This window comes from Copadichromis virginalis, linkage group LG7 (genome assembly GCF_057382275.1).
Source record: "Copadichromis virginalis isolate Kocher_CV1m ecotype Utaka linkage group LG7, C_Virginalis_male_GT1.1, whole genome shotgun sequence".
Taxonomy (NCBI): Eukaryota; Metazoa; Chordata; class Actinopteri; order Cichliformes; family Cichlidae; genus Copadichromis; species Copadichromis virginalis.
Genome location: NC_140624.1, coordinates 41,353,898 through 41,425,739, shown reverse-complemented (window position 1 = coordinate 41,425,739; position 71,842 = coordinate 41,353,898). Strand labels below are relative to the sequence as shown.

General features: G+C 39.8%; 4 protein-coding genes across 9 annotated transcripts in view; 1 reads left to right on the top strand and 3 right to left on the bottom strand.

Annotated features, from left to right (window-relative positions):
- rc3h2 (ring finger and CCCH-type domains 2) overlaps positions 1-11,150 on the bottom strand; it is a 25,733-nt gene extending 14,583 nt beyond the window's left edge. For 4 of the 6 annotated variants that reach the window (XM_085463399.1, XM_085463401.1, XM_085463402.1 and 1 more), the window contains exons 1-6: positions 6,675-6,931; positions 4,306-4,633; positions 4,068-4,185; positions 3,310-3,582; positions 2,398-2,573; positions 824-1,024 (exon numbers count right to left, since the gene is read on the bottom strand). In XM_085463399.1, coding sequence (XP_085319525.1) covers positions 824-1,024; positions 2,398-2,573; positions 3,310-3,582; positions 4,068-4,185; positions 4,306-4,536 — 999 coding nt within the window. In that variant the 5' untranslated portion in view covers positions 4,537-4,633; positions 6,675-6,931. Of the gene's footprint in view, positions 1-823; positions 1,025-2,397; positions 2,574-3,309; positions 3,583-4,067; positions 4,186-4,305; positions 4,634-6,674; positions 6,932-10,716 lie in introns of those variants that run through there. The other 2 variants (XM_085463400.1, XM_085463403.1) reach the window with 2 other exon arrangements.
- Positions 11,151-13,679: 2,529 nt separating this feature from the next.
- On the bottom strand, positions 13,680-18,472 carry LOC146705652 (zinc finger and BTB domain-containing protein 26-like). The gene is made up of 2 exons (XM_085463398.1): positions 18,162-18,472; positions 13,680-17,803 (listed from the first exon to the last, which is right to left on the bottom strand). Exons 1-2 carry the CDS (start codon positions 18,468-18,470, stop codon positions 16,817-16,819), a joined length of 1,296 nt encoding a protein of 431 aa, XP_085319524.1. The 5' UTR covers positions 18,471-18,472; the 3' UTR covers positions 13,680-16,816.
- Positions 18,473-23,463: 4,991 nt separating this feature from the next.
- Positions 23,464-64,937, top strand: jak2a (Janus kinase 2a). Its single transcript, XM_085463397.1, has 24 exons — positions 23,464-23,857; positions 36,136-36,404; positions 41,773-41,896; positions 42,020-42,140; positions 43,658-43,803; positions 48,808-49,102; positions 49,280-49,399; positions 50,816-50,973; positions 51,072-51,183; positions 51,706-51,892; positions 53,456-53,580; positions 56,088-56,222; positions 56,325-56,412; positions 57,070-57,197; positions 57,383-57,521; positions 57,734-57,885; positions 58,181-58,331; positions 58,444-58,577; positions 59,978-60,167; positions 61,151-61,275; positions 61,381-61,553; positions 62,247-62,364; positions 62,626-62,739; positions 63,188-64,937. The coding sequence occupies exons 2-24, from the start codon at positions 36,140-36,142 to the stop codon at positions 63,293-63,295; spliced, it is 3,408 nt and encodes a 1,135-aa protein (XP_085319523.1). The 5' UTR covers positions 23,464-23,857; positions 36,136-36,139; the 3' UTR covers positions 63,296-64,937.
- Positions 64,938-65,471: 534 nt separating this feature from the next.
- Positions 65,472-66,841, bottom strand: rln1 (relaxin 1). The gene is made up of 2 exons (XM_085465218.1): positions 66,480-66,841; positions 65,472-66,075 (listed from the first exon to the last, which is right to left on the bottom strand). The coding sequence occupies exons 1-2, from the start codon at positions 66,673-66,675 to the stop codon at positions 65,714-65,716; spliced, it is 558 nt and encodes a 185-aa protein (XP_085321344.1). The 5' UTR covers positions 66,676-66,841; the 3' UTR covers positions 65,472-65,713.
- Positions 66,842-71,842: the final 5,001 nt, after the last annotated feature.

Below are 71,842 nucleotides of genomic sequence, written 5' to 3'. Positions count from 1 at the left end.
ATAGGGCATGAACAGGGAAAAGGGGGCACAAAGAAATACTTTTCTTTCTTATTCTCATTTAAAATGTCTAGCTTTTAATCAATAATTATCCGAATCTTACACCCAAAGTTTTAATTTGATGTAAAATGTATAGAAGCCCATTACTGTATATAGCAACTATTAAGTCTAATATACCCTAGTAAGCTATAGTACTTTTTCCTTTGGGAAGGTACCATCTGTGCAGTCTGCAATTCTGTTGAAGATGTTGAATCTATTTAATTATTTTTGAAAAATAATTTATTTCTGAGCATTTTTTCAAACTGCATCAAATTAAAGTTGATTACGTCGATTAAGCATCATGAGGTGGGGGGTGGTTCCCTATTTTTTTTTATTTTTTATTTTTTTGCTGGGAGTTTTAGAACACTATTAGTTAGGTTGCTTAATATTTAAAATACCAGAATAGGAAGGATGGAGCAGGTTTAAGTTTATCAGATTGATCAGTGTTGCTGAACTATGAAATATTTTGGGTGCAGTGTATTTTTTGCATACAGGTATAACAGATTAGCTTTAGTGTTTGTTTGTTTTTTTTAACTTGAGTATGAACTTATACAAAAAGCAGCAAGATATTTAAAAAACAGTTTTATTGATTAAAAAACACTATATCGGATTCATATCGGTATCGGCAGATATCCAAATTTATGATATCAGTATGGTATCGGACATAAAAAAGTGGTATCGTGCCATCTCTAGTTATAAACACTGCTTGAAATTTTAAAAAGCAAATTCAAGCTGTCACAACCTTGCACACGGTCACCAGAGGTGAGGACACGAAGCCTAATGGTACCTTGTCAATGATGGACTGCATATGTGACTTGTGGACCAGGTCTCCATACAACAGAGAGGACCACTGCTCAGGTGAGATTCGCAGGCCCGCTTCCATTGCGATGTGGACGATCTGCGCGTCATGTTCCCTCCTCAGGGCCTCATATGTGCGAAACTCCTCCTTGAGCTGCATCAGGGAGGAGTCCTCATCACGCTTTGTCACCTGATGATGAAGATGGATGAGCGAGAGAGGGGATGAGAGACAGGGGAGTGAGAAGAAGAGACAAGGACACAAATGACCTTTGTCTCCAATACGATTAGACAGACAAAAAAAAAAGAAAAATCAAACTTTAACACGATTTCAAAATAAAGCTTCATGTACTCTTGTGTATATTATAAATAGTGCACTTAAAACTGAGGCACAATTTTAGGTTATCAACACCATTGACGTTTTGTGGGGTCAGAAAATTGAATGATTAAGGCTACTATGGTAATTTTGTACCAGCAATGAAATCATGTTGTTATAATGCACACCTGCATGGCTTCTTTGGAAAAATGTGTGCCTGTTTTAAATTCCTGTTAACTCTCCTTGTCCTTAAATTACAATACATTTCTACCTGTGAAACCTCAAATGCTGAGTGTCGTGTTTGCAATTAGTCTCGTAAATCAAACAGAGCCGTCACTTTGTCAACATGTGGTGTCTTCAGACTCAAACACTCAAATTCAGATCACACAAAGGGACTCTCCCCTTCTCAGAATCTGCCCTATGAGTAATCATCATAAGACACCAACTGTCAGCTGTTTACAAATATAAAAACACAATCAAATTTCACGATCAGGTTTTGTCTTTACTCCTTTATCTATCTTTGCATCGTTTATCTTTCTGTGTATCTCTGTGATGTCTCTGTCTGTCCTGCGAGGCGGGGCAACAGGTGCAAATATAAACTGCCGTTGCATCACAAGCAGATAGCTGGCATTTCTGCCCTGCCAGCGATGTCTGTCATCAGATAACAGGCATAAAAATACACACGCGCGCACACAGATGCGCACACACACGAAAATATATTTAAAGAAGCCCATCTTCTTAATAAAGAAGTGGCCTTTTATGAATTATTAGTACCAGTATTTAAGTGGAGAGGATTCACACTGTAATCCACTGGATTGTGCTCATTTTCATATCCATCCACAGCTGAAAGGGAGTTTTGCAAAGCTTTCTCAGACACTATGACTAATTTTAAACGAATTGTTATTTTACTTTTTTTTTTTTTGGAAAACATTGTACTGACGAGAATGTAAGTTCTGGAAAGTACCTACAAAACCAATGCCAAAAAGGGGATATTAATCTGAAGCACCGCCTCATCAGAAAAGAAACCTGTAGTCGTACCCGACAATCTATTTAGGTCCCCTCCATTAATGAGGCCATTTATCGTGGCTTGGGTTCTTAGGACAGCACCAAATGGTGATGGTTTTGTAACGTTTGACATAGAACAAATTCAATGATCTGTGGTTTGCTTGTTCAGTTCACTGAAATGTAGAACCTGTCATTGCAGCATGTTTACACATTCCTGTAAGTGTGCATACATCTACTGCCTGTACCTTGAAGCAGGAAGCCCTGTAGAGCAGCTGCACGACGTGGCCTATGCTGGTTTTGGAGGCCTGGGGGAATCGAGCTTCAAGCTTTTGGACTACAAACAAAACCAGCACCTTCCTGGACAGAGCTGAACCGTCCTCCAGAGCCAGTAAGACAAGCTTCAGTGCATCTTCTTGCATAGCTGATGGACGACGAGTTGGAGGGTTGTACAAGGATTGAGAGATTGACAGGATAGGAAAAAGGTGGTAATGAAGGGGGAAGTCAGAATGAAAGTAGCAGTATATGAAGAGGAAGTGGGGAGAAAAGAGAGAACTTTTTAGCACAAACACACTCAGTGACATGGGCAGCATGCACATGCTATACATATTCGAATATTCAACACTGGTTACATAAAGACTAAACAAAGGCAAGTCTATATCTAGTAAACAAAGGGTTTTGGAGGTGTCCTCAGATTTAAATGAACTCATTGTGTTATCATGACAAGAAAATCTTTCCCAGTCAGAATCTGCCCTATGAGTAATCATCACAGGACACCAGGTTCCAGCACCAGCAGGCGGTTTGATGAAGCAATTTAAACAGTTCTGGACACAATGAGTCCACTGACTTGATAAAAGATGACAGGGTGACACAAATCTAGTCTAACAGCATGAATCGTTAATGTTAAGGAAAACTCTTTAACTGCACTGCTTCCACATTTAAAACTTCAGAGTGTCAAATGTTTAATAAGTGATAGTTTTTAAGACAACATGTTTTACATGTTTACATCTTTAGCATACCTTACAGCACTCCAGTGATGATGCATATACATTATGCAAATAGTTGGAATTTAGCTGTGATTAGAAAGTGCTTTGCCTCACAGGCATGAGTATAGAGGCACTATGTGATATAGCTAATATGTTTCTGTCATGCACACTTACCGGGTCCCAGAAACTGGCAGCCCCGTGCCCTCACTGCAGCCCAGAGGTTTGCAGAGAGCTGCTGGGGGTTCTGGTGCTGAAGGATGAGCTCGGTGACTGTCCTTTCCCCCAGAGACCGGCCTGCCCGAACCGCCCGCACGCGACCCTCCTCCTCCACCAGCTGGCAGTTCACCAAGGTCACCAGCTTCCTCTGCATGGGCCTACTGAGCACACTCGGGCTCAGGTTTGCCACACCTGTATTAAGCGACAGCTCCGGAGTTAAACCCACTGTTTCTAAAACCAAATAACAATGAAAGCATTCACTTTAGTCATCAGATATTTAGTCTCAATTAAATAATAGCTGAAGAAAAACAAATTAAGAAGAACTTTATCCTCCTACACAAAAACAACAGCTGAGCAGTCAGTGTTCTTATGCATGTAATAACCTCCAACCAAACCCTTGCTTTTCCTTCTTAACCAGATATGATCACCATTGAGCAAAATGATGAACACTGCCCCAATCCCATAAACCGGAAGTCTATGAACAAAGAACCAGTCTTTTTCAGTAATAAAATCTTCTTTTTATATAGTCCGGAGAGAGATGAATGTTCCTTCAGCCTTATAAAAGCACACAAGCTTCCAGCATCGTGAGAAGTGTGAGAATCATCAATGCCAAGTTACACAGGCAGCCCAACTGCAGTCCCCACGCACTGAATATAAGGAGCTTAATTCTTTTTCACAACTGCCCAAATGTACCACACAAAGCACACATACAGTACCTTTTGAGCCACTGATGGGCTTTAGGTAGAGAGCCAGCTCTTCTACACACATCCTGCAGACCTCATAGTGTTTAACCTCTGCTGCACTGCTCAGACTCACGGGTTGAACATCTGGGACCTGATATCATACCAGGGATGAACACAGAAGATATATAAACACATAAAGCTTCAGGCTTTTCTCACTGTGACAGTGTCACAATCGCTCACATAAACAGGAGTTCTCTCTTTTTTGCCTCACCTGAGCGCCAACCAGCTGCAGCAGGGCGCAGTTGACAGGCAGCAGGTCGATGTCGGTGCTGATCGGCGTCTGATCAAAGGGACAGGCCTTGCGGTGCAGTTTGTGTAGGCAGGTCTTACACACCGTGTGGGAGCATCCCAGACTGATGGGCTGGTGGCCGCTGCTGTCAAACTCATTGTAGCAGATGGGACAGGACAGGAACTCTGTCCACTGGGCCGCCTGCACTGGCATCCTGCCACCACACCACCGAGACAGGCGATGCCGAGCTCAGGTGGAACGCATGTCAACGACCCCGACAACAGCACCTGCTTGCCAGTGCCAACGATGACTGTAAGGAACAGGATGTAAAGATGTGAATTAGCTATTTAGGGATCAATTAATATATCTCATTTGAACTCAAATATCATTTGGACCGATGTGCATGAAGCCCAGCAAGTGTGAACACTGGATAGGTATTTCAGTTCCACGCATTTTGCAAAGTACAAAGGCAGCCCCTCACATGTCATAAAAGTTATACGTTTATTATTTGCAATGAGGGCAATAAAACCGTTTAACTTCCTAAAAGAAGTAGCTGCCACTGGGTAGGTGTGTGTTCCCCAAACACACACCGCAATAAATGACACCTCCTCAGCGAGAACACAGTTTCAAGTCCAGGTCTATATTTCACCGATCTCATTACAAAAGCAACAACAAGTGGGAACAGACGATGACAACAACAGCAAGTAGGAAAGAGAATTTAACAGCATTATTTGTGAACCTGTTATGAGAGTGCAAAAGTTCAGAATGTATATTAGTAGAGAAGCCAAAAGAAAAGTTTTACATGATTGTGAGACTGAAATTAGTCATGCTGAGTCTTCCTGGTTTGCTTTTTATAACATACCGTACCTTCTCTTGAGTGTGCATGAGTGTGGACATAACTGATAAGCACTGACAGTTGTGCACAGACAGCTATGCACATAGAGCTGAATAGTACCAGAATCATTTTTTTTTTATTGTGAGGACAATTTCAAAGCCCAACACTGCACCAACACACACAGAGTATCATGAAAAGTTAACCCAAAGCAATTCTAGATCATTAATACTGGTTTTAATATCCATTGTTTTGTATTTTTACAAAACGTAATTATACATTTTCCAATATATTTTAAATCATGTGCACAGATAATCGGAAATAAGCCAAAAGCCGCTTTCAAGATTTGAGTCGCTTTGGCACAATGTGCAGGATATAATGCCGGGATACTCTATTTTACTACATTAACATCCAGATTACATTAGTGCTTTAATAAAATACTGCTGTGATTTACTAGAAGAGTCAGGCTTAGCCACTCACTGTGTACAGCATGAGAGAGGAGGAAAAGTATCAGGTATATTTTTGAATTTATAATGGATGTTTGTTTATGGGATAAAGTAATGCTGTGGTTTTATTTTTGTTTTGTTTTTTCTGTATTATATTGCATGTTATTTATATATGAAATACTTAGTATATTATAGAGATGTTATGACTAATCTGAAAGTATGATTAAAAACATCTTGTCAGTAGATGATTCAGTTGACCAAACCCATTCATTCATATATTTTCTCAGCTGCATTTTGAACTCAGGGTCAGCAGAGCCAAGCTGTCTTGGAAGTAGAGTTGGGCTACACCCTGGACAGGTGGCCAGTCAATCACAGGGCTGACACAGAGAGAATCAACTGACAAGCACACATGCAAATGTGCTAATATTCTGTGTAAAAGCCTCATGACTAAGCTTCTATACATAGCTGGTTATTGACCAAACGCAAAACCTTTCATAAAATATAACCACAAAAAGGAAAAAATCTAACACAACATGATCCTTCCGTCTCCACTATACAAAATGTTTAACACTGCCTTCAAATGGTGAGCGCCTGTTGCATTCATAGTCTGTTGCATCTGCTCAAAGTACAATATTCACTAAAATAACAACAGCTGGTGCCCTCACTCAAACGGATTTAGAGATACAATAAAATAACTTTATCACGCACACGCCAACTGAAAAAAAGACGACGATTAGAGGGAGCTGTTAATCGGCTGGACCGGTTTTTGTTTACATGTGTAGGTACTGCATGTATCAAACTAATGGAGAACTATTATCCAAAACCAGAAAAAGACACCATTTCTAATTTTATTTTAAATACTATTTTTGGAAGCTTTATGAAAACCAAGTCTGTTAACAATGGCAACTTTGCAGCAGAAGGAGGTCAAAAAAAAGAGGAACTGTGCGCATTACGCACGTGCTGTACTCCGCGTTAAACAGCAAATATGCCCAAAAAGTCCTGCAAATCCATATGCAGCCATAATCACATAAATGGCAGCCTGCCAGATTTACTGCAAAACAAGACATACGCACCTTCGGAACGACCCACGACTCGCCTCGGCAGCGCTCTCTGCTTGGCCGCGTGGATAGCCCCGCTCTGTCCTCGCGCGTCATATTTCCTTCCGCGAGAAGCCCAAATATAACACCGGTTACAGCTTTTGTAGCCCACAACCTGCTAAAGAGTGAGGTAACACTCATGTGATGAACCGGCTTCTGGGGGCTTTTTGGAAAACCAAGAAGGTGGGGAGTTTTACCACGGCGCGTGAGCCGGATAATGTCTTTCTGTGAGTCCTTGCAGATTAAGGGGGGTGTAGCCTCTGGGGGCAACTGTTTAACCGTGATTCACTGTCTGTAGTCACGTTGACAGCCACCTGTTCCTGTTCTGACAAACTGCTATCCCGTCATTTTTTTTTCACAAATAAGCCCCAGCTACAACTGTGCCTGAGTGCTCGAGGTACAGCAGTACTTCCCGGGTTGCTCGATGCAAGCCTACGCTATCACACCACTATTAAAATAAAAAGCATGAGTACCTCACATCACATGAGTGGCAAAAAAAAAAAATGTCATAATAGACACAAGATTTTTATTTCTTGCATGAGTGCATCACTGCTGCATTTAGGCAGAGCATGCACATACAAACAGACACAAAGCCCACACAGTCATGAATACTTCCAGTCTTGTGACAGAAAGAAGTGGGTGTGCATTACTGCAGACCACAACTTCCTCATCGAGGTCCTCTCCTTTTCTGATTACACTAAAAAAGGGAAATTAACCTATGAGCAATGATTTTTTTAATTTTTATTCTTTCGGGGATGCCTGTGGCAGAAGCGCCTCGAGTTCTCACTTGAGAATGAGACATTCTGAAGAGCATGAACAAAGAAGAGGGTCAATATAAGCGAGCTTGGTGAAATTTAAAACACACAAGGCCAAAGCAGTTTTTTGCTTTCCTCGCATGGTGCTGCTGAGCTACCCACTCTACTCAGTTGACGATGAGAAGTACATTGTGTCTTTACAGCCAACAGTTGGCGAGCTATCATCTGGCTGTGAGGCCTTGCTTGGCCCCCTCTGGGTGTGTGTGTGTGTGTGGGGGGGGGGGCATCTGGAGTTTCCTTTGGCATGTCTCACAGAGAGACACACACACAGACAAAGATTGTTAGGGAGTGTTCTACAGGACTTGAAGTAATACTCTACATCGGGGTGACATTTAGCTCATCACATGGGTATCACTTATGCTTGGACTAAGACTGAGTTAACACAGTTGAAGCTCTTAGAAAATATCATGCCACAGCTCAAGTCCTTGTTACAGTTACAGGTTTTCGCTACACACTGAAACCTAATTTCTGCTACTGAAAATGGCAGCACATTTGAAAGGAATAGCAGAAGTAAGGATCATCCAGCAGACAGCCAATGAGGCTTCAGTCCAAGCAGAACACACCCACTAGCCACCAGGATTAGGTCATAGCTGGAGTGAGAGCTAACAGACATGTAGTAACAATGGATGGGTGAATTTTGATATGCGGCCCTTACACCTTACGTGTGCGTCTGTTGCCGCCACCAATTCCTGAATGTGTTGGGTCATGATGTTTTAACTCTGACTCCCGCTTAAGTATTTCTGTAGGCCCAGCGGAGCGATGTGGCACAGTTACCTCTATTCCACCCCCCCAGTATCTGCAGAGAGACCCTTCAGGGGCAGCACTACTTTTTCATACACTTCTGTGTATGAAGAAAGCAAAGAACGTGGGGCGTACAAAGGGAAATATTTGTATTTCTAAACAATTTTAAAGCCAACATCGCATAGTAAAAGTGAAATAGGAAAACATGTTTTAAGCAGTTATGCAGTGCTTAGACAATACAATCTTAAATTGGCTGTGACAGCTATAAGTTTAGGGCCTCCTTGTGGCTTTGCAGTCCAAGACGTTCAGACTGTAACTGTCTCTAAGCCAAATTCTGACGTAATGTATTTGGATGCCTGACATTCCCTTTTATTGTCAATCCACATTTCCTGTATCGAGGATTCACAATACAATACCAGCATGACAAGACCCCCCCTGTGATTCATCACAATATCTGTGTAAACAGAGAAGAAGAAAAAAACACAGAAGAGGCACAAAGCACTAATTATGTATTGATACACTATGCTGCGGGTGTGTGTTATGACTGCTACTGAATAAGGCACCACAGTCGCTCAAGGTCAAAGGTTCAAAACCCAACGCCTTTTTTTTGTGTGGAGTTTGCATGTTTTCTCCGTACACAGTTTCCTCTGGGACCTCCGGTTCCTCCTGCCATTGAAAAACATGCTTAGTTAATGCTGCTCATGAAGGCCAAGGACATTTTCGCAAAACATATCAATGCTTTCAAGAGTTTTACAATAAAGTGCAGTTGGGTGGGTGGGGGGTTTGTTGGGTTCTCCTACTTTTTCCACCGAAACGTAATTTACTTGTAATGAACACATCACAGCTCCAGTTTATTCATATTTAATGCCTCTGAAATATGTCTACACATTATATTAAAAAAGGCTGAAATATTTCTAAATACTCGTGACTTTTAACACTTTTCGCCAACGTGCCAATGACCTGTTAAATTCAACCTCACAAATATCACAGCCATAATTTTACCATAATTTTACCATCCAAGCCTCGTGGGAACATCGAAGCACAACAAGGCTGAAACTTTACGCGCACAACACTGCTGCCAATAACATTTTAATAACATCTTTCAGTGTTTACATTTTAAAGTTTAATGGATACTTCAAAATCGCAAATCGGAAAACCTCATTTCACAGTGACAGTTTTTATATGAATGAAAACTTTCTATTTGAGTAGGTAGCAGCACCTCTGTGAAGTGGAAACAATAAATGCAAATGACAGTCAGCAGCAGATAAAGGATGAAGGGAAAGTTAGACTTTAACACTGAGAAATGATGGCGCCAGGTAATTGTTTGCAAGACTCTCAAAGGGCACAGAAAATCCAATCTGCTGCACAGGGAGCACAGAACGCTGATGCACTTCGAGCCTGCGATATAAAACCATAACATAAAGTCGCACCAATACACTGGAATTACCACACAGCTCGTTTTAAATGTTGTCAAAGCTTAGCAACTCTAAGTCATAACAGTGCCAAGATAACCCTGATAAGACAATGGTACTCGTGAGTTCATTACATTTCATATCACTTGTTTCACCATGTCATGTCACTTGTTTTTTTCAGTGTACTGTGGGGGTATGTGGGCTTGTGTGATTATTTATTCATTATGTCTGTCATCACAGTGTGTGGGGGTAGTGTCTAAATGGGAGGCAGGGCACTCATACATCTCACAAAGCTGCTGCTGGTTGTTTTATACAGCATATATTATATACACACTGCACCATAGTCTGTTTCACTTTGCCTGTGATTTGTGTCTGCAGCAAAGTGGAGGGAGGGCTGCTGCACCTTTGGTTAATAATGCTAGAACACAAGGTTGCTTCCAGTTGCAAATCAGCAGGTTATACAGTAACCTTCCCTGCAGGGCGGCCATGCTGCATGCTTAAACTTTAAGATGACAGCGGCGGTAAATAATATGCAACACCTGAACTTGGAAACTGCTCTGCTACGGCTCAAGAAGTCACTCTCTCAGCAACAGCGATGTTACTCCATAAATTTCACATTGTCTTGGAAGCGATCTCCGCGCACTGGAGCCAACATTAAGCAGTCTCCACCATTACAGCAGCACATCTACTTTCATATCGCTTCACATATTGCCACTGAGTGCCTCAACTCTTTCCAGAAAAACCCCTCGTTTGTATTCCCAGCTCACTTAAGTGCTGTCACTTCATTTCAACTACAGCCCACCTTCTTTTAATATAACACCAGTGCCAATTCAATTCTAGAAATTAATGCGCTAGGAGCATGATGGTTATTATAGACATTGCTCTTTTTTTTTTGATCATGAGCCACGATACAAGCTCTTATTTGCAAACGATGGGGGAATAAAAAAAACCCTAAACAAAAACATGTAAACAACCCCAAGATGTCAAAGCTCTGCAGAAAAATCTGAGCAGCGGGAGAAAGTAGCGCGCACCTCTGGATAAGTCACTTACCTCAAGCGTTACACCAGAACACCGGAATAAACATATTCATAGCCATCCACGTGAACATGCCTTCAAAATTATTCTTCATCAGTTGCAAAACAAGCGCAGGGGAAACATTATTTCTAATGCGACACTGACACGGCACGGCATCCCAGAGCAGTAGAGACAGGTGCCTTGGTCCGCTTTTAATCCTCTGCCCCCCTTTCGCAGAATACGTGACAAGAGACGCTCGCTCCTCTCAGGTACGGCGAGCCACACGCCCTCTGCTTGACAAACCGAAGCTGAAACGAGGAGATGGTGGTATTGCTCCGCCAGTGATGGTTCCCGAACTGGCCCTCATCATCGGACTCAGCACCGAGCTGCACGGACAGAGAGGGGCACGCTCCTCCCCAGATATGATTTACTAACTGCACCGCGGTTCGGCTTCAAAGGCTGGTGCGTAAGGGTCAGGGGAGCGGTGTAATGAGGATGGCACTAGTTTAATGTTGTGAGCAAGGATAAAAAGATGTAAAGGGGCAAGCCGGAACAAGCCGCTTTTCGAGGCGTGGGCTGTGAGCATTTAAAGGAACAGACCGAGAAGCAGGGTGGTAGAGGATGCGCATCGACAAGTGCGTCTGCGAAGAGGAAGTTCACACACGAAAACACAAGCAGTTCCCGCATGCTGTTGCAACCATGTTCGAAGCTGTGGAGTAGCGGAAAAATGTTTAAACTTAATTGCCTTTACCACTTTATGAAATGTTTTCAAGCCCACAGCCGTGTTTAACAACGCTGAAAAGCTTCTCTTAGACATTTGGATAATACCTGTAGGTCTGGGTGAATATATTTCTATATTATTATATATATTATGTATATATTTAATGATCCATTCATTCTACATTTTTGCTGTTTACGAAATAGCAGTCATGTGTGAGCGCATTTACAGACTTTAGTGATCAGTAAAACAAGTTACTAGTGACAAAAGTCATGATGACTGTAATCCTGGTCTTTAATGAGTTTAGCCTTGATTTTTAGTCGAAATTTGCACGCTTGTCACATTATTGTCATTGTTTATATCTGAATCACACTTTTGTAATAACTCAGGCTTTTCCCTCAGTGAGCTGCTGTTCACTGCAGGAGACGTGAGCCTACTCATTATGATTCATACTGGAAGGCTAAATCTGTTCCAAAACACTTTTTGAGCTGTAAACATGTTATCTTACATACAGAATCAAATTTTCTTCTTGTGCCCCAAAAGCCCTTGATGTATGAATTTCTGTAAGCTAAAACCTTTTACAGTAAATATTACAATCATGCTGTTATGAGAAGCAAAAATCTTTCCAGCACGTGTTACATGTTTGATGTCTAACAATATAAGTGGTGCACTGAGGCTATGGATGTTTCCTCAAGGACGTCTTTGGACCTGTTCAAATCTACCTTGAACAGTAATATTTTTTTATATAAACCACAATAAAGGAACAACATAATGTTTAACACCTTACATTCAATTTGAACCATAATAAAACAAACAGTAACTGCCACAGTTTTCAGGATAATAGTAACATGATAGTTTTGAATGTATTCTACAGTTTAAGTCTCAGTTAGGGTTCTTTCAACTATAAGAAGATAAAATTCGGCTGTTTTTTTATTTTGAGATTTGCAGGACTTTGCATGACCACAAAGACTTCAGAAAGTGAAAGGTAAAATAAAAAATGGCTTTATATCCACTCGGGCCAGTTGAGAGATGTAATCTCTCCAGCATGTCATGGGTCTGCCATGGGGCTTCCTCACAGTGGGACATGTCTGCAACACCCCACCCAGGAGGTGCCCAGGGGGCATCGTGGTCAGATGCCTAAACCATCTCAAGTGGCCCTTCGATGTAAAGGAGAGGGGGTCTACTTTTTGCCCTTCGCAAATGACTCAACTCCTCATGCTATTTCTAATAGAAGAACCAGCCACCCTTTGGTCATGTTATTGACTTGTTGCCAATTTACCTTATTTTTATAGCACGAGTTCACAGAAACAGCCTTCTCAGAGTTCATCATACTGTAAGGTAAGGATCCTACAGAATTAGAGAAAAACCTCTGTGAGCAACCACTTGGGGGCAGTGTGGAGGAAGAACTCCCTTTCAACAGGATGCCGCTGCAGGCATCAGACTTTTGTAGGGGTAACCACAGAGCAACAATAAAGAAGACAACCATTCATAATATGTAATAATGGCATCTGTGTTACCTGTTGCAATCATAACTACACAATTTATCAATAAGGAAAGTTTTAAACCTAATCTAGAGAGTAGATTAGTAGAGAGGATGTCTGCGCCCTGAACCCAAACTGGGAGCTGGTTTCATAGTAAAGGGTCCTGATAGCTGAAGGCTCTGCTTCTCATTCTGCATTTAGAAACTTTAGGAACCACAAGTAAGTCTGTAGTCTGAGAGTGAAGAGCTCTGTTGGGATAATATATTACTAGGACGTGTTTAGGATTTCACTCAAGACTTTTGTTTATGAGAAGGTTTTCTAATTCAATTCTGAATTTAACAGGGAGCCAATAAAGATAATCTAACAAAGAAGAAATATTATCTCACACAAGTCTGTGTTAGTACTCTCACTGTGGCATTTTGGGTCAACTGAAGGCTTTTTAGAAAACTTTCAAAACAGCCTGATAATAACTTACAATAGTCCAGCAGAGGTAACAAATGTTTTCCAGCATCACAAACAGGATGGTTATAATCTTAGTGTTATTGCGCAGATGAAGGAAGCTACCTGAATATTTGTGTAATGGATGAGTTAAAGGACATATCTTGGTCAAAAATTCCCCACAGTGTTGCTGGAGGCAAGAATAAGTATCTTATAATACAAAATATTTTTGAGATTTCGGTCCAAAACTGAAATTAGAAGTACAAAATTTCACATCAAAGCTTTTATAGCTACAATTTTATTTGAATTGTGTCATTTGAAGCCACAGAAGGCACAATTGTATAAATAAAGTTTGGTGTCACTGACATAGAAATGAAAATGTATGCAGTGTTCTTTAATAATAATACTTAAGGGAAGAAAATACAACTGAAAAGCTGTCAGTCAAAGCATGGCAGACTTTTATGTGTGAGAAAGACACATAGTTTACATGAACAAACTAGAGTCTATCAGACAAAGCACACATTTCCTTGGTCTCTGCAGTAAAATAACGAATGCGATATCACATGCCTCACCGAGCAGCACAGAGGCGAGTCCAAGTCTGATGAAAGCAATATCTACTTATTTCTCCCAGTTTTCTGTTGACACACACAAAACAGCTCCTCCGTATTGAAACTGTGTTCACAGTGAGGTCAGTTTTGATACAGCTGTAATCAAATGCACTTAAGCCATAATCCTACCTCAGAATACGGTGAACATTCTATCTCTTCCTCTCGGCTCTTTCTCCCCAGTTCTGTCACAGCACAATGCCACCTTATTCAGTACTACATGAAAACAAAGCTTCATATAAGCATGTTCAAACTCATATGAAGCTTTATAAAAAGGGTAAAGTTTTGTTAAAGGTGTATTTTAGTGCAAAGTACACCATTCACAGGGTGCTGCTACACAGTAGCTTACTTGACTGGGCAGGTGACCCACATGCTGAAAGGCCACTGGGTTCAACTATTTTCTGCATGTCATTCCCCCTTGCTCTTTCTCTGCTTTCTTGGCTACGGTCCTGCCAATTACTCCAACAACATAATCTCATTCAGATATTATATTAAATATTTATTTAATATAATATTTTCCTATGCAAAAATCAACCCTATTAACTCTAGGAATGGTCCATAATCAAATACACAAGCAAACATTTATTGTCTCCAGGATATGGAATCCAAATCCAGTTTTCATGATCCTCTGGCATGATCATGATCCTTTGAGTTTGTTGTGAATTTTTTTGACATCTATTGAATCTGCATCTAATTCATCGTGGTACAAATATCCAAATCATCCCCAGATGATGAATTATATCCAGAAATCATATTTTTCTGTAATCTGCAACAGATTTTCCAAGTATGTAAGTAACTGCAAAAACAGTTAACATGGTAAACATTGCCATTGCCATTCTAAAGTGCTAGACGCTTCCTCGATGCTTTTTATTGCTCTTTCCTTGTAGCTTAACTTGACATCTGGTCATAATGTGGGCACAGGAATATAAAAACCATTTTTTCCCAAGTCAGTCTTGGATATGTAAATGGCCTATATTTGTATAGTGCTTTACTAGTCCTAAGGACCCCAAAGCGCTTTACATATCCAGTCATCCACCCATTCCCACACTGGTGATGGCAAGCTACATTGTAGCCACAGCCACCCTGGGGCGCACTGACAGAGGCGAGGCTGCTGGACACTGGTGCCACCGGGCCCTCTGACCACCACCAGTAGGCAACGAGTGAAGTGTCTTGCCCAAGGACGGGGCTCGAACGGGCAACCTTCCGATTACAAGGCAAACTCCCAACTCTTGAGCCACATATGGATCCTGTATAATTTTAATTATAAGACCAAAGAAGCTACTTTTCCTTAATATAATTACTCTCCATCAATATCTCTGCCACTACTCATCCATCTTCCTCGTTGTCTTCATCCTCCCTGCTGTTTCTCTCTTAGCATCTCATCCATAATGGATGTGCTCCAAAACCTTACATACATGGATTTTATTTATGTGTGCAGTGGTGTGTGCAAACACACATGCCTGTATAAATTCTGACCTAGTTCATGGAAGCAGCACTGATTGCTGTTGAAGAGAATTTCAATCCCTTCTCAGTGAAACAATCACATGACTATTCATGTTATTACACTTTAAGATGTTTTCCTTATGTTCGCTTTCTGTTTTTGACCTATAACTCACAAGATTACTTCTTTATGTTGATGTTTTTTCGGACTAAGTTGCTTTATGCAAGTGCAAATAGGTAGATCAATGCTTGCTTAATTTTATCTTCAGCTATATTTATGTACATTCTCTGTCTTCCTTGGTCACACACAAACGCACATTTGCATGAATTTCTAAACTGAATACCTACACCAAAGCCATGCATTCACTGTTTGTCTGCACACAGTGCCAGTGGCATCTGAGGCGCCCACTGGCTAGTGTTCCATTCAGTAAGATGAGTGACAATGACATTTCTGGGCCAAAAGGATAGCTGAGGGATAAAAGCAGACATGTGTAGGGAAGGGATGGAGTGAGAGAGCATGGAAACCCACTTGCCGAGTCATGCTCAGTGAGCTGTACACAATTTCTAGAGGGTCAAATGGTGAAGCAGTTGCTTTTCTGTGAGCTCACTCTACTCATGTTTTTCAGAACAGTAAAGACTTTTATTTGCTCCAAGTTTGCTCTTCAGTTTGTTGCAATTGAATAATTTTGTTGCAATAAAAGGCAGAATGCAATGATTTGCATTTTCCAGAAACCCACATTGTATTCACCATAGAATGCAGAAAACATATCATATCATAATGTTTAAACTGAGAAAATGCCCGAGGACATTTTGAATTGGATGGCAGTGAATTCATCTCAAAACAGTTAGGGAGAGGGTCATATTTACTGCTGTGTAGAGCCCCCTCTTCTTTTTAAAAACAGCCCATAAACATTTGGGAACTGAGGAAACTAGTTGATTAACTTTTAAGAGAGAGATGCTGCCCCATTGTTGTCTAATTGGCTTCTAGCTACTTGACAGTCCTGGGCCTTCTTTGTGTTTCTACAAACAAAAAACCTGTTTTGTTTTTTAAATAATTGCATTCTGCTTTTGCTTGCATTTTCCACAGCATTCTAACTTTTTTGGAATTGGGGTTGTAAATGAGCAGGGAAGATAATAATAATGGACAGAGATAAAAAATAAATAAATAAAAACATAATAACAATAACAATGAAAAATATAAGTAACTATAATTTGTGCAACCGTGCAATTAGTTTCAATTGTATTTTTGTGCATTTAACAACATTTTCTATTGTGATGTATGTATTTCTTCATTTAATTTTTGGACCTCCAGGTCGTAAGCAATAATTAAATAACTATGCTAAATCTTCTATTTTAATGGCAAACTCACATTTTGCAGCTAACTGTTGCCATAACTCTCCCTTAGGTGGCACCAGAGGCCTGGCATTTGGTGCTGTAAGCACAACAATGTATACTCAAGGGGCTTCCTCCCATGTATGGAGATTGAAGTGGTGTTGCAGCATGGCCTTCTGGGTAAATGTCATGTGGCACAGAGGGCATCTGAAAGGCTTAAAACCAGTGTGGATACCAATGTGAGTCAGATTATTCTTCTGAGAAAAGACTTTTCCACAGACCAAACAGAAATACTGTCTGTGTTCCTTCAGGTGGCCCACATAGCTCTCAAAGTGCTGAAAGACTTTGTCACACTTTCTGCATAGGTATGGCTTTTGGAACACTACTGTATCCGAGTTATCTGCAGCAAAATGAATCTTGGACAGAGGTGTTTTAGGGTGGCAAAAAAGACTAGAGTTCCCTAGCTTTCCACTTTGTTGCAGTTGATTTGCCTTTGGCATGTACTTCTTTTCCTCTTTTGGTGAATCTTTAACATCTTGTTCGTGTTGGTTTTTGGAACTATTTACCAGTTCTGTGTCAGCTGCAGAACTGATCATGGTGGCTGTGGAAGACATTAGGTCATGTAAAACTGCAGAAGGGTGTGGATTACCTGCAGTGTGAGGAGCATGAGATAATGGGTTGCTTGTGTAACATGGCAGAGCATCTCCTTCTTTGCCCAACTTCAGCATGTCAAGGCAACATTCTGCATCTTGAGATAAGTCGATTTTGGCTTCTCTGGGTTCTCTCAGTCCTATAGTATCCACCTTGGCTTCTTGGCCGGCTGTCAACCTGGGGTTTACCACGACTGTTCCAACTTCCTTGCTATTTGTTTTGTGGATGATAGCGTCGGGCAGGGCTGCATCCCTTTCCTTCGGATTATCAAAGCTGGAACCAAGCCACCTGCTGCTGAGCTGCTGGGTTTCCTTCTCCTCTGAGAGTCTAGTCAGATTCAAGAAAGGCGTGGTGGGACTGAGGTACTGTGAAATAGCCTGGACACACTTCTCCACCACCTGGCTCATCTGGAGTACACTGGCTGCAGTCAAGTAGCTCACAAGTTCTCTCTGAGGGACCTGCATACCAGCAATGGATGAAGCAACAATGAATATTAAAGAAACAGCACCAACCGTAAGAAAAAGAGGACTTATTATACTTCTTTGTGAGCTTCTGAGACCGTGAGTCATGCAGAGCTACTATAATAGAATGTAAGAATAAAAATATGGATTGAAAAATTTGTACAATAGGTTCCCCTTTAAAATAATATTCCTCTTGTTCACTTTAAATATGGATCTATTATAAAACTATATCTAGAACCTTTCATTATAGTACAGAAATGAATGATTATACAGTAAAACAAACACCTCAGCTCAAAAGACTTTTGATATATGGCCATATTCAGCTCTGTGATTACAGAAACACTAGATCTTGCACCTCTAGGAACCCTGTGTAGCAGGACAGGAGTAGTGTCTTGGCAACCTTCACGTTGGAAACAACAGCCACACTCAGCTCTGATCGGCCTTTGTGAAGCAGGAACTGATCACGCAGGAAGTCTGAGGATGCTGCAAGCACCACTCTGTGACCTTGGAACTGGAGAGGATGGACAGTAGAGTCCTGTGGCCTGCCCAAGATGAGCGTGATGTCACAAAAGCGATGTTCTTCTCTAAGATCATTCATTTTGCTGAGGATGGAGTCCCCGTGGTTGGGCAAACTAAACTGCAGAGTCTCAGAACAGCCTGGCATGATGGTCTGTCTATAGTAAGAGCATAGTTCTGTTATCATATGGATGCAAGTGTGAGCTGCATAGATTACCCTAATTTTTCATGTTTATTAAAAGGCTCCAAAATGTGGATAACAACCATGTTTTCATTTTCATTTTTCAAATAGGTTTTGGGCCCTGTGTAGGAGTGAGTATACTGCATGTGTGACATTTAAACACTGTAAAGGTTTTGGCATTGTTGGAGATACCATAACATTAGCCCTAAATAACATGATTTACTGGCAAATTCAAACATGTCATAATCAGTCAAATCAATATCTAGCGATCCAGCCCCACCTTGTACTGCAGCCTCATGCCGTGGTAACGGTTCCTGGGTGAGGAATGGATGAGAACCCCAAATAACTTTGAGGAAACACTGGCCTCTCTATTCACCCGATCTCCTTACGGGTTCTGGCGTTCCTGAGGTTTAATTAACGCTCTGCAGATGTGGAAGGATTTATTTCGGTAAAGAAACAGGCATCCTGACTTGCAGTGGCTCTTTGCTGAGGAGGCTTGTGGCAGCAGTGTGTGTGTGGGTGCCTGCGTGCGTATCCACGTTATGCAAGAGGGCATGAAGTAATTAACCCCTTCAGTGCTTTTAGTTCAGCCTTTATATATATATATATATATATGTATATATGTATGTGTGTGTGTGTGCGTGCATGTCTATATATATATATATATATATATATATATATATATATATATAGACATGCACGCACACACACACACATACATATATACATATATATATATATATATATATATATATATATATATAGATCATTAACCAGTATTCACTGGTTAATGATCTAAGCGGAAGGAAGGGGGCCGGGGACTGGTGAGTGTCAGCACCACAGTCCAGGATGAGACAAGGAACATCCAAGAATACATTGGGAAGATGGCCCCAACTGACCGAGTGCTCAGTGAATACCTCAGGCAGCAGAAACCCAAGAAAGAGGAGGGAGACGAGGAACCATCATGGAAGGACAGGGCCCTGCACGGTATGTACCACCGGCAGATAGAGGAGGTGGCTGATATCCAGAAATCCTACCAGTGGCTGGACAAAGCTGGACTGAAAGACAGCACAGAGGCACTAATCATGGCAGCACAAGAACAAGCTCTGAGTACAAGATCCATAGAGGCTGGGGTCTATCACACCAGGCAAGACCCCAGGTGCAGGCTGTGTAAAGATGCCCCAGAGACAATCCAGCACATAACAGCAGGGTGCAAGATGCTAGCAGGCAAGGCATACATGGAACGCCATAACCAAGTGGCCGGCATAGTGTACAGGAACATCTGTGCCGAGTATAACCTGGAAGTCCCGAGGTCAAAATGGGAGATGCCCCCAAGGGTGGTGGAGAATGACCGAGCTAAGATCCTGTGGGACTTCCAGATACAGACGGACAAAATGGTGGTGGCTAACCAACCGGACATAGTGGTGGTAGACAAACAGAAGAAGACGGCCGTAGTGATCGATGTAGCGGTTCTGAATGACAGCAATATCAGAAAGAAGGAACACGAGAAGCTGGAGAAATACCAAGGGCTCAGAGAAGAGCTCGAGAGGATGTGGAGGGTGAAGGTAACGGTGGTCCCCGTGGTAATCGGAGCACTAGGTGCGGTGACTCCCAAGCTAGGCGAGTGGCTCCAGCAGATCCCGGGAACAACATCGGAGATCTCTGTCCAGAAGAGCGCAGTCCTGGGAACAGCTAAGATACTGCGCAGGACCCTCAAGCTCCCAGGCCTCTGGTAGAGGACCCGAGCTTGAAGGATAAACCGCCCGCAGGGGCGTGCTGGGTGTTTTTTTTTTTTTACAACAACAAATTCTTCATATATATATATATATATATATATATATATATATATATGTATGTGTGTGTGTGTGCGTGCATGTCTATATATATATATATAGACATGCACGCACACACACACACACACATATATATATATATATATATATATATATATATATATATATATATATATATATATATATATGAAGAATTTGTTGTTCTGCAATGATGCTCAAAGCAAAACACAAACACACTTGGTTCATGTCCTCCTTGACTTCTCAGTGTACATACCTATAAGTAAGAGCTTTACATGGTCGGGACCTTGAAATTAAACACATTTGGTTTACTTAAAAAAACAAAACAGTTTTAATGGGCTGTGTTGGTATTCACTGGTATTCACTGTCCCACCACTTGCAGCCTTGGAGCAAATTGAACAGGTGGACTCAAATTGTAATGTGCAGCAGACTTATCATGCTTTTTTTATTTTCTGTAATATTTTCTCAGTTTGGTCACCTCAAACGTAGAGCTCTGGCCTTGTGCACGGAAGACCCTCCCACCTTCTGCACGTCAAAGAACTATTCTTTGCCTTTGAAAAACATGAAGCAATGATTTAGAGTAAACTGCAACTGAAATACACACTATCAAGGGTTTATGTATTTCAATAATCAATCATAAAGAGAAATATGGTTGGTATAAACTGAATGCATTTTAATCAAGTATTATTCAATTTCATTCGATCAAATTCCATTAAATTTTACATTTTAAATTGTACTTATGTTACGAAATTACATGGAAAATTAACATGTAATTAATTTATGTAAAGTCAGATATTAAATTTTTTTTGTGTGTATTCAAACCTTCTTTTTGCCCGGGTTAGGCAATTAGAAGAAAATCTGTCTTAAAGGGAGGGTGGCCTTAAAGTAAAAGGTGCTAAAACACCTTGTTTCAAACAGTGTAAGATAAACTTTGAGCAGAGATTAACTTGATAATTAGCACAATAGAAACCCTTTAAGGCAGAAAACTTCACTAATATAAATGAAGAGCTTTTACAGTCATAGTACATAAACATGTTCTATCATCATCATCTGTTTGTATAATGCACAAGCTTGAAGACCCAATATGATGATTGTCTTGTTTGTCTTGTTTGTTTTGCAAGTTTATTTTAGCACAAAATGTATCTCTATATATCTTGAAAAATATAGATAAATTGTGTGGTCAGCTGTGAAATGCATTTGACTTTTTTTTAATAATGTGTGGACAGAGTTTTGCATTCCAGTGGTCATATGATGGAAATAGATTGAAGTTGCTGATCTATGCGAACCACCTCAAGGCGTGGATTTGGGGCTGCACACAAAATGTGTATTTATTGAGTTAACTCAAAGAAAAAGCATGTGAGGATCATCAGTGGCAGGGTCAGGTCTAACGAGCTAATAAATCTGAATGGTTGCTACACTGCTCCAATTTGTGCCAGAGGATAATATTTTGGAACTTTTAAAGTGTTCCAAAGGAGATGAGAAAAAGAAAGGATTTAATCCAAAACAGAATCTTGGAGAGACATCTCTCTTTTTTTGGTAACAGAATGTCTTTGTAATATCAACCATTCATCACAGAACATTTTGTTCAATCAGGTAGAATTTGAATTTTACGTATACATATGTTTCCCTGTTGCAAATGGGCCAAAAAGTGAGACGCAACAAGGTTATTGCTTTCTGTTTGACCAAATCTTCCCAAAGTTCCTGTCACCTGTGGTTTTTAGGTCACCACTCATCCCGTGGTTATTTCAGTCAACTTTGTGGTGTAGAGAAATATTTCCTTGCACTTTTATTTATGTAACCATGTTGATTTAGACATAGACATGGACTTTATTTAAACTCACACTGGGGAAATGAACTTGTTGCAGCAGCACAAGTGACAGGAAAAAAAAAAAGGCGAATTAGACATGGATTAGAAAACAATGTGTCATTTAGCTAAAAAAATAATGTGACTATGTGAGCTTTTGTAGCTGAAGTCTCTCTCTTATATCACTGCCCCCAGTATACTGAATAAAATTTAGCAAAATTTGCAGTGCCAATAAATCTAATAAAGCAGTGGTTCTCAAACTGTGGTATGTGTACCACATGGGTTCCCTCTAATGGTACGTGGGAGGACTCCCCCCAAATTTTTAAGATTAAATAATATACCATGTTCTTTTTGAGGGATTTCTGAAAATTTTAAATGTACAGCTCTGCTATCACTTCCGACATAAATGAAGACAGGAAACTAAACAGCAGTGGCGTTTGTAGGGCTATGTGGTGGCAACACAGTCATTAACATACTGCTGCATGGGCTGAGCTGTAGTTACATCGTAAGGTTTTAAAAACTGAGCTTTAAAAAAAACAGTGGTAATGAAAACCGAGAGAGGCCGACAGTGATCACCGACTGTTTTTAGGGGCTTGTTCAGATTAAATAGAAGAAGATACAAAGCTTTAAAACATGTTAAAAACACAACAGCCTTAATAAACGAAGAGTAGTTTGGACTCAGAAGCAGGGTTCATAAGTCATCATTTAAAGACCGGATTAAAGACCGGTGAATGTTTTAATGCAGTGCAGTTGTTATTATTATCACTTGTCACATCCTGTTTATGACAGTTAAAATAAATAACATTAATTTAAGAAATAAATAAAACATAATAAAAAATAATTATTTTTAATTAATTAAAAATATACAGATACATATTTTCTATAGTTGTTTGATTTAACTGGATATTAGGCTCATCCAGCAAGGGCATTTATACATTTTCTGATTTTTTTTTTAAATTATTATTTTGACGCTTTGGTCCTCCATACATGGCCAGAGTGGCACTCATCATGGAGAATGCCGTTTATTTTACTGAACACCATCGATCTATAATGCTTAAATGAGTAAAAACATTTTAATGTCGTGGCTGGGAGGGATTTTTAGGCTCATGACCTTAAAAAAGGTCAAAGCTATAAAAATGTGTTCAAGGAAAAGTAGCCCACAGTATTTTCATATGAACTGAAGCGAAGTAGACATGTAAAGGGGCCAAAAGTAAACACTGTTGCTGATGGCTGATATATCAACATCGTTTTTATTTTTATTTTTTCTACGTCAAACGCGGAAGGAGCTAGGGCGAGGGCAGAGAGCCAGAAGCGAGCTTAAACAGAAAAAAAGGGGCATTCTGCTCCGCCCTCAAACCTCCATAATCTGTCGCTGTATCAGTGTGTCCGCACATAACAGGAGGTTTCTACGGTGGAGGTTTCAGTCCGTGCTCTATTTGACCTTAAAGCAAACATGTCGGGTTAAAAAAAAGAAAATACGGAGAGCTGACCTACAGTGTAGTTAGTGTGGAGAGTAAAACGAAGCAGTCGCAGGGAAATATGTAAAGACCAACAGGATGGCGTTTGAGGGAGAAAATAACGAAGCAGCGGGTACTTTTATTGACAGCTATGGTGAACATTCAGGAGCCGTCGTAGCTTAGCTGTAGCGCGAAGTTGACCCAGCACTGGACTACACGCCGACCCGCAGACCCGAGCGGACGGAAGGGAAGCTGAAGCAGCCGTAACCTAAAGGAAGGAGAGTAAGTGCGAGCGTGTGCGGGTGATGCTGAGAGGAGTCATTGTTGCTATGAATTTAATCGTGCTTATGGTTAGCGCAGTAACTTAGCTAGTCGAGCCGGGCTTCATCAGTTGGTGTGTGGCAGTCAGACTTGCTAAACTTTGCTTTTTTACAGAAAGTTTTTGCTGAGCATGTGCCTGCCATACTTGTGTTTACGTGGTAAATATAGAAACGGCTGCACACAAGAAACTTACTAAGAAAATCCATTTAGTTAGATTTTCACTGCAGTCCACTCTCAGTTTATCAAACATGCCCGTGTAAAGAAAAAGACTCTAATGATCATTGATTTGGATCAGGATTTTATTACAGCCTATATGTACTGCTGTGCCCATCTGCCATCAGCAGTCCGTTATCAACCAGTAATTCGAGTTTTGAAAACCTGAAGAGGCAGCACTTTTACAGACCTTCAGGAAAAAGCTGACCTTCATGAAGACCCCCTCTGCAGAGCTTTGCATGTTTGTTGACGTGAATAAAGCGATGTCAACTCAGCGATGTCAACAGTTTACATTTATTTATAACTAGTTTAACCCTTTATTACCAGATTATATACCTACGTACATCATTAAAGTATGATGCTATAATACATTATATACTGGGACATGGCATTCTAATCTGGCATTCCATTCTATACCACGATATTCCACACCTTACTGTAATGTTCTGTTCAATATGACATTTCATTCTATGAAATTCCTTTCTATATTATGACAATCCAATCTTTACTATGACATTCCATTCTATACTACGACATTCTACACCTTACTATAACGTTCCTTCAATATGACATTGCTTCTATGCTATGACATTCCATTCGGTGTACAGTCAAATTGTCTATTAAGCTGAACTGTACAAACATATTCGATTGTGGAATTGTATAAAATGTTTGTATATGCCATATACGCATCGGCACTCACAATGTCTCATCAAGATTGGTTCACTCGTATAGGAGGAGATAGGGAGCATACAAACATGTATAGTATGATTTCTCTATTTTGTTAAACTTTGGGTGTTCAGGAACTAATTCACTGGGGAGCTGCATCCTAGAATTATTAGTTTTCTATACTCTTACTTGTTTTTCCTTCTTACCTCTGAGCTTTATCTTAGGAATTTGATTTTTTTCAATTAGCACCCAATGAGGATTTAGCATATTTCAGTTTTGTCTTTATGGTCTACAAGCGTGTAGTTTTAGTTTCGTTTTTATTACTTTCTTTCTTAGTTTTATTTATTTATTTATTTTTTGCCATTATTAGGATATAGAGACTATTCATTAGGAGCATGTATTTTAGAACTTGAGAATAATGCAATTTTTAATGGCACTTGATTGATGATCATATAGAATAGTAATCCCAAGTCTCACCAGGACACAAATGCATGTCTCATCAAGTGTGTTGTGATGTTGTTACTTCCCATTTTTCTCATAATTCTTGTCTTTATTTCTGTTAGTCTTGCTCATTTAGTTTTGTATTTTAGTTTATTCTTAGTTAACTCCACTAACCTCCCTGTTACTGGAGTTATAGCTTAAATACATAAGCTGTAAAATGTATTTATTTATGTAAATAAATACATAGCTCAAGATACGTCTATCTTGAGTGCAAACTACACAACAGGAACACAGTCTCTAAACCGATTTAAGGCTTACATTAGTGTGTCGTACAGTTCCTCATTACAGACTGTCTTTGATAAGGCTAATTATTATAGAGGCCTGTAGACTGAACTCATTGTCATGTTGGAAACGGCTTAATTGTATTGCATGACATATTCCTGGCACCCCAGTACAGAACTCACTTTAAATTGGTGTGAATAGCATGTCTAACTAGTCTAAAGATTCAAACAATGGGGATTTGTCCAGCTGCTTACTGCCTTCTTCCAAAGTCTCCCCTGCCTCTTTTAAATCAGTACTTTAGTGAAAATGTCTGGCAGCTCCTTCCATATTGTAACAGATTTTATTTGCTGAAGGTTTTTAGACAGTAATCATATACTGCTTTTAGATCACCAAGGAGAGGCTCCTGGGAAACCTTTGAATGAAAACCACTAAGAACAGGTTGCTTTATTTAATGCTTGCAAGAGCTCGCAGCATTCAACACATATAAATGCAAGGTACAAAAAATAAATCAACCATTATCTTAATCTAAATTCGTGTCCTCCCTGAAAAGGCATTTGTAACAGCTTACTCTGATTTTTATCAGTAAACGGGAATACTTTAATAACTGGAAATATTTGTTGCTCCAATTGAAAAGGATACAGACCAGTTGAACAGGAGAATGATCTTCTTTATGTCGTTGGAAAATGAGCTCAAGTATGAATAAACTCCAGCGATAAGGTCGGTTGCACAGTATTAGACCGTTTTGGTAAGATGTAATAAAAGGGGATTCCCTCATCCCTTTAATCAACAGCGCTCTCAAGAACCTTTGACAAAAACCCCAACTTTGAGTCTTCATGGGGGTAGGGTTTATTACAAACCTTTTACATTACAAAGCTGCTAGATTTATGATTTGAATGGATTCTTTATAGTAGTGATGATTAATTTTGCAAGCCTGTACTCTTGAGAGCAGTCAGTTTCCAGTTCAAGCTTTATAATTTTTGAAATGTTTGAATCATCTGTCATCAGTAATACTAAAAAGAATTCTTATTCTGACTGTATGCCATTTGAAGGAAAGTGCTGGTGATAGAATAAGGTCCACATTTATCACAACAAGGATATACTGAAGTAGTATAAGTATGTTAGGTTTAGATCTGACATATATACAGTTTGCCACTGCTGTCTTATTTTAGTTGTAAAATAACCACTAATAGCCTTGGTAATGTTTCAGTTGTGTATGTAGGCAGAGCTGGCACAGTTTTCAAAGACAAATAAACTGTTTTATTTACTGGAAGGACAACATCAGTGACACAGGCATTTTATGGGGAAAGTACATTATTCTTGCATCAGTGTGTGCAAGTTTTATCCAGGTCATGTACAAAGAACCGCACTGTCAGCTGTTGCAGTGGAGAAAAATTAGTTGAGTGGTTTAAAATGGAACAGCACGATAAGAGCTTCATGTTGTTTCATATCACAACTTTCTTTAAATAATGTTTATGACCCTTTTAGGAACCATCACAACACAGAGAGACTTGTGGCTAGATTAGAGCAAGGTCCAAGGAAGTAGGGTTTAGTGTGCAATGCAAATGTGAAATTGCTCAATTAATTCTGACCCTGAACTTTATTATTTTCAGACAGCTTAACAGCCTTCTTCACTTGTGACTGAAAGTCTGTGCCAGAATGCTTCACAGTTAGCAACTTGCTGTGTGTTGTTGTTTTTAAATAATGTACTCGATGATTTGCTCGTCACCTCTTATCTGCCTCTTATCTCTTGCTTACCACTGCATTCTTTATATTTTGGTTGATTGACCATCACTGACCATTCGCAGGAAACAGCACTGGTGTATTTTTAGCCAAAAAGTCACATTGGGTAAAGTTCCAGCTTACCTCTGTCTCTTTCTCTGTATCTGCTGCATTAGATAACCATAGATGCTATAAAAGATGGATGTAGTCACTGCGATGTCACCCACTTGTTTTCGACTTTCAGAGTTGAAGTCTTTATGCTAACATTTGGTGTAGGAAGTCATATTTGGCGTACACGTCAGCTTATTACTGTTTAGTAGCAGAGTAATAGCAGTCTAACAAAACAGCACAAGCTTATTGGCTTGGCTGCGTAACTCAGTGAGCCCTTATATTTGTCAAATGATCCATTAAAATGATCCAAAGGGCATAGAGTAACATAGATACAGTGAAGAGGTCCAGTTCATTAACTCCAGTTAGAAAATGTGAGGCACACCACAGCATCAAGGTGGATGAGTTATTAAAGCCTACCTCTTTACCCTCTTTTGAGTTGTTGTGAAAGAAGGGAACTCAAATCAGTTTGTACCAGCCTGTAAACATGCTTTTTAATCTTCTAAATGTATGCATTTCAACATAGGAAACTATGAAGGTGTCGCCTTCATTTTTCTGTTGCTTATGATGTTACTTGGCAACAGATCTGGGGTAAACAGCATTTTTCTACTTATGTACTTTGAATATGAAATAGCTAGTGTAAAGAACTAAACGTATACATGGTTATACCTATAATGTATATCAATACCTAAAGCATCATAAAGAATGTGCTGAAGGTGGTCATTGTCACTAGATGTTGTTGTTTTATGTGGTTACTACTTGATCCAAGAATCTTGTGTAAAAGAGCTGGTACTTTCTGATAAAATATAGTTATATATTAATCACGTAGGGAAATGCCTTGACTTTTTACAGTTTCTATTTAATATTAATACCATGACTTTGGGCTTTCTGGAAATATCGAGTACTGATCTGACACCAGTGTTAAATTAATTATATAGAATCCTTATTGTGAGATTGAAAATCCCTTTTAATGTATAACATTAGTGTAGACTTCTAACATGTATGATCATCTACTCTAAAGTCACTGACTCTGTTTTTAAAGTGCATTTTCCTTAAACAGTTTAGAGACGGTGTCCCTGTTGTGTAGTTTGCACTGATTCCAAATTACACATCATGCACTAACAATACAGTCCAGTCTTCTCCTCTTAATGCCAGAACAGTTCGTCTCGGGTATGTCCCCAGCTAATAATTTGATCAGCTAATGGTGAAAAAGAGCAGATCCTTGGTCCATTCAGTCCACCTCTCTGCATTCCTGCCACAGCTAGCAGCAGAGCTAACATAGCACAGAAGAAGCGAATAGCTGAGGGACCGTATTTTGGACGTATTTCACGCTTCTGCTTGTATGCTCGCAAAAGTTTTTAACATTGGTCAAAGTGACCTGATAAAGTGAGCCCTTCTCATTCCTCGTCATGTTTGGTCAGTAATCTTATTTAAGAACATGGAAGGACGTGGGTTTTTGTGTAACTCTTAGTGGTGAGCCTTTATTATGCCAGGCACGATTATTTCTCTTCACCTGTTTACTGTCAGCTCCTTGTCTGTGAGTGAGGAATACATATTCCTAATTTCACCGATCTCCTATTGATACTGAGTATCAGCAGATAACCACAGCCAAGGTATTGGAACCGGAAAAAGCTGGATGATATTGGATCATGTCTAAATTCTGTAAGACAGCATCAGTACTGGTAATAGTATTTACGTAACCTTCACCAGTTGTGAGATGTCTCTTGCCCACCAGAGTCATTTGTTTTGGCTTCATATTTGCGGTGCTGTGCAGCTGCATTTCGCACATACCCCTGTAGCAAAGAAGCATTTTTTTACTCAGTGAGTCACAGTGCTCATTTGCAGCTGGTAAAATATCATGGACATGAGCAAAACTCTTCCAGTATGTATGGCAACTATTCCTATTCAGCAGGTCGACTAATCTCTTGCTGAAATCAGATTTTTTTTTCTGCTGTTTTCCTTATTTGCTGTTTTTTTTAGGGTTTTCTTCTCCTTATAATGAAGAGAATTGGGGTGGGGTGATAACTCTTGACGTTCTGGACCCTTTTGAAGCCTCATAACCCAAGTTATCAAATATCGTGCTGTGCTGATTACAGTGACTCAGCTGCTAATGATGAATATGTGATTCCAGCAGCCAACCTTCCATCTATCTTTTTTCTTTGGCTCATCAAGCTCAGGGTCACGGTGAGACTTGAGGCTTTCCCGCTGTCATCTGGCAAGATGGAGGATACACCCTGGAAATGTTGACAGTATAATTTCAGCTCCATGCGAGAGTCTTTGCCGCATACAGTTATTATATGTGGTGACACTAGGTTTTTTTGCTCTTTTGAAGCTTTGAAGCTTCTCACAGTTTTACTAAAAGATGGGTAAATAATAATAATCGAGTTTACAATTTGTTGTGTTACTGCATGCGCAATATTAGCTTTTCAACAGAAGGAGAAGCCGACAAGGGAGGTGTTTCAGTCTTGTCTGCTCTCTTGATCACCATTTGTGTGTAACTCAGAAACTGTTGCAAACATATAAGTAAATGGTGTTGCAGTTGTTATTTCTCTTGGTTTGCTTTTGCTTTTGCTGTTGTGTGTTCTGGGTGTTTTCTTCGTAATGTAATGGGAATAGTGTTTTTTTTTTAAGATGTTAATTGTATAAGAAAGGGCAGTAATGTTTTATATAGCACAGCCTTGAGTGTGGGTTTTCATTCCTCCTCTTCACTGAGTTGGAGTATTTCTACATACATAGCAACAGAAGTAATGTAGGTAAACATGGACTGCTCTACTTCAGTAGAAAAAAAGTGTTTACTTATATTTTCCTTTCCACAGAGTATGTGCAATTTCTATGTTTTGTGCATGTTTTTGGGGAAGTGTCAACATGCTAAAACAAACACAGTGTTGTGTCAGTATATGGTAAATGGGTTGAATGTGTTTTTATGAACTTTAGCCACAACCCTGTTATGGCTCTGTTTGCTCAGTTACTAGTGAAACCAATCCTTTCCAGTTGCAGTCTGTTGGTCTCTATTCTGATGTTGTTTTCTTTTAATTAGTTTTCCTTTCTTCTGTGGGGGAAAAATCATTAAAATATTGTGATATTTTGTCAAAAGACAAAAGGGGGATTTTTACATGTGACCTTTTGAGAGATAACAGCAGCGCAGGTTATTTTAACAGAGCAGCGTGTGTTGACTTGTCAGAACATAACGATATAGTTTCTTTATCTCCACTGTGCTGCAGGAGCCCAAACACTAAACACAACCGATTAAAAAGTACCTTAGATAAAGTGGATTAGCTCGGCAACATAAATATAATATGACAAAATTAAATAGTCCAGACAGTCAAGATAACACAAAAGATGGGGTCAGTGAGTAGAAATTTAATTATAATACGATAAGAAGCTTGATAAGTAAACATGTAAAGAGCTGATTGAGGACTTGGAAATAAAAAATTAAATACACCTCTAGGACCAAATAGTCAAGATTGTTACACAGGTCAAACAAGCCTCTGTATAGCTTGACATCAATAGTGATTCCAGAGTGTCATACAGCACCAACAGTGCATCAAGCAAGGAAGCAACCGTCTAATTGTGAAGCCAGATTAGTTTCTATAGATAGCATCGGTAATGGTAAGTAGGGACTTTTGCTTAACTAGATAGTTGTGCCGGTTAGTTGGTGTTTGTGAAATCATTAGATGTTTTCCTTTCATCAAAGTCATCAGTTTTTTTGTATCTGTCTGCAAAGCTCCTGAATAAAATTGACATTTTTACAACCTCTTCTAGAACTAGTGAAAGATTAGGATTGAGAGAAGTCCAGCTGGCCACTGTGATTTTATTTTCTTCTGTTTTATCCTTTTGCTGTGTATTTTATTATGAGGGTTTTTTTTGTTTTTCAGTTGAATTGGGGTGTGGTGCTAGCTGATAATGTTTTGGACCTGTGTGAAGCCTCATGAATAAAGTTAGCAAGGAAGTTGTTATACTGAATACTAGGAGTCTCTCAAGTGTTGCAGTAAACAATAGTGTAAGCCAATCCAGCTAACAGCTTTTTCTCATCCATCTGTTTTCTTTTGCTTATTCAATTTAGGATTGCAGTGAAACTGGAGCCTATCCAAGCTATATTACATTTCTAAGCCATTGTGGAAAGCCTTGGCAGGACCTAGAGCAGGGATGGACAACATTTTGAGCCACAGTAGACAGAACAAAGACAAGAACTTTCTGTTAGAAAATGATACATTGGTCAGGCAAAGTTCAACAGCTCCACTGTCCTGGCCTGCAGCTGTGCTTTGAAGATGCTCTGAAATGTGGAGTGCAGGTTCAAGTGTCACTACTCCAATCTCACCAAGACTGCAAAGACTACCATCTCATAGTGTGGTTTCTTGCTGAATTTAATGTGTAGCTGAGCCTCCTTTGTGTGATTTTTTTTTTTTTTTGGCAGGAAGTGGTTTAGTTTAACTTTCAGTACATTCAAGTCATGGTCAAAATTCTTAATGAATGGGAATTACTCTGTTATAAAGCTGTGAATGGTAACCACTAACGTTTTATGCTCTGTGTCTATAAACCGCCCCTCATTCTGAGTTGTGTTGACTTAACAGGGTCAGCTGAGGTCTCCATTGCTGTAGCCTGCTTCTGTGGTCCTGTCTGCACATAACTAATTACTTTTATGGTGTCAGAACTGTGTTAAGTTACTGCTGGAAGTCGTATCCTTTCCTGCTGTTGTTTTCCTCAAGTGAACTGGCACAATTGCAGCTTTTTCTTAATGTTTCAGCCATCAATCTGCTTTTCAGTTTTGTAGGGTTTTCTTTCTCACTTAAAATGTAACTTTGATGTATTTGCTGTGATAATGTCACTAGTCACTTATTAAAAAATATTACAATATATTTCATTCTGCAGCTGTTTAGCCAGAACATGTTTTCCTGTAGCTTCCAGTATTTTGTCAGTAAGTTTTGATACTATTTTTATTAAGATTGTTATTTAATAGTGTTGATTCTGCGTGGAGTAATTTTGTGCCTGCACACCTTTTTTGTAAGTCTATTTCCAATTTGTGTATAGTATTTAAAGCAGTGTAATTATATCTAGTCTACTTATGCTATAGCTGTTATACAGTAACTACTAATCCACTTCCAAAACAGCACATGCTAATTCTGTAATTTCTCTGCCAGTCCTTGTATAGATTACCCCCCCTCCACCACTGTAGTACTAATTCTTCAACTTTTTATCAGCTTCTACTAAGTCGAGATCTATGTAACATCTATGTAAAGAAAATACACAAAAATTAGAGTTTTGAAGTTGTTAAAGAGCAATGCAGACAAATAAAACAGTTTAGATAAAGGAGGAATTCATTTTAAAGCTGGATTTTACTGGCTCTGTCCAGTAGAATGAAACAATCTATTCTGAGATGTGTTTGAGTGAACCTGGAGAAGTTGGGACCAAAAACAAAAAAAAAATCCCAAACAGTCTGTTTTGTTTAATAAAATATAGAAATATATATAAGCATTAGTTAGTTTCAATAAAATAAGTTGCCAGAACAAGAACAATGATAGAATGGAGAAAGGGTTAGGCTTAGGTGTTACAGTAAAGGTTAGCTTTAGGTTAGAAGACCAAGGAAGGATGAGATAAGTGGTTTAGACAAGAGAATAAACTACTTAAAGACATTTACAATTAGATGAAACCGAAAGAAGGATTGCAGCGTAAGAGGAGGCTGCAGTAAAAGCAAAACTTAAAGAGCAGCTCAGATCACGAGGACCACCCCTGGAGAGCAACTGGGTGGATATCCACAGTTCACAGTGGAAAGAATATTTTAGTTTGCAGAAAAGTTGCTCAGACAGGACAACAGTCTGTACAGAAGGATCTGCAGATAGGAATGTCCACTGGAAATTTGCACGGTAGCCTCTGGCAGGCTTCCAGCCCAGATAGACTTTAGTCACACACAACTTTTTCTGTGGTCAGCTGGCACTGCAGCCAACAGTCTGAAACTCAGAACCATAACCTTGAAATGTACAACAGACATTCAGCTTATTTTAAGATCGACTGCTGATGGTTATTTTAATTGTACAAAAAGCACCTTTAATCCTGACTTTTAATGAAGTCCAGCAGTCCAGGCTGAATGAAGAGCTGGCGTTGTAACCAGAAGTGAAACCAAAAAGTCATAAAAAGTCAAATGTGTGAGAGCTGATAGCTCTGACCTCAACTTATACCAAGGCCCTGATAAGACGGAGCAAGGAACTGGTAAAACTCTGTGTGTGTGTGTCTGCTGCATGATAAACGTTTTGGGTGTGTAAACAGGGCTGTTTTTCTCTCTCTTCTTGTACAACATGTAGAATAGTCCCCAGCTATCGAACAATTATAATAACATCAATAGAGACCTGAAACAATTGGAAGAATATTATTACTGCAGCATTTAGTGAGCTGCTCTGCCTGGAACTGTAAAAACAAAATGTGCAAGTCTCTCTTTTGTCATCAACTTTATACCTACAGCTCCCATTGTTTTAATTAGCTTGACTTTATTATTGTTTTATTCTGCTTAAACTATTACCGGCTATTACTGTCGTTTAAAGTAAGACTTACATCGAGCCCCTGCTATGGTGAAGCATGTGCTGAAGGGCAGTGGCCAGAATACGAGTACCACTAGTAAACAACGCTTGTTCAGTTGTTTGATAAATTGAATCTGTATCATTAATTGGAGTAATCGGTTTAATCCAGAGCCGCTTACACCCCTGCTGGCACAATACTTTGACCCAGTAATAAAATAGGAAGTACCCATTAACTGAATTTAGGTCACCAAAGATTTAAACGTTAAACAACAATTTCAAAAACATTTTGAAAGCATGGCTACTCAAGTATTGTGAAAACACGCAATTCTCTTGTCTGCTGAGGTTTGTGCAGCAAATGAGCACTTAGTACTTGTACTCAATGTATTGGAAGCAGCTCTAAAGACCTCTGTAACCAGGCAGATATCCATGGCCAGACAGGGGTCAGCGCCTATCTGAAACAGGAAGGCTTATCTCAGTCAGTAATAATGCCTACCTACTGACGGTTGTCCAGAAATATTATCATAGTTTTATTTGTATTGCACTATTTTTCAAACACACGGCTAAACAATGGATCATAGTTTGGATAAAAAAGTTAAAAGAAATGATAATAAGCTTTGCCAAAAGGGAAAGCTCAACTATAAAAATGTTTTCAGAAGTCATTTAAAAGTTACCGCTGACTCAGCTGATTTAATAGGACCAACTTATTTAAGTTACATGACGGCGTTTCACCTCATCAGTGTCTTTCCCCCGACGTTGGGAAAGACATTTAATAAATTTTCATGAAATCCATTTTTGTTATCTCTCCGCAGCACTTGTGCAGTTTTTTTATGTGTTGTTTGTTTTAATATTGTTGCACTTCCTCTTTGTTTTTATAAGTCAGTAATAACACCTTTGTTTGACACTGTTTTGTTGCTGCTGGCATTAAGTTGAGGGCGTAGAGTTTTTATTCTTTTGTTGGGATGACTGTAATTTCCAAGGAGAGAGGTTGAACGTTTAAGTCAAGAAGCTACACTTACCACTGTGCACTTCAATAGAGGTCATTCTTCACTTATGAGCTTCATCTGATGCTGTTTACCCCAGCACACATTGAAAATGCGAACTGATCAGAGTAGTCCTAAATGTGTATTCTAATGTTCCAGAGGAACAAGGCTCTCCAGAGGAAAATGCTAAACAGACACACACATGTTGCTATAAAACAAGAATAAGTCTTTCTACTGAATTCATCAGTGGAGTGCTTTCATGGCGTAATGGTTTATTATTGTGACCCCCCTGAGCCCGGGCTCAGTGGGTCACAAGCTTATATCTGCATCCTCAGTACAACCCGGATGTAGTAAATTGGAGGGCTGTTTGGGAAATGGCATCTGGCTTAAAGGTCTGTCCCAAACCAAACATATAGATCCAGCCCTTTGGGAAATAAGGGAGCAGCTGAAACTACCTAGCACTGAATTGGTCTGCAGTCTATCTAATGTTCTGGTATTACAAATATACACAAATCAGAGACTTCTGAGTGAGTCATTCCAAATACCTGTGGCTTCCATGTACCAGTGTAGTACACAACAATTAAAGTGCAGCTCTATTCACATTTAACTCTAGGTTTCTAGTTTGTGCACAGAAAGAAGAGCTCTTCTTAAATCAAGAACTCTGCAAGCAAAGGGCGTTTTAGCTGAGCTACACCACACAATGCTGACTACAGATATTACTGGTATATGGATATATTTTCAAATAAAGCACAGTGAGACAGTCTTGTTTTTATTAAGATCGTTCAGGTTGTTGTATTACATAAGCCGCTTCATTCATATAGTGTTTTTATTGCACATTTTTGCATCTCTCCTCTCTAAAAAGTTTTGTGCAACCGTGTCGCCACTAACTCAGAAGCTCACTTGCAACTAAAGTTCTTATCTATATACAGTACAGGTGCCGGAAGTGCTCAGTGTTGTCAAGTTAACAGAGGTCAGGATATTATTACAGACAATGACACTGCAAAGTTCTAGTTTTCACTGCTTGTAACTGTTACTGATGAAATGCAAAAACAAAACAATTCTAATATGCAGAACTCCCCCCCCCCCCTCCAAAAACCCCCCTCAAATCCTTAGCTTCTATCCAATGCAACATGTACTGAATGGTCAGTTGTAAAGTAGTATTTATTAGCAATTGCTGCAAAGCATAGGTTGAATACACCCCCCCCCCCCCCCCCGCCCCCACAAAAAAAAAAAAATAAAAAAATATCCTTCTCTGCAGCAGTGCCTCCTTTCACTCTAAGTCGTTCCTTTCTCATTTTATCTCTTCTTTTTCACCTGACAGGTGCATGTCTTTTTTTAAGCGGCACATGGCTTGTATTCTGCTGACAAACATGGACCCGCCCACCACGGAAAATCAGAACGGCCTCCCGCCAAATCTAGACTTGGCCACTGGACCGAAGCAAGACAGTAAGGCCACCTGTCTGAGCGTCTACCAGTACTGCGAGAAGGAGGGAGGAGAGGGCGGGGCAAGTTATTCAGAAAGTGTCCTCACGTTTCCACCTGGAGAGTACGTAGCAGAGGAACTCTGCATCTCTGCAGCGAAAGCGTGTGGTGAGTCACAACTGTGTTTCAGTTCACGTGTTTACCCACACATGCAGTGTATAGTTTCATTTACACATCTGACATTTTTTGGTTGAGCCATTTTCTAACCTCAGCTTAACAAAAAAAATTTGTATAAAGAAAACAACAGCTGTTAACTGTGCATTACAAATAATGCATACATTCACGCTGGAATCCTCTTAAAAGGTGACTGGTTTCTTTATAACACATTTCTTTCTGTAAGAAGCCACTTGAACTCTAAATAGGTCACAGTACAGTTAAGGATTTTTTTAATTAAGCGTTTATATCAATGAAATCTAAAGGTTCTTCTGTATCCACATATTCTGGCAGTGAAAGACCCACTCTTAACCAACAAGACATTTTTGGATTACAAATTTCACTTAGAAATGTCCCATAAAAACAGCACTGCTTTCACATTCATGGTTTGCAGCAGTTCCCCTAATGCACAACTCTTTCAATGAAAATAAAAGGCTCCTTTTCGTTCAGCTAAACTTGGTGAAGCATTAAATCAGCAGGCACAGCTTTTAGTTTTACATTGTGCAACATTCCTGCTATTTAAAGCACATTTGCAGAAGATAGCAAAATATATCGTTTCACTGAATTCATTATACCTGAATAATGGATGTTATTTACATTATTTCAGGATGAATAGGCTGATGCATTGTACAGCACCTGAGTTGATGTTGGATATTCGTATTAGCAACCACTGTTTTGTTTTTCTTATCCATTTTAGGGTGTTTTAAGGCAGTTGAATAAGTTAGCTGTGTTGGCGTTTTTGGGGAAAACAAACTTGATGCACTCTTTGAATATGATTTGTTCTTGGTTAAAATTGCTCTAAATTGGAATTACTTCTGCTTTGAGATGAATACTCTTTGCCCTGCCAGAACAATGTGAGCCCGTAATCTGGTTTGTTAACCTTTTTTGGACTGTTGTTTCAGTGCATTTGTTTTAGACATTAAATACCATACCTTTTTCTTAATCTTTCATTTATTCTTTGTAAATGCAAGAAAACCCCCCCAAGAAACACCAACACAAAAACTGCCAGACAAAAAAAAACAAGACTGCATTTTGAACAGAATTTCCTAGGGAGGGGAACTTCATGCAGTAACTTTAACTCCATTCTGACAAGAAATTATTTGACTCTAAATTAAAGATGTCTACATTCCCAAACTACTCACAGATGATTGTGCATAATTATGGTAGACTAGTGATAATGGTTACTTGAACTGTCACAAAAAACAGCTTTTTAAAAATAAAACCTAGGCCCTAATTATGCAGGTTGGTGAGTGACCTCCTGGCAGCCATCGGTCACTAAGAAAAAAAAATACACTCCCCAACGTTAACGATACATGAATAAAAATGTGAATTTCAGCTGTTTGGCAGATGTTGCAGATCACTAAGACACTGGGTTACTAAGGGCTAACTGACCAGTTTAATCCTCGTAAAGGTCGTAAAGGAGCATTCAAGCTCTGCAAGGTTTAGATGCACATTTTCTTAAACTGTCTTTTAAAGTAAGACCAGAATTAGATTGCTTAGGCCAGTTTTTAGTCGTGAAAACAGAACTAAGATAGTAAGGCCACTTTGTCATCGCCTCTTTCTAGAAAACTCAGATCAGGAAGTTGTCTCGCTGTGTGTCTGTTTTCCCCTATGTGCACCCTTCCTTCTGGAACGGTTGAATGAAGTCTTTTTACCATGAGCTGTTTTTATATTTCCCCATTTTTCAAAGTCTTTGTTTCATTTTTCATTTCCACCTCTTTGTCAATTCTTAAACTTGTACTTTACCTTCTGACTGTCTCTTAGACTGTTTCTTTTGTTGGTTAATTGCAGTTGAATTTAGCTGAATAAGTTGAGTAGTTTGTTACTAGGATATTATTTATTAGAGAATCATTAATATTCATTTAAATGGCTAGGGCAGGACAACTTGCTACCAGACTGAAGTTAATTATGGCCTCCTTCTTTGCAGTCATCCCTAGTACAATTTCTTCCTTTTAGTCCTCATGTAGAAATAAGTTAAAAAGTAAGACACAAGGATGTTCTGCTTGATTGTTCAGTTTCTAAAAAAAAGCATACAAAGTTATTAAATCTAACATGCGGTACAAATCTCTTAAAATGTAGAACTACAGTATTTTAGTCTTCAGTGTATCTTGAACTTTTTATACTGTTTTGATTGTAATACATATCACACGGTAGGAGTTGTCTGTACATTAACCTTGTTAGCACTTTGACTTTACTTCCCTTGTTGTGGTTGAGCCCATTTCCTCCTCGGCAGCGCTTCTGTCCTCACTCTGTTGCTTCACATGTGTGAGGGCTTCCGCATGCGTGATGACATTTTATGCCCTTTAAGTTCAGTTCGAACACTGATAAAACACCAGTTGTTTTCTTCATGGCACTTTTTATGCCTCAGCATTGTAGACCGCCGTGGCCTGACCCAGTCCAATAAAGTTCATCACCCATGCCAAGGAGCTCAGTCAGGAACCCGCTATCTCAGGAGCATTCAAGGGAAGGTTTTTCAGATTTGGCAAAAACATTCATTTAAACTTAACTGGTTTTCCTAGTTCAAGTTTGGTCTAGGCCACTGTCCTGGTGTCCGCTGTGTTCTTGTAAACATGGCAGAGTACATCATCACCACGAAAAGCTGGAGAGGATTTCTTTACATGGGGCCCAGACATGAACAGGATTCAAGGATGAACTACAGGGAGTGCAGAATTATTAGGCAAATGAGTATTTTGTCCACATCATCCTCTTCATGCATGTTGTCTTACTCCAAGCTGTATAGGCTCGAAAGCCTACTACCAATTAAGCATATTAGGTGATGTGCATCTCTGTAATGAGAAGGGGTGTGGTCTAATGACATCAACACCCTATATCAGGTGTGCATAATTATTAGGCAACGTCCTTTCCTTTGGCAAAATGGGTCAAAAGAAGGACTTGACAGGCTCAGAAAAGTCAAAAATAGTGAGATATCTTGCAGAGGGATGCAGCAGTCTCAAAATTGCAAAGCTTCTGAAGCGTGATCATCGAACAATCAAGCGTTTCATTCAAAATAGTCAACGGGGTCGCAAGAAGCGTGTGGAAAAACTAAGGCACAAAATAACTGCCCATGAACTGAGAAAAGTCAAGCGTGCAGCTGCCAAGATGCCACTTGCCACCAGTTTGGCCATATTTCAGAGCTGCAACATCACTGGAGTGCCCAAAAGCACAAGGTGTGCAATACTCAGAGACATGGCCAAGGTAAGAAAGGCTGAAAGACGACCACCACTGAACAAGACACACAAGCTGAAACGTCAAGACTGGGCCAAGAAATATCTCAAGACTGATTTTTCTGAGGTTTTATGGACTGATGAAATGAGAGTGAGTCTTGATGGATGGGCCCGTGGCTGGATTGGTAAAGGGCAGAGAGCTCCAGTCCGACTCAGACGCCAGCAAGGTGGAGGTGGAGTACTGGTTTGGGCTGGTATCATCAAAGATGAGCTTGTGGGGCCTTTTCGGGTTGAGGATGGAGTCAAGCTCAACTCCCAGTCCTACTGCCAGTTTCTGGAAGACACCTTCTTCAAGCAGTGGTACAGGAAGAAGTCTGCATCCTTCAAGAAATACATGATTTTCATGCAGGACAATGCTCCATCACACGCGTCCAAGTACTCCACAGCGTGGCTGGTAAGAAAGGGTATAAAAGAAGAAAAACTAATGACATGGCCTCCTTGTTCACCTGATCTGAACCCCATTGAGAACCTGTGGTCCATCATCAAATGTGAGATTTACAAGGAGGGAAAACAGTACACCTCTCTGAACAGTGTCTGGGAGGCTGTGGTTGCTGCTGCACGCAATGTTGACGGTGAACAGATCAAAACACTGACAGAATCCATGGATGGCAGGCTTTTGAGTGTCCTTGCAAAGAAAGGTGGCTATATTGGTCGCTGATTTGTTTTTGTTTTGTTTTTGAATGTCAGAAATGTATATTTGTGAATGTGGAGATGTTATATTGGTTTCACTGGTAAAAATAAATAATTGAAATGGGTATATATTTGTTTTTTGTTGAGTTGCCTAATAATTATGCACAGTAATAGTCACCTGCACACACAGATATCCCCCTAAAATAGCTAAAACTAAAAACAAACTAAAAACTACTTCCAAAAACATTCAGCTTTGATATTAATGAGTTTTTTGGGTTCATTGAGAACATGGTTGTTGTTCAATAATAAAATTATTCCTCAAAAATACAACTTGCCTAATAATTCTGCACTCCCTGTAGTTGGATGTGACAAAATACAGTATTGTACCAAATACAGTATTATTCTCTTAATATTTTGCTTCCATTGTGCCAGATTTGTTCTAATTTGTATTGACGTTTTGAGCAATACCTTGCCAAGCTTTCTGAAGGTCTTTCTGAGGTTTTCTTTGGACACTGGTGTCTTTCAGAGGAAGGTTTTCTTTTTCTTTTCTTTTTTTTTAAAAGACACTTAACACTGACCTGTGAATCATTCAAGCATAAAAAAAGCACCGAAGGAATGAACAAGTATTTGATCTACACATAGCAGGCAACTTACCAACAAAACAGAGCCTGCACTTCAACATCATCGAAGCAGTATAAGATCGTCTTGACAGAGATTTGGACAATAGGCAACCAACATCCAAAGAAAAGCTTTAGATTTCCTTGAAGAGGCCGGGAGAAATATTCTTGACGAATGCTTATAAACATTAAAAGAAAGTCTAAGAGTCATAGTAGTCATACTAAATACTGACCTTATTCGAGCTTTTTAGAATTTTACAAACTATATACTCTATTTCCATGTATATATATATATATATACACGTTTCAACAAATTAATTTCACCATTTCCTACAAAAATATAAATACATGACGGGTTATCAAGCATTTTACGTAATACTGTACAAATGCTTATTACTACGGATGTATATGAAGTCGTCCATCCATTGTTAGCCTATATACATCATCATCATTATCATCAGACTTCTAGCACACAGGGACTTTCGATGTGGGGGGAAGCATATCGACCAGCGGTAACTGAAGATACACTACACGAGAATATTTGGTTGTTGTTGAGCATGTTAATGCAGTTGTTTGCAGGCTGCAGTGATGCCACAAAGCATCCTGCATGTGCGAAAAAAATTCTAAATATCAGCAGTTTGTTTAGTGAAATTGTTTTTTATATTTACGAACTGGTTATTGATGTGTGCAATTAAGTGTTTACTGAAGTGACCTTTAAATAGGGGATGATGTTAGACACTGTAGGACGAAGTGATTGGAAGATAGCTGCTAACGGAGTAAAACTAACAGCACCTTAAACATTTAAATGACTTAATTAATTTAAAACAATATGTATATTTATTCTTTTTCCAGGGATTGGTCCAGTGTACTGCAGCTTGTTTGGCCTAATGAGGGAAAGTGACCGAACATGGTTCGCCCCAAATCATGTCTTTAAAGTGGACCACTCATCCTGTGAGAAACTGCACTTCAGAATCAGGTAGACAGTTATACTTTTTAGTTTTTTTTTCTGATTTCCTTAATCTGTTTCAGATTTTTCAAACTTTTTTTTCTTCTCTTTTTCTCTTTTCTCTTCTTTTCCATGATCACCCCTCTTGTCCAGATACTATTTTCCTGGCTGGTACAACAGCAGCAATTTATCATACGCACATCGCTATGGTTTCTCTAAAGGGATGGAAAGCCCTGTGATGGATGACTGTGTCATGGCATACCAGTTTTTTCAGGTTAGTCTTAACGCTTTATACCTCATAAAGAACAGTAAGACGTCATTTTGTTTTTGTAGCGCCATAGAGTCTGCAGAGTCTGTTTAATGCCTTCACCCTTTCTTTATCGTCTGCGCATGTGGTTTCTTTCTCTTTTTTTTAGCACTGTTGGGTGGGAGATAAAATGTGCTTGTTTCTCTGTCTCTCTGACTGGCTGCCAGTCTGTCTGTCATGTCAGCCCATTCTTTGGTACAAATTAAGAAAACAGGAAGTGGGGTAGTGAGAGTGCTCAAGAAGCACAAAATGGGGAACAGGTCCAGGTTCTTTTTGTTTATGTGTATGCATGCACACAAATGTTTTTGTGTGCATGTTTTTAAAATAGCTTCTGACTTTTTTTTTTATCTTGTCATGTTTGTGCTAACCTCACTTGAAGACACTGTCTGTTGAGTTTTGTTTTCATCACCATTGCCACATTGACACCCCGAGCTGTGTGGCAAAACAGACGGGTTTGTTTTGGTGGACTTCTGCAAGAGTTCAGCCACGTAGTAGTTTGCTGATGAAATAATGGATAAAAAGAGTTGTGCATTAAAGTTGTGCATTTTCTGTCAATGCACAACTTTAATGCAGGCTTATGGAGGCTGCCCCTCCATAATCCTGCTTATGGAGGGGCAGCCTCTTCTTTATATTAACATTAAAATAGCTGTTCTCCTTAAAAGATGCCGTATTTTTCGGACCATAAAGCGCACCGGATTATAAGGCACACTGTCGATGAACGGGTCTGTTGTCATACAAAAGGCGCATTTAGCGAAACAAAACAGTCAAAAGTCAAACTTTACTCGACTCATCCTTCTTGCTTCCTCCACTTCCGTAACATTTATTCAGTAATGTTGAATTCACTTGCAGCTCCTCTATTCCCAGGTTGTTGCAGTATATTAATGACTAACCTCGTATTGCGGATGGATTATCTCAGCTGTTCTCCTGACTCAAGTTTGGTCCCTTTAGACCCTTTCCTGCCATATGATTGCATTTGTCCCTAACCATTGGGAACCCTCACCTGTCTTCATTTATTTTTTATGTATGTTTATATATATTTATGTACGTTTTAATTCTTTTAGAAATCTCTCAGTCAGAACATGGTATATCATGTTTAGGTGGAAACTAGCGAGCTAACTTCCTGGACCCATATTACTCTGCGAGGCTCCTGACTACGGTAGCCATAATGCTACCATCAAGTGGTGTGGCATTGTAGCTTACCGAAGTCGTACTAAAACGATTTTTGAGCGCTGTGTACCACTTAAAATCGGTTCGAGGTCAGTAAGCACAACCAGAATTCATATATAAGGTGCACCGGATTATAAGGTGCACTGCCGATTTTTGAGAAAATTAAAGGATTTTAAGTGCGCCTTATAGTGCGGAAAATACGGTACTTTCTGTTTACCCTGCTGCTCCTAATCTGATTAATTTTTAGCTTTAGTCATATTTACTTTTTTCTTTGTGTATTATTCATCAGTTTCCTTTTGTTCATTTTCTTTTGCCAGTGGCGTAGTGACTTTCTGAATGGCTGGGTTGATATTCCAGTTAGCCATGAAGCGCAGGAGGAGTGCCTGGGCATGGCTGTGCTGGACATGATGAGGCTCGCCAAAGAGAGCGGGCAATCAGCAGTGGACATCTACAATGACAAAAGGTAGCTTGCCGTCTGTTTCTTATTTTCCAATCTGCTCAAAAAAAAAAAATTAGGAAACAAAATCTTAGCAGTCTTTTATAGTTTTACTTACCTAATACCTATTAAGACTTCCTGGATTGTTTTTTTAGGGCCTGAGGACACGAAGTGTGAATGCCCTGTTGTATCTGCTCCATTTATCATTATTATTATTATTATTTCATGTCTTTGATCACTTTTTTCAGATCTTTCATGAAATTTGGCACATTTTGCAATATTTGACTGGTCACAGTGTTACCTAGTGGGAACAGGAAATGTCATGTTTTACTGCTTCAAGGCAGTTGACCCCAGAAACCCCAGGAAGCCCTGAAGGAGTTGGTTTTAGGCTCAACTGAAAAAAGAGTTTTCATCAAAGGGCGTGACCCTGGTGGCATAGGGAATTTCGATGTTTTGTCATGAAGGATGAAATTGCTCTAACTCAAAGACATCTAAACTAATCTTCTGCAAAAAAAATTCCTAAACATTTAACCTTGGATCCTGTAGATCTGGCAATGTGTGAAGGAAAAGCCTTTCCTTGAGTGTTGCAGATAATGATATAATCAAGCTGTGTTAAGAAATAGAATCATAAAAAAGGAAATGGAAATGAAAATGGGAAAATGTCCTGTAAAATGAAAAAATACTATCCACTGGAGTGGAGTGGATTTTTTTCCAAGTTGCTTAAGGTTTTAGACATTGTGGGGCTTTAGGGGTTAACTTGCCTCTGCAACATTGCATGGAAGCTGGCAACAGTGTCCTTGGATTGGCAAACTACGGTGGTGCTTTTTAGGCTGTGCTCCACCTAAAGGTTTATCACACCCCGTACCTGGCCAGAACCAGCCCGCCAGAGCCAACCTGAGGAAGGGCATCAAACAGGCCAAGGAGGCCTACAAGAGGTGGATAGAAGTAAGGAAGGATAGAGGGCTTCCTCACAGGCAACAACCTCTGCCAGGTATAGAGAGGCATCCAAGCCCTCACGAACTTTAAAGGCCAGAGCCCCCCAACCCCCGACAGCAGCTTCAAAGTTGCAGAGGAGTTCAACACCTTCTTTGCCTGGTTTGATTCTTGTGGTGCTGCGTTCCCGGTCCTTACTGTACGCCCGGTAAACACATGACTGTACACCAACCCAAACAACCAACGTCATGGTCAAGTATGAACCACCATAGTCGGTCTCATCTCTGATGGAGATGAGACAGCGTACAGGGTTGAGGTAGAGAACTTGTCCTGCTGGTGCTCAGAAACCTGAAGCTGAACGTCCTCAAACAAAAGAACTCAAAATAGACTTCAGGAGGCACAGACAGGTCCACTCCACTCTTATTATAAACAGAGAACAGGTGAAATCTGTCTCCACCTACAGGCTTCTGGGCACCCACATCTCAACTGATCTCACCTGGACTCACACACTGGTAAAGAAGGCCTAACAGCAGCTGCACTTCCTCCGTGTCCTGAGGAATAATAACCATGACCGAAAGCTGCTGCTGGCCTTTTACAGCTCCTCATAGGAGATTGTGCTCTCCTATTGTCTGGGTGTTTGGCATGCAGGGGCCACAACTGATTTTAATTAACACGGGCCCCAAAAAAGTGTTGGTTGCCCTCTGCCACCTTCGTCCTAGTCATGGGACACAGGACTGGGCCATCATCATCTTAAGGATAATCAAGGATTGTTGGTAGTTCGCTCAACTCAATTGGTGGACTTAGAGAAGGCATTCGAAGGTGTTCCTTGTGGTGTCCTATCCAGATTTCTTAACAAGTATGGGTTGTTGGGTCTGTTGCTGTATGCTGTTCACTGTTACTGTAGTGAGAGCTTGCTTAACATTGCTGGCAATAATTCAGACTAATTCCCTGGTGGTATTGAACTGCCAGGGCTGCTTTTTATCACTAATTGTGTCCATAATCATAAACAGCCAAAGAGAATGTGAGGTAAGGTTCAGTGATCTGGTGAGCTGGGGCCCGTTCTTCGTACATCGCTTACTACATCCAAGATCAAATGACACATCCAAGATCAAATCATCGCGCTAACCGTGAGCTCGCTAATCCGGTTCCCCGAACACACCTGCTGTTGACGATTACTACAGCTGGACGCAGTAATGTGACATCACTGGGTGTCGTAAAAGGGGCTACGCATCGATAGTAGAAACATTGATCGGCAACCCTCTGATTGGTCGGCGAAAATGTCGAAGGAGCGCGCTCGGCTCGGTATTTTTCGGCAGCAGAGCAAGAACTCTTGAGTGAGGGATTTCAGGAGTTTCAAAGTTTAATCAGAACGCAAGGGAACACTGCAAAGGCTGCAAAAGCAAGGAGAGAGGGCTGGCAGAAAGTTGCTGACAAATTAAACTCGTAAGTAATTTAATAATAATAATAATAATATATTGGATTTATATAGCGCTTTTCAAGGCACCCAAAGCGCTTTACAATGCCACTATTCATTCACTCTCACATTCACACACTGGTGGAGGCAGCTACGGTTGTAGCCACAGCTGCCCTGGGGCAGACTGACAGAAGCGAGGCTGCCATATCGCGCCATCGGCCCCTCTGGCCAACACCAGTAGGCGGTAGGGTAGATTTATTATATTACACTATATTATCCAATATTATATTACATTATATTATATTGTTATATTATATCCTCTTTCACATTAGAGCCACAACAGGACCCACTAGAACATGGGAACAAGTAAAAGTGAAATATAAGAATATTCTACAGAATGGTAATATTTATCACTTATACTGCTTTTCGTCTCTTGGAAAGAGACCCTGGAATAATCTGTTTGTTTGTTTATAACAGCAACCAAGAAAAGGGCAGAGCAAAAAAAGACAGGTGGTGGTCCTGCACCCCCTCGTCAACAAGTTGGTTAAGTAAATAATATCCTCACGGGAAAATCGATATCTCTCAATGAGCACACTGTCGCGCTGAGCTAAAGGATCCTGTCTGTCCCGCAATATATGCTGAATTCTGAGGACTCTCCTTATCAATCTTGCACCTTCCGCAATGGGTTGCTTGCGTAAACGGACAGGACATGGCTGCGACAGGCTTCCCAAATCCACCTTGGCTTTTATAGCCGTGGTCTCTCATCTTGATTACACGAAGTAATTTACAATTACTACTCTGAAATATGAATTACATCTGTAATAATCACATACATGTAATAGAATGTTAATAGTACATTTCCCTTTTTTAGGAAATGACCTGTATGTATCTGTGTGACATCAATAACAGGATCAAGTGCTGCATTATCTTCAGTTACATTGATGTTATTTATTTATCGCTGTTGCTTTCGTATAAATGAAGCGGACATACCTGCGTGGCCGCGATCTAATCCTGTTTACATAAAGTAAACCTGCTCCCGAGCAGGTTTACGCTTACGGCTCTGTTGCTATGACAGCAAGTCCCGGATGAGCTTCGGGGAACCGACTGATCCAGGATCACGCGAAATCGTCAACAATCTAATCCGGCTAACCTACTTAGCGAGGTACGAAGAACAGGCCCCTGCTTAGGTCATTAGACTAGAATGTGCAACAGGAAAAAAGACCCAGAACTTCCTGGAAAGAATCAGAAAGAAAGAATCAGAATCAGAATGGGTTTATTGCCAGATGTTGAGGTTTAATAATAATAATAATGGATACTTTATTGATCCCCATGGGGAAATTACTTGTTTTTCTCTGCATTTGACCCATTCACCCAGTGAAGCAGTGGGCAGCCCACTAAGCAGGCGCCCGGGGAGCAGTGTGTAGGGACGGTACCTTGCTCAGGGGTACCTCAGGGTAGCCGTTAAGTGGATTCGAACCGCCGACCTTCCGATCATGGGGCGACCACTTTACCTACTGAGCTATCCCTGCCCCTAAGGTTTACAACATTAGGAAATTGCTGCGGTGCTTCAGTGCAGGTTATATATCTAGGCTAGCGTTCCACTAGAAGACCTGGAATAGGTGGTTGGGGAGACTGATCAACGCATGCTTAGACCTGTGGCCTTGCAACCCTTGTGGAAAACTGTAAAATAGGGCTGGATATCGTCACTGATTTCTAGAATCGATTCTGATTCACAAGGTCCTGAAACGATTCGATCCACAATTCGATTCAATTCGATTTAAATCTGGGAAATTTTGCCTCAGACAGTCAGAAATATTATAATTCAGATCAGTACATTTACATATTTTTCTATCTATAAAAAGGAAGCTGACACACACAAGACTTTATCAAAGGTGTGAGCATCACAGCAGATGCTTCTGTGTCAAAGTAGCTGAAGATAAAACACAGAAAAACGTGAAGGTGATTTTCCTGGCCTGGGATTTTATAAAAATATTCTGCAGTACATCAAAAACGAAAGAAAACCATTAATCAACTTATGAACATTACTTCTGAAGTTACAGCGGTTTTATTAGAGACACGGCTAAGCGTTTTGCATTTTGCATAATTTTAAAAGTTCAAATTTGTTCAGAAGCCTATTGAACGGCAGAAATTAGGTTTTCTTTTCGGAAGTAAGTAAAAGGAAAAAAATTGCGGCCGGCAGCGCTGTAAACAACGGTAGACTTGTGTGAATAATGCAGAAAACAGATTTTTAGACGAGAAACTGTTCTTGAAGTACAGAGAGAGAGAGAGAGAGAGAGAGACAGCTGTGCATGAAGTGTGATTTTTATCGTGCTGGATATGCATGTGCGTGCATATGCTGCCAACTATTTGACCTAAATAATTAGAAATGCTAGTTCCTGTGCTGGTGTGCATGTGGTATAGTTTATGAATAACAATATCATCAAAGTAGTGTGACAGACACAGTGTTCATGCAGTTAAATAAAATACCTGTATGTGAAATAAAGTTTCAGTTGAAAATATTTCATCTGTACTAGGCTTGATCACAGGGTATATATATATATATATATATCTATATATATATAAATATATACATACATATATATTTCTGCCTAACTAATCATTAGGATGAATTATTTGTAAAGATTTTAGACAGATCCTCCTGAATGACCTCTCTGTTCTTTTAGCTACAAGTCCTTCCTCCCAGTGTCCATGCGAAGCCGCATCCAGGAATATAACATTTTGACTCGGAAGAGAATCCGCTATCGCTTCAGGAAGTTCATCCAACAGTTCAGTGAGTGCAAGGCCACTGTGTGTAACCTCAAGCTCAAATACTTAATGAGCCTTGAGATGCTGTTGCCCTCTCTCTACTCCGAGCACTTCCAAGTCACAGACACCTCCTCAAATGAGGTTACCATCATTGTCATGGGAAATAAGGGCATCCAGTGGTCTAAAGGGAAAGAGGAGGACAGAGCAGAGGAGGTGAGAACAAATATATTACAAGTGTGTTGTTGTCATGGGTGTGTCCTATCATTGGTGCTTGTGTGCATTGATTTTTAAAAAAAAAGAATACAAATAACAATTTTTAACTGTTCGTGTGTGTGTGTGTGTGTGTGTGTGTGTGTGTGTGTGTGTGTGTGTGTGTGTGTGTGTGTGTAGGAGCTGCAGACATACTGTGATTTTCCAGAGGTGATTGACATCAGTATCAAACAAGGCAATAAGGAAGGATCTGCAGAGAGCCGCATAGTTACACTCACCAAACAGGATAACCAGATCATGGTATAGTAAACACGTCTGCTGTGTTATTGGTCATTCTCTGCTGTTACTGAGAAATTTTAATTACAGTTCACTTTGGTTTAAAACTATTTAACTTTCAGTCATGTCTGTTAACCATGTTGCAACATATGTTCTTTATTCATTTGAAAGAAGTATTTAAGGATATGAAGATAAATCGTTTCAATGGGGCCAACATGCCTTGAACACATTATCCTCCTCCAGATGCCCCACATAATGAAACCATGCCACTACCAGAAATCTTAGGAGCTGACACAACAGACCAACAACTAGCTAAACATAACATCTAAACACACAAGCTAATTTGGATTTAGTTAAGAAAATGTGGAATTAAATTAAATGCAATGAAGCAGGATCCCCACACCCTAAGATAATACAGAGAAACTCCAGCAATCAAACATCCATCTATGAGCAAGCGCTTGGTTCCAGGGCGAAGGAAATACTCCCTTTTAACAGGAAGAAACCTCCAGCAAAACCAGGCTCATGGAGGGGCAGCCATCTGCTCCGACCTGTTAGGGGTGAGAGAAACAGGACAAAAGAAACACTGTGGAAAAATTAATTGTTTTCCTACCAGTTTGAAGTTCATTCTGCATCTCCACATCAGTTTAACGACCTCAACATCAGTTCCAGTACCATGATAGATGCTCAGCAGTTCAATAGATATGCTCTGTGGATAAAAGTACATGTCTACTCCTCTTAATCTTTGAGTACAGGTATTTTTAGTTCAATTGATACAGGTGTATAAAATCAAGCACCTCACCATGCAGTCTGCCTTTACAAACATTTGTGAAAGAAAGATGGGCTATTCTAAAGAAGACACTGAATTCATAATAGGTATCACCGTTTCAAGAAAGCAGTTCCCGAAATTTCTTCTTTTTCCCTACAGTCAGCTGCAAATAGTATTACTGCAAAGTGGGAACTTTTAGAAACTCATTTACCAAGTGGCAGACTACATAAAGTTACATGGTGAGTCACCGAGTACTCAAAGCTCTGCTGACTCAATATCTTTAGAGTTCCAGACCTCCTGTGACATTAACGGCAGCATAAACACTGCACCGGGAGCTTTGTGGCATGGGTTTTCATGGCGGAGCAGCTCCTGCAGGTGTAATGTACTTATATTTACTTAAATTATTTAGTAAATATAGTGTATGTATTCAGACAGTTGAATGAACGCTTAGTACTGGCAGCAGATAACAGGCACGTGTCACCAGTGGCAGCCATCATGGATCAAGATGGTAGCAGTATCAACTTGGAGACTCTGGGCTGAACTCTCACAACTAAATGATGTTAGGTTGTCCTCATTTGCTCGTGTATAAGATACTTTGTTGCTTCCAGCACGAGAAAATAAGTAAAATCCTGCATCTGTATTTCTGTATGCCTCTGCATTGACTCACAATGAAGGAGCTGGAATTTCGCTCGCTCTCAGTGGCCGTGTCATTCGTGTCACTGATCGATGGATACTACAGGCTGGTGGCCGATGCCCATCATTACCTGTGCAAAGAATTAGCGCCGCCACGGCTTCTGGAGTGCATTCAGAGCTACTGCCACGGCCCTGTGTCGTAAGTATCACACGCATGCATATCATGCATCACGTCCCACATGCACAGTCATGGACAGATGAAATCAGCAAAAAACATTCTGTCCCTTTTGATTGCAGGATGGAATTTACGGTCAGTAAATTGCGGCGCTCCGGTAACCATCAAGGCCTGTACATGCTTCGCTGCAGCCCCAGGGATTATGATAAATACTTCATGTCTTTTGTGGTGGGGGTAAGTAGTGTTAATGTTTGTGGGGAACACTCGATTTCCCACATTACTGCTATGCAATGTAACTCGCTTCTTCAGCTTATGACTGCATACATCCAAGCAGATATAAAATATGAAGTAAGATGTTTAAAGTCACTACGATGAAATTGCACAGCTGTTTCTCAAAGTAAACCATGTCCACTGGTTTTCAAAAACCGGAAACACACCTATCTGCACATGATTTTGATCACATTTTCAGCCACTAGAGGGAGCAATAAGGTTTGGTATCTACTTGCTGCAGGCGGTCTATATCTCCCAGCAGGTCACCATACTGTGACTTACTGGATGTGTGTTCTGTGTTTGACTTTAAGTGTAACTTAGACTGTTTCAAGTTTGTATGACTGAGGGAGGATTAAAACAAGTAAAAATGACCAGTTTTCAGACCGTGTATGGCTGACTGAAACGGCAGTAAGGAAGGGACACAAGGAGCATCCTTTGTAACATTCAGCACAACTCAGCTGTGGAAACTTTTCTTTTGATTTTCAGTATGAAACGATGGTGGACTATAAGCACTGTCAGATCACAAAGACGGAGTCAGGAGAGTACATTCTAAGTGGAGCCAAGAGGAGCTTTGGTTCACTCAGGGAACTTCTGAATTGCTACCAGAAGGAGGCGCTCCGCACTGATGGGTACACATTTCAGCTGATCAGGTGCTGCCCACCCAGCCACAAAGGTCAGTGTTCACATCCAGAACATGTATGTGATGAAAACGAAAATGAAAACGTGAAATACAAGCTATTTTCTCATTTCAGAATTGAAGGCACAGTAAAATGCATTTCCACATGCTTTGAGTTTTTTAAAAAATAAAAGCATTTTAACATTTAATGAAGCTATGAAAACAGTGAGCAGCGTGCGTTGTTTAGCTGTGAAACATTAGATGACAGTGATAAAATCAGCAAATAAAATGTGGTTTTCCAGTATCCTCAAACTTGTAAATTGTCATGGTCGCTGTGTGGCAGGCAGGATGAGGACCCAAAATGCAAACTCACGGACTCAGGGGATAAACTCAAAATGCAGCTTTATTGCTGACAGGTGACAAACGAAAGCAGTGATACCAAAGCAATACAAAACTAAACTAAACTAAACTACACTGGGAAAAGCTAATTGTAACATATACCAGAAGACACGGGGAGAACCACACACAGCATGAGGGAGAACGCGACGCCGAACAGAGGGAGACGCAGACAGAAATACACAGAGGGTTAACGAGGAAAGTGGGAACACACGGGGAACACAGCTGACACAGATAACCATAACGAGACAGGGCGGGGTGAACATAACACTGACGGGAGACGGGCAGAGTCAAACAGGAAGTACGGAGGTTCAGACAGGAGGAGAGAGAGCACGGGGAAAACACAGACATAACGGGCTGGGGAAACATGGAATAAAACATAAGGAGAGACGAGGGCTCACAGATACACAGAGGGGCACACAGGGGGTAAAAGCCACGAAGGGAAAACACTTAGGGAACAACACAACAGGGCAACTCAGGAAACATGGCCTAAATAGGGAACAAAATACAAACATACAAGAAAACTAAGAATACTGGGCCAACATGGCCCAGGACCATGACATAAATCCTGTTTCAGTGGCACTGATGAATCCTATGTTAGCACTCCACAGAATTTCTGGGCACTTTTATGTCACTGTTATTTTAATTTTGTAACTGTTTATGTGTGAAATCCTTTGTGTCCCTGCTGCAGTCAATTAATCATCTTAAAGCTTCTGCTTTTATTAGATACTTTAAAAACATCTTAAGAAAATGTGTTTATTGGTACATGTGATTAGACTATAAGCCAAAGAACAGATCATACAAAGGTACTGTGTTGGTGTTACGAAGAAATGGTTACTGATAGTATGGTATCAATAATGATTTAGCTTTGCATGCATATAAGAAAAGAAATTAATGACATTTTTATTGGAACAAAAATAAGTTTTTATCGCCTCATAAAAAACAAAACAAAACATATGTGTGTGGAGAAGTTAGAGATGAAAGCTAATGATTCAGTAAACTATTCCAGGTTTTTAGGTACCAAAACTTTGATTTATGGTTTATGGTGAAAAATATAAAAACACACAACATAAAGTTTCATATCCACGATAAGAATTCTGAATGTAATAATCCAGGTTTATAATTGCTGATCAAATTCAATATTTAACAGTGTGAGTCATCAGTGTCATTGTCTAGTTTTGGTCAGGTGTAGTGTGAACCTTGTTAATCTCTACCTTTCTTCAGATAAGTCCAACCTGCTAGTGTGTAGAAGCAATCAAGGGGCCGAGATGCCCATATCTCCCACGCTCCACAAACACAACATCAGCCAGATGGTCTTTCACAAGATTCGAAAGGAGGATCTCATCATCGTAAGTAAACCTTCTCTGGCTCCTAACTTCAGCCTCTCCTTTGACATGAAAACGCCAGGATTGCACATGCTGTTTCTCAAACACACTGGAAATACCAAACAGTGTTGAAAGTCCTCTTTTCTTTCTCCTGAAGAGATATAATTTAGATTTAAGACTTCTGAACAAGGCAAGGCAAGGCAAGTTTATTTGTATAGCACAATTCAACAACAAGGTGATTCAAAGTGCTTTACAGAGACATTAGAAACAAGAACAAATAAAAAGCATGATTTAAAATTGATTAAAACAAGCAAATAAACTAACTAACTAATTAACAAACAAACAAACAAACAAACAAACAACAGTATATAAAATCAAAACAGATAAAATCAGAACAGTAGATAAAATCAGTAGTTAAATGTAAGTTTTGAAATTTAAGCTTAAAGTGTGGATTTGGTGCTTTATTCAAATGCAGCTGAGAACAGGTGAGTCTTCAACCTGGATTTAAATAAACTGAGTGTTTCAGCTGATCTGAGGCTTTCTGGGAGTTTGTTCCAGATATAAGGAGCATAAAAGCTGAATGCAGCTTCTCCGTGTCTGGTTCTGACTCTGGGAACTGATAAAAGACCGGATCCAGATGACCTGAGGGATCTGGATGGTTCATACTGGGTCAGGAGGTCATTGATGTATTTTGGTCCTAAACCATTCAGAGCTTTATAGGCCAGCATCAGAACTTTAAAGTCTATCCTCTGACGGACAGGCAGCCAGTGTAAGGACCTCAGAGCTGGACTGATGTGGTCCACTTTTTTGGTCTTAGTGAGGACTCGAGCAGCAGAGTTCTGAATGAGCTGTAGTTGTCTGACTGATTTTTTAGGTAGACCTGTAAAGATGCTGTTACAGTAATCAAGCCTACTAAAGATGAACGCATGGACTAGTTTTTCCAGGTCCTGTTGAGACATCAGATCTTTTATCCTTGATATATTCTTGAGGTGATAGTAAGCTGACTTTGTTATTGTCTTAATGTGTTTTTCTAAGTTTAGGTCTGCATCCATCACTACACCCAAATTTCTCGCCTGGTTTGTGGTTTTTAGATGTATAGATTGAAGTTCTCTGGTGACCTGTAATCGTTTTTCTTTGGCGCCAAAGACTATTACCTCAGTTTTGTTTTTGTTTAGCTGGAGAAAATTGTGGCACAACCAGTCATTGATTTCCTCAATGCATTTACCAAGAGCCTGTACAGGGCCTCGGTCTCCTGGTGACATTGTGATATATATTTGTGTGTCATCTGCATAGCTGTGATAGTTTATTTTGTTGTTGTTTATAATCTCGTATTTTAAAGGCTGGAGCCTTTGTGAATGTAAACTTGAGTGAGAACACCAGAGGCAAGAGAACTGTTGTGGGATCCGCCAGGATGCTAGATACGGTTAACAAAAAGACTCAATCTGCTGTCTCTGTTTTTATTTTATTTGAGCATTTAAAGTTTTGTTGGACAGAACTGTCATAGGAAAACCTCACGACTACAGGCTGTTTATTTAGCCAAGCTTTAACTGTAGCTTGCCATCACCAGTGTGTGAATGGGTGGATGACTGGTTGTGTAAAGCGCTTTGGGGTCCTTAGGGACTAGAAAAGCGCTATATAAATACAGGCCATTTACCATTTTACCATTTAACACTCCTCCTGCAGTATTGTGCTTGTGTTTGTGCTGATGTGCTGGGCAGTGCATTTGATTAGCAGCACCTGACTGCTAACCTCTTATTTCCTATGAAACTAAGTTGTGTGCTTAGTTTTTAGGGCTGTATAAACTGAATGTATTTTTTGACTTTCTGATTTGCACTTGATGTTTTTATTAAGTTAGTTAAGAGCTTTGCTAGCAGACCGCTTGAAACCCCAAAAGATTACTCTATCTTTCATTACAGAAGAAAAATATTATGTTCTGACAATTTGCCTGGAAATGATAAGGCCTGATGATATTGCCAATATATCTGATCTTCAATAAATCGGATCCAGGTGGTCGATAACGTTTAACTGCCTGGGTCACAGCTCAGCCAGACGAACATAATATTTCATTTAGTTCCCAGGATGAATGTGTGGAGGCTTGGAAATGTATTGATATAGTTCGTGACTCTTCACTTCAGAGAATCCAGAAGATCTCAGCTTTAACTACGAATAAAAAAAGGCAGGAGTAAAGATTTGGATAAACATCTGTGGCAACTTTGAGTTTTCATTAAGAAATGCTAAAGGAATTGGCTCTGATGGATGTTAAAAGTCAAAGTTTGTCATCTTTTTTGTTTCATGCGTCTTACTTTGGATGATAAACTATGTATTTGTCTGTAGTTTTGAGAATACTGCTCTAAACAAAAAACCCTGCATTTCGCTGTATAGGCTGTTTTGGTTGCATGACTGTATGACTCCTGCTATTCAAGCTAATATATTTTGAGGAGTTTATGAGGAGAGGACATTGCCTAGGGAACTGTTTAGAGTCAACTAAACAATGTGGTTTTTTTCAATAAACCAATAAAACTGTGTTTCAGAAAGAGAGTCTGGGTCAAGGAACGTTCACCAAGATCTTTTGCGGTGTGAGGAAGGAGCTTGGAGACTATGGGGAGACACATCAGATGGACGTTGTTATTAAGATTCTGGACAAGGCACATCGCAGCTATTCAGAGGTTAGCTTCTTAAGGAAGAATTTAGGTGACTGTTAATCTTATTGATTACTCATGTTCATGGACTCAAATTTAAATTCTCTTCTCTCATTTTTTTCCTTGCAGTCATTTTTTGAAGCTGCAAGCATAATGAGCCAGCTCTCCCACAAACACTTACTTCTCACTTATGGCGTGTGTGTTTGTGCAGATGAAAGTAAGTGTACAACACAAGCACAACCTTTACTGGATGGTTTAAGATATTTAAGATGTAGACAAAATGAGCAGCAACACACTAATTATACCAGTCATGTGGTAGGTCCACGAGGAATAGGCTCCCAAAATAGAAAAAGAGACCATTCACACATTAAACGAGCACCAAATAATGTCAAACTGTGTTCCTGTGGGCAGCTGAGACGATCAAACAGAGAGGGCAGAAGGTTTCTGACCCTTCGTTCAGACTGGATTAAGCCCTTGGGATCAACAGGTCACTAAGGGGCCACTGTAGTCTTTAAAGCAGCACACACGTGAAGTAGTGTATCTGGGAGCTGTTGTCAAAGTCTTTCTTCTTTTACATGTAATGGATGCAAAAAGTCAAGTGTGTGCATGTGGGCTGAGGGAAGTGTTTAAGTGAAGAAATGTCCGTTCAGTTTTATGAAATATATATAAACACCCCAAAATCACTACATGGTAACAGGGGAAGACTTCTGGGTAAGCACATGTGTATTACTACTCAACACAATCTTCAGTGAACCACAAACTGGTTAATTTAGTGCTTCATTTCATAGAGCTTTGTTGAAAAGATTTTCTTCATGGATAGAAGTAAATAAACAGATGAGTAAGTGAAACGATCTAATCTCAATCTCCCGGTCAGACATGATGGTGCAGGAGTACGGTAAATTTGGTTCACTGGACACTTACCTGAAGAAGAACAAAGGCTGTGTTAACATCACCTGGAAGCTGGAAGTGGCCAAACAGCTGTCCTGGGCTATGCACTATCTGGTAAGACTTACCAACTTAATGCTGTGTGACCCATACAGATTTCTTTTTAAATGTAAAGATTATGGACACATTTACACATTTTGAAATGAAGGGAAAAAAGAAACCAACATGGAAATGAACCTTTCATTGGGACTTTCCTAATGCTACGTTGATATTTATGTTGTCCCTATTGTAACTGAACACAGGAGGATAAAAACGTCATTCATGGGAATGTTTGTGCCAAGAATGTCCTTCTGATTCGAGAGGAGGATCGGAAAACAGGCAGTCTTCCATTCATCAAGCTCAGTGACCCCGGTATCAGCATCACCGTGCTGCCCAGAGAAGGTGAGAACGCCGACATCGCGGTCCCGAGGCTTGCACCTCACACCTGTGTGATGTTGGAATGATGTTCACTGCATGGTTTTTCCTTGGTGTGATTGTCAGAGATACCTACGAGGACATAATTTAGTCACCTTTTGCTTCCCTTTTCTTCATCTTTGGTCTGCATTTCCAACATTTAGTATTTTCCTGCATCTCTTTACATGTCTGACCTGCAGTGCTAGTGGAGCGTATCCCATGGGTGCCTCCTGAGTGCATTGAAAACCCTCAAAACCTGAGTTTAGCTACAGACAAGTGGAGCTTTGGGACCACGCTTTGGGAGATCTGCAGCGGAGGAGACAAACCTCTCAGCACACTGGACAGCTCAAAGGTCCAAAAAAACCAAACATGCATTGATACATTTTGTAAAATATTTAACTTTGGTTTTGAGACATAATTAGATAAACGGGTTCATTAGAGCGGCTTAGATTTGAACTAATTAGCTGTACAGATGTGAGGCTGGTCAGTCTGTTACAAAAAAGATACATTTATATTCCTGAACATGTGAAACTCACTAATTTCTTTTGTGAAAAGACAGGTTTAAAATGTTAAACTTTTAAAAACATGTCTTCTTTTCCAAGACAAGAACAATCAGGTACTTAATTTTGTTCTTTCCTGTTCTGTAGAAAAACTTGTTCTATGAGGACAGACACCAGCTGCCGGCTCCTAAATGGACAGAGCTGGCCAATCTGATAAACAGCTGTATGGACTATGAGCCTTTACACCGGCCCTCCTTCAGAACAATAATCCGAGATCTCAACAGTCTCTTCACACCAGGTAGGAACATGAATGGAGTCATGTGTGTCAGAGAAAGACCACCATGCATCACTCCAGCACGCTCGTTATTTCACCCAGATGTTGTTGAAAGTGACACGGCCGTTTGTTGCAGACTATGAGCTGCTGGTGGAGAGTGACATGGTGCCCAACAGAGCACGAGGCTTCGGCTTCCCGTGGGCCTCTGAGAACCAAGATCCGTCACAGTTCGAGGAGCGGCACCTCATTTTTCTCAAGCAGCTGGGCAAAGTGAGACATGCTCTATGTACACATCACTTATTTTTAGAGTTTGACTACTGTAATTTCCGCACTATAAGGCTCACTTAAAGTCCTTTAATTTTCTTAAAAATTGGCAGTGCGCCTTATGTGTGAATTCTGGTTGTGCTTACTGACCTCAAACCGATTTTTTGTGGTACACAGTGCGCAGAAATCTGTCAAAAATCTATTAGTACAACTTTTTTTATTTTTTATTTTTGTTAGTCCTTTATTTATCCAGGTAAAAAAAATCTCATTGAGATTAAAAATCTCAGTTCCAAGAGAGACCTAGCATCATGGCAAAAAAAGTCAAAATACACATACCACATAAATATATAACATTTAAAACAAATACAATATCCCATACCAACATCCCAACTTTGTTAAGCCATGAAGGCGCACGGCTTAATGGCTTGCCGGAGCATTACGGCTACCGTAGTCAGGAGTCTCGTAGAGTAATCTGGGTCCAAAACGCCATCCCTTCAGGTCCCAAAGTCAAACGAACACTGCGGCATCACTGAGAGTTAAACACTGTCTAAATTCTTTCATCTTTAATAAAATGATCACCTGAGGTGTAACGATTAAGTTTAACATCAAGGCATCCATGAAAACAGAATTTATTAAATTTAATGGCGTTAGAAGTTAGCAGGATGTTAGCTTACTAGTTTCCACCTAAATATGATATAGCATGTTCTGACTGAGAGATTTCTGAAAGAATTAAAAGGTACAGCTCTGCTATCACTTCCAACATAAATGAAGACAGGAAACTAAACGGCAGTAACTTTTGTAGGGTTACTGAAATTGGGCTAGCTGGTATATAATGATGTGCTACGTGATCACTAGCGACACAGCTATGTTAGCATAACATAAACACAGTGAAGCTAGAGGATGAATGCTAACTTTTTTCCACTCGATAAAAGCTAACTTGAGGATTCCTGATGGTTAGCGACAAATGCAATCGCATGGCATGATGCTATAAACGGACCAAACTTCAGTCAGGAGAACAACAGAGATTATCCATCCGCAATACGAGGTTAGTCATTAATATACTGCAACAACATGGGAATAGAGCAGCTGCGAGAGAATTCAACATTACTGAATCAATGGTACAGAAGTGGAGGAAGCAAGAAGAATGAGTTGAGTGAAGTTTGACTTACCTGACTGAAAAATACAGTAACTTTTTCATGTCATTAGAAATGTAATGTATATAAACAAAATCATTTCTAAACAGCTTTTATAGTCAATTATTATTTTTCCACCGGCTCATCATTTCCTTGTTTCCATTGGTGAAGATCCAAAAATACTATTATGTGCTAATTATTTATTATAAATGGAAATGATAGCATTTCTCTTTTAAAATGTGTTTTTCTTGTCTGTTTCATCTCACACTTCAGGGGAACTTTGGCAGTGTGGAGATGTGCAGGTACGACCCGCTGCAGGACAGCACAGGGGAGGTGGTGGCTGTGAAGAAACTCCAGCACAGTACAGCTGAGCACCTCAGGGACTTTGAGCGGGAAATTGAGATCCTTAAATCACTTCAGCATGAAAACATTGTCAAATACAAGGGAGTGTGCTACAGTGCAGGTATGAGCACATTGTTTGATCTCTATGGTGCTGTGAAACATTAAGTAACCACTTTCTGATTTCTTAGATTTTATTCGTCACACTTAAATGTTTCAGATCATCCAACAAATGTAAATATTAGACAAAGATAACCGTGCACTCTTGGAGTAATTTTGATAAGTATGGCAGTCCTGGCGAGGTCCACCACTGATCCATTTCAACATCGATAGACGTCAGTGGTTTTGTTTCGTAGCTGTTTTTAAGGGACGTGTTGCTTTTTGAGCTGTTTCAGCCAACCTCAATTCATCTTCTCAGTGTTCCAAAAGATGTGGTTATTTAATTAATTAATAAATATTTCCACACAGGACCTGGTACTGTTGGATAGCTTTTCTTCCATAATCATTGAAATCATTATTTAAAAGCTGCTTTTTGTCTTTACTCAGGTTATTGTTGTGTAATATCAAAAAGTGTTTGATCATGTGGTTTTTTAAGTTTGACAAATATTGTAGGCAAAAACTTAAAGAAATCAGCCGTGTGCTTTTTCACATTACTGTGCACTTGAACTTGTATTGCTCGTCATCTCCTATGACTTGGATAAACAGTAAAAACATTAAATGCTGTTGGTCCTATTTCAGCTTATAATTAAAGTTAGTAAATGTTGCTGTTTTGGTATAAAATATTGTTTCTTTTGTATATTTATGTTATGTAATTTTCCTTAATAATGTCAAGACGAGAGATTCACTTTTTTCTTTTTTTTCTCTTTTATTTAATGCAAACTTCCGTGAGCTGCTTGTTTCTTGATTTAATATTCCCACCCCGGCACATTTTCTAATGCATTATGCTGTTTTCCACACATTTGCTGCCTGGGGCGTCAGTGACCATGCCCAATGAAACAAATAAATCTGAATTAGCTCAGAAAACCCACTTTAGGCGAGGCCTCCGCTCCACCGCTCACATCGTATTCTCTTTCTCTAGTAGCGAACTCAACTCCCTTTTTTCTGCAGGACGAAGAAACCTACGGTTGATCATGGAATATCTCCCCTATGGCAGTTTGAGAGATTATCTCATCAAACACAAGGACAGATTTGATTCCAAGAAACTGTTGCACTACGCGTCACAGATTTGCAAGGTAACACAGTGCTATACAGAGATTCTTGCAAAACGCTTCTTCACAGTTCTTCTCGGAGCTGCTGCAAAATATATGCATTTGGTGTAACACATGAATTCCTTCCAGGGAATGGACTACCTTGGCACTAAGCGTTACATTCACAGAGATCTGGCCACAAGAAATATTCTGGTGGAGAGCGAGATGAGGGTTAAGATCGGTGACTTTGGTCTGACCAAGGTGCTTCCTCAGGACAAAGACTACTACACTGTCAGAGAGCCTGGGGAAAGCCCCATCTTCTGGTGAGGACCACGCTTAATCCTATCTTAATATCTTTTGCTTTTACTAGCTGTTACTTCCTTTCTTTAAATACTCTAACAGTTGTGAGATTTAAAAATTCGCAATTAAGTAAAATCATGATCCACACGGAGGCAAAGATTAGAACTCGTTTTTATGCATCCACTTTAAATGGTCTTTGGTCAGAACTTCATCTCCGTTTGATTGCGTTTAATAGACAGCTGTGTTTTTAAAAAATGTTTTTATGGATGTGACTTTCCGATCTGCCTTAATTGAACATAGTTTTTTTCCCGATAACTACCAGCTGGGGGCGACGCAGAATCAAGTCTGATTGTATAGAACTCTATGAGAAAACAACACTACTGCTCCTCCTGTATGACCTCAATAAACATTTTGCTCGTGGTTTAATGGTCTTTATTTAAAGTTTAACATCATATTGTGATATTAACTTTGGAAATTAACTGGAGTAAAAGACAAGATCAGAGAATCTCTATGGTTTGGCTACTTTTTGATTGGTTTGAGCTTTTGATTTGAGCCTGCAGTGTCCTCGGTTTCTGTTTCTAGCAACATCAAGTTGAGGCTTTAAATTTGGTATAATGTCTTTAAATTTGGTATAATGTCCGTCTTTTATATGCAATCTGTGTATGGATTGCGTTATATATATGCTTGAGTCTTGAATGTGCTGCGGTGTCTTGCAGGTACGCTCCTGAGTCGCTGACAGAGAGCAAGTTCTCTGTGGCTTCAGACGTCTGGAGTTTTGGGGTCGTCCTCTATGAACTCTTCACTTACAGCGACAAGAACTGCAGCCCACCAGTGGTACTGTGTTTTTTTTTCTAGTTCTGCTAAGTGTTTCCCTCATTTTACTTTTAATTTCTTGGTCACTTGTCTCAATTGCTCAGTTGATTTGGAAAACAACTCACTGTAATTAGGCTGCAGCGTGGCTTAAAGAATCAGTTGATTGAGCACTCCTCTCTGCGTGATGTACTCAAAAACAGGAACCACTTCATTTTTCTTTCATGTTATTTGAAACATACTGCTTCTTCTTAACCAGACCAAATGAATTTTCTTCTGTTTTAGGTCTTTATGAATAAAATGGGCAATGAGAAGCAGGGCCAGATGATTGTCTACCATTTGATTGACCTCCTGAGAAATGGCTATAGGCTGCCTGCTCCTGATAAGTGTCCTACACAGGTCTGTTACTTTCTTCACCATAAGCTGCTCATTGTTTTGGTAAAATGTCTTGTGGTTCAAAGACAACAGAGATATAACTTGCTTATGATGTTTAACAACGTGAGTCTCACATAAGAAATTCATGTGGAGTAAAGAACCTATTAAACATAGTCCTCAGTGATCCTGAGAGGATTAAGATCAGCTAAGATGAAAATCATATATCTCAACAACACTGAACTAACCCAGATGACCGTGTAAAATGAAGCTTTGAGTAAGATGCACACACAGTTTAGCTTGTGTTCAACAGCCATTTTATTAGATACACATTGCTGGTAGTGTGTTGGAGCTTTTAGCTTCCATAGCTCACCCCTAAAACTGCTGGGTTCTTACAGAAGGCTTCATTAGTAACACTTAATCTCTTTTGTTTTCTTAGAACTGTGTAAATAATGCTGTCCTGATGCCTCCCCAGATTCACAAGATTATGATGGAGTGCTGGAGCAATGACCCTAAACTGCGGCCTACTTTCAAGACATTAATCCATAGTGTGGAGACTGTACGAGATAGCGAAGAAAGATGAGGAGCATCGATCCGTGAACCTTTGACCTTTAGGCGTTGACTCGCGTGAGTCAGTCCTCTCCGACCTGAGCAAAACAACAAAGCATCTGATTTACTGCAGTTTGGAGTTGAAGTGATGGTAAATGGTAAATGGCCTGTATTTGTATAGCGCTTTTACTAGTCCCCCCCTAGGGACCCAAAGCACTTTACACACCCAGTCATCCACCCATTCACACACTGGTGGAGGCAAGCGACAGTTGTAGCCACAGCTGCTCTGGGGCAGACTGACAGAAGCGAGGCTGCCTATAAGTGATGTCAGTCTTCTTCCTATGGTCGCATGAAGTATTCACATGAACTGATGAATGAGTACACTACACTTCCGGCGCTTTCAGGAAGATTTCACCCTGGGACCAATTGTTTTCTTTGATGTGTTTGCACGTGTTGCGTTTTAAACGTCGAGAGAGGCGATAAAAAGTTTCAGTGTGATAGTCAGTATTTTTTCCAAGAATGTGAAAAGAACAAGCACCAACAAGCAGCAGTTACTGTGTACCTTTAAAGATGTAAAATAAGCAGGAAAGTCTTTTTTTGCATAAGCAAAGAGACTATGAGGGAACAAAGGCTCTGCAGTCTTCACATCACTGGGCGTAAATCACCAGAGCTGAACCCCAGTGCACGTGCTCATGAGCAGCTCTACTTGAATGAGCAGATTTCTTCCTGCCGATGCCCATATCGATTTTTTTTAGGGTTTTTATCCATGTCTGTAAGGACGGGACCCGCCATCGCGATCTTTACGAGATTTCTGCTTCTACAGTGGAAGTGACAGTTTTGAATGTGTCTGTGCTGAGAACCTGTGAGGTGACTGAAGGAATGAGCCGCCTCCTTGTTTATAAGGGGCAGGTTATGCTATTTCATTGAGGTCAGAGTTAAAATTTCACAAGGCATTGGGAAAAAACCCGCAAACTATCATAAACTCAGTGTAATTTTTGTTTCAGTGAAAAGCAGCCATTACTTTGTGAAACCTTCATTAATAAACAGTTGTGTTTTAATAATAGGGTATGAAGTTTTAAGCTTGTGCAGTTTGTAGATATGTAAAGTGATGTAAAGTTGATTTTTTTTGCACCTGGAGGGAAAGTAATGATGGGAAGTGCCTTTATTTTCTGCAGGAGACTTGTTGCCAGTCGTGCTTTTTATTAGGAAAACTGATTCGATTTTGTGGTCACGTCTTCGTTTTATACTTCGACACCTATTTAAAGATCCAGCTTGTGTGTTACATGATTTCTTTTTAGGTTTAAGACTGTCGGTGAATGTTTGTGGAAGACAGACTCTTTTCTCTTTGTTTTTAATCCCAAATGCTCTCTTTTCAAGTCGTTTTCTGGTGTGAAACTCAAATAAATGTATTATTAGCAATGAGACAGTGTACACTTTAAATGTGTGTGCGTTCTCCTGTGTTTTAACCTCCTATTAGGCACCCTGAATATTTCTTTCATGATACTTGACGATTGTCAGTTTATTCTGTTTTTGTTTTTTTTAAATTGCAAAACATTTGGGAGTTATCTTTTTCCATACCAGTATTATTGTGATGTATGTATATCAAATATGATTCCTCTGTGAAGTGTGTATCATTTTGTATCCAAAGATTTTCATAAAAAGCTCCAAAAATTCAACTGGTGTTTCTTTTTCCTTATTTGTTTTTAATTGTAGTTTGTTTCAGACAGGGTTAAGAAAAAGCTGCCATTTAAACTGTGCTCTGCTGGTTTACATGTGAATATCTGAAGATGTGAAGTTTATATATGTAAGGTGTTTGTGCTTTTTTAGTAGACAAGTCATACAGTAGCCGTAGCTCCATCTAAGAGCGTTTTTTAATGTGAAGTTAATGTGTAAACTCCATGATTGCCAGCAAGAGTTGAGATATTTTTATGTTTATTTTATTGAGGCTGAATGGGTTTAGGTGGGTGCAACAGTGTTAAAAGGACAAAAACCCTGCTCCTGTGGAGTATTATCCTCGGGCTGTTTAGAGAAAATCATCAGGGTGTTTTAATGCTGTGAACAAGGCCAGCAATAAGTTCCCGGCCTCCTAAATGACATTAATGTACAATACTGTCCAGTGTTAGTATGAATGCATTTCATGAATGTGGTCTGAGAGTCGACAGGCCAAAATATAGACAGAAAAAAATCTGATGCTGCTCAATATGTCATATATTACAGTATTTAAAATTTATTGACAAAGATAACAACATATAATACGTACAGATGGATTAAACAAAGGAGAGAGGAGAATGAAGACGATGTGAAGCTGGGGGAATGTTTTTCTTGTACACTACAGCACGAGTGGGAACAGCTTAATCAACACCAGACGTTTTCTGTACACTGTCCATTACTGCTCATCATAATGGCTCCATGATCGAGCTCGTGCCATCACCCACCCACCCTGCTTCCTGCCTCAGCACAAGCGTCCAATATCATTCTTGGTGCAGCCCTGGTTACAGCACATCCCTGCCACACCAAGTGAAAAGTTCCTCTTCTTCTTGCTTGGTAGGATCCAGTCAGCTGAACCCGGGGTCCCGTCTTGCTCACCTGCAGCTGTGGACAGATGGGAGTCCCCCAGAGGGGCGGGAAGACTCAGCGGTGGCTGCTGCTGCTGTCTGTCACCTGTGGACCCGTAAAGAGCCAAGAGGTCTGCCAGGGAGTAAGAGGAGGCAGTGCGGAGAGGAGAGTGGTTTTCTGCGAGGTCTGCATCACGTTGCCAGGTGTGCTGGCTCTCCTCCACTTTAACATCAGGGAGGGAACTCCACGGGAACAGATCTAGAGATAGAAAAAAAAAAAGATCAGCGACCTCAAATGCAATCAGGAAATTAGTGCAGGAAAGTGTACTGTAGGCCAGAAAAGACAAAGAAAATAGGAGAATAATGGAGAGTATTCACTAAAAGGAGCCGACTGTGGTGCTGAACTGTCGTGCTATACATGTATCAGGCATCATCAACGAATGAAAACAGCCTGAACTCATTCCAAAGTGCCATAGGTCAAAATTTAACAGGAAGTCTTTCACAGTCCTCCACCTGTGGAGCATCTTTGGTCTTAATGATAAATAAATACCTCACACTCTTCACAGATCTCCACCATTCACTGTAGTTTTAAACACGTCTGCATACATTTAATTAGTGCACACAAATGAAACAATTAGTGAAAGTGTAGCAGCATTAACTCACCCAAGTCTCCCTCCGTGGACCGTCTCCACCGGGAGCCACCACAGGTGAAGATGACCGCTCTGATGAACTCTCTCCCACACAGTTTCACCCCATAGTCCCTCGGTACGATCAGTCTGTTCATCACATCAGCATTCTCACAGCTGCACATGCTGCCAACACACACCACAGCCACGGCGAGAGTCAGTCTCCAGAGCATTGCTCACCTGTCCTGAAATTAAACTGCCTGGTTTGAGGTGCACAGGTGGGAGTCAGCTGGGCTCCGGTCTGATGTGTGCTGCAGATCCCGCTCGCTTCCTTGTTTCTCTGTCAGGAATATGCTCTTGCAGACTCTCAAACTGGGAAAGCTGCTTCTATCAGTCTGCTTTGTGTTCTTTTCTTCTTCGCTCTTTGGGAGTGGACCTTATATAGCCCTAGACACTAGTTCACCCAACAACCTGCCTCCCTTCCTCTCACACGCGTCATCGTCTTTCGGATTGATGACGATGACGTACGTGGAGTTATTTCTCTTGTGCAGTAATATCAAGTTTGAGTATGCACTCATTACTCACACATTATTACAGAAGACAAATGTTTAACATAGGCAGCAATTATTATCGGAAAACTTTATAAAAGCACTGAAAACATTTGGTGTCTTGTAAGATTTTAAGTGCTTTAGGCTGATACTAACATAATTAAAAAACAAAACAAAACGAGGTAGGTTATTGACTTTGCAGCATTGCATTCAGGGGGTACCTTTGCTGCAAGAGAGAAACTGAGATACTGAAGTCCTTTAAATATCTTTTACCGAATTCACGGCTATTTTGTTTGTTTTACTTTATTTGTATACAATACAGAAAACAGGACAAGTTAAAATAAACAAGATAAAAATGACAGATATTGAATTTAAAGCTTAGATTTTTTTAAACTTCCACTCTATGCTACTGTTTCTTTTTCTGCCTTCCCTAAAAATATCATAAAAAACACATTTAATGGGTTGTAATTACCATCTTCATTTATTGATTTTTATTTTTTCTTTCTTTTTCATACTTAATGTTAATTAACGGGTTAGATCTCTAAATCATCACAAATAGTGGTGTCGAGGCGATGTTTGATTTTACTTGGGCTCATCTTTAATTTAAATCTGATTATATTTGGTTTTTCTGGTTATGGATGCATTTACGCTGTCATTCAGTACTAGCAGCTAGAGATTTCATTTACCATTTCTATTATGGAAATGTGATTTAACCTGGATGCAAACACTGATGTGAATAAAACATATGAGAAAAGCTTATTTATTACAGCTAAGAGTAAATCTTTGGGTAACTCATTCAGCCTTCTTATAGATCAATAGTAAGCTATTTTTAGTGCACAGAAATGTCCTAAATGTTCTTAATTTCCTCAGTTTGCAGATTTTAAGCATGCATGGAAATTAAAACTGATGTAAAATAAAAAGAAGAAAAAAAGAGGCAAGAATGAAAAGAAGGAAGCAGGTGGAGGACAAGCACTACTGGAAGAGAAAATTTGAGATGAGAGTCTCTGTTTTTTTTGTAGCCTTATTTGTCATTCTTTAGACAAATGTTCCCTAGGTGCTGTCAACCTGGAATCCAAGCAGGAAGCATATTGGAAAAATAGTTTTTTCTTTTAATGGCCCTAAAGAAAAACAGTGATAACGAGAAGACAATAATTAACTGTCAGCAAGCGATAAAATGATAAATAAGAGCACAAGACTGAAAATTATTCAAAGTTGAATGAAATGGAAAAACAACAACATAAATACTGCAAAACATAAAATGCTAAAAGCTTAAAAGCCATTTAAATGCCACCTGTAGATGACTTGTGGCATTCTTTTAGCAAGACTGTAACCTAAACTTTATGCGTCTGCTTTGTCTAACACTTAAAAAATGTCATATACTGACCTGCTCTGGTAAAGGTCAGTATATGACATCAACGGGTGATTAATTCAATAAAAATGTTGTGAAGATTCGGCTCAGTAAGTTTCACACTTTGCAGGTGTGTGTGTGTCTGTGTGTGTCTGTGTGTCTGACATCTGCGAGGTGTTACAATCTCACCCTGCAGTGATGCCCACTGTGACCGCTGTGAACTAGGAGCGATAATATTTGAAAACGTCACTGCCACACACAAACGTAGAAGAAAAAAAGCAGATAACGTCATCAGGCATAGCAGGCCTTTAAAGCTAAATAAAGTATGGACACTGCCTTTACAGTAGCTTCATTGTACTTTATAACAAATTTTTTTATTCTTATAAAACATTTAAATGCCGATATCGGCACTGGCCTAAAAAATAAAGGTTAGTCTTTGTTTTCACCATAAGCTGGAGATATGAAAGGTGTGAGACAGACAGAGGGTGAAAGGGAAAAAGAGACGGTCAGTCCAGTGTCACAAACCCTGCGTCCGCGCGGATGAACCTCAGCCACACGACTCTTTTGTCTGCCGTTCCTCATGTGACACGGTCTCACATCTGCACGCACACAAACACGTGCGCAGCATAACAATCGCTGCAGAGCACGACTGAGTGACATTCTCGTCTAAAAAGGCCTTTATTCTCAAAAAGTGCGGGTGTCAAAGATGAACAGGAAAGCGGCGTGACCTCAGTGATGATGAAAAAAGCATAGTTTGACAGATTTGATATGTCACAGAAAAAACTAGTTTGAATTTCATTTTCGGCTCATTTTTGCCAAATAATTGTGTGTATCTGTCCTGATATTTGTGGAGATGTGTCACTGGAGCTGAATTAATACGTCGGTGGAAATGGAAAACAACTCCTCAAACTGCTGTTCTCTTACCAACCAATACGTATCATATTCTCAGGCAGATACACTGTTCCCACCAGCAGGCGACCGAGCTTTTGCTGTCAGGGCTCCTTGGTTGTTGAATGACCTCGGAAATACACTTCACCTCATTAGTGTCTTTATTATGTTAATTTATATTATATATATATATGTATATATATATATATATATATATATATATATATATATATATATATATATATATATATATATATATATATATATATATATATATATATAGGCTGTGGGAGAGTGTAACAATGAATCTGAGGCAATGTGTCGAGTTTATTTTTTTACCTTGTGTTTGTGATCATCAAATCACAGAGTTATCGCAGCAATTTCCTAATGTTGTAAACCTGCTCAACATTTGGCAATAAAACCCTTTCTGATTCTGATTCTGATTCTGATTATCGAGGGTCTCCAGAATAACTCTGTTTTATTTGCAGAACAACAAAAGTACTGTATATATTTTTTTAAAATAATTTTTGTACTGCTCCTATGATAATGTCTGATTTGAGTAGGTGGTGCTCAATCAATCCATTTTGTGCAGAGGAAGAGTCAAATTATGTGAGCATGCTCAGTGTGTGAATCACAGGGGCTGGGTTAAAGAGGTTCCGCGTTTTGCAAAGACAGCTAATACAAAGAAAGCCTGGCTTTGTTAATCAGAGACATGATGTCCCTTCTCAAGGTCTCCACAGAAAACAGAAAACAGGATGACTACAGATGGTAACTACTCAGTTAGCTTGATAGGTCCATATAAAATAAAGGCAAAGAGTCTGTGTTACACTTTTTGAAACAAATTGTTATTCATCAGCTATCAAACTGATTGATGACTGTGATGACAGGGTGTATATGTGCAGGCGGGGCTGTGTAAACGTCATCAAAGGTCATTTGCCTTAAAGGCGTGAATAGAGGTTTCCAGGACAGATGGGGGGCTGTTATATTCCATATTTATGTGTTGTACCTCGTTCCTCTCCTTCAGGGAACAGAGGTTTTAGACAGAACTCTTTAGTTTCATGGCACAGACCCAGCTTGTAAGCGTAGTGCACAAATTTTCAAAAATGTAAATACGTCATGACTTTAGGAAGGCCATTCCAGAAACTTAATATTAGCCTGCTTTATCCATTTTAAAACCAATGTCTAGTGCCTAGCTGTTAACTTCAAGTGAAATTAAAGAATTTGGAGATAGTCCTTTTTCATTCCTCCATCCACTTTCATAATGTACAGGTACTAAGGGCAGCAAAACAGCTCTAGAGCACGATGCTACCATGACCATGCTTGAAAGTGTTCTCAGGTATGAAAGTCTCAGGTTTATCCAAACACCCCTCGTGTCATTGTGGCCAAATAGGGTAATGTTTGTTCGTCTGATCATAAAACTTTTCTCCAGGAGACCTTTTTTCAAACCACTGTATATTTCTACCATATGAGCACACAATGTCCTCTGTTAGAGCCCCCAGGACTTGGGTTTACAAAAAAGTAGAAGGTGGTGAGAGCCAAAACGTTCATTACGGATCCCGATTCAAAACGAGTTCAAAGAGTAATGTCTATTGTGTAAGTCAACTTAACATTTCATTTAATACTAAGACGATTCATTAAACAATAACTAAAGTGAACATATGTTTACTACAAAGCTACAAATAAAAGAAATCTGATGCAGTCACGTCTGTATGGTTCTATCGAACAAAAGTAATAAATCCCCAAATCAGCCAGGATGATATACAGAGTAGCAGCCTCTTTGTGAACAAGTCAGAGCCAGTTTAACAGCATTTGTAAGGGAGTTGGCTACATATTGACCAACTCCCAGATTAAAATGTGTTTAACTTATCAAGCAGGATGAAGAAATGCAAGCATAATCAGTTAGTCTTCCTTAAGAGCTTGACAGTAAGCAGGAGAAATGTTCTCTGTCCTGGCAACAAGTCATCAGCGGAAAACCGATGATCAGTTGTATGGCTGGAATAATGGTCCTGTGACAAAGTGGGTGAGAACACCATTTGTCCATATTCTTAGTTGACATTCTTGTTTTGATTTCGCCATATCTCACATGTATTCTGTAATAGGCAAACATGTACTATCCCGGGTTTGTTTGTTTTGCACTTTTACAGATTATATAACATAACATCTGGGTTTAAATCAATTCTGACAAAGTTTGTTAAGTTAACATGGTATTGATTTTAACTGTTAATTGGTTTAATTTGAACTCATCTTACCTTTGTAAAGCCTAGTCCCCCATCAAGTTCCTGTCTCTGTGTTATGTTTCCTGCTTTACTTTGACAGTCTGTGTCCTATGTTGATGTTTTCAGTTTTGCTTCCCCTTGCTCTCATCATGTTTGATTACTCCCAGCTGTCACCCCCCCACACACACACACAAACACCACCACACACACACACACACACACACCTCAACATGGCTGCATTGTGAATAAAGTTTAATTGAATAACTGGTTGTTGCTCATCTTTTCTCTTTTCTCCTGAGTCAGGAGTTTGACATTAGTTGTGTAAATTCATCTATATGAGCAAAATATCACATGAGAAACATAAGGTGCATACTTATCATTTCACACGATTCTTATATGG

Excerpts from the sequence above, each read along its gene's own strand:
- LOC146705652 (XM_085463398.1), bottom strand. The coding sequence starts at position 18,470 with ATGCCAGGCTGTTCTGAGACTCTGCAGTTTAGTTTGCCCAACCACGGG. Across the intron at positions 17,804-18,161 it reads GCTACACAGGGTTCCTAGAG|GTCCCTCAGAGAGAACTTGT; the intron begins GTGCAAGATCTA and ends GCTGGTATGCAG.
- jak2a (XM_085463397.1), top strand. The coding sequence starts at position 36,140 with ATGTCTTTTTTTAAGCGGCACATGGCTTGTATTCTGCTGACAAACATG. Across the intron at positions 56,223-56,324 it reads CACATCGCAGCTATTCAGAG|TCATTTTTTGAAGCTGCAAG; the intron begins GTTAGCTTCTTA and ends TTTTCCTTGCAG. Across the intron at positions 57,522-57,733 it reads CACCGTGCTGCCCAGAGAAG|TGCTAGTGGAGCGTATCCCA; the intron begins GTGAGAACGCCG and ends TCTGACCTGCAG.
- rln1 (XM_085465218.1), bottom strand. The coding sequence starts at position 66,675 with ATGCTCTGGAGACTGACTCTCGCCGTGGCTGTGGTGTGTGTTGGCAGC. Across the intron at positions 66,076-66,479 it reads GTCCACGGAGGGAGACTTGG|ATCTGTTCCCGTGGAGTTCC; the intron begins GTGAGTTAATGC and ends TTCTATCTCTAG.